The following is a 72,089-nucleotide window of genomic DNA, read 5'->3' as shown; positions in this document are numbered from 1 at the left end:
AAGAAAAAAATCCTCCTTTATTTGTCTTGGTGCCTATGTTCATAAAGACTGCTAATTATTTTAGACAAAATCCTTGACATTTTTCTATATTATACAGCTCTTAACATGATAACCTCACAAAATGAAGCAAAAAATCTACACAATATTTAGGAATAACCAATCTGAAGAAAATTTTACAAACTTAAACTTGTACCAGTTTAAGTACAAGTTTACCAGAGTACACTCTGAGAAAAATAGATAGCTATTATTGTAAAAAGACTCAAACACTTGAGAGCATTACAAAAATTCTGAAAATTATTTAAGTTCAGGAGCTAGACATGTCTAAGAGTAGAGTAAGAAGACCAAGGTATGATATTATGATTTTTAATAAATGAGTCTGGAGGGCACTGAAGTAGGTACAAAATTCACATGATTTCCTATTCATAGGAGGACTGAGTCTATAGTGAGTGTTAGTTATTGTGGTCAAAATGCTTGTCATTTTCCATGTTATATAGATTTTAATGTATTATTAGTCCAGAAAAGCTTCCAAGCAATAGAAATCAATGAAACTTCTTAGCAGTACAGCTTATCAAGTTCTACATGGTGAGGGGAAAAACAACAAAAAACAACCCTTGATTCCTGTTAGCTGGTGCCAATCAGTGCAACAAGGGGAGGGAAAGAAAAGAACCAGATCACCCAATCTTCAAAAACAGTATGCCAAATAATTTGGTTGGTTGGTTGTTGGTTGATTGGGGTTTTTTGAGAAAACACTCTTCCTCTGTATATAATGCATCCACCAGTGCCCTCATTATGTTTTACAAGAACACAATGTGCTGAGATATATATCCCTGGTACTTAAATAACATTGATTACCATAGCATTTTTCACTGAATATTTGTGCCAAAGGTTGATTTGCACTAAATACATTTTACTGAATTGCAATAATTTGTTAATTTCAAAATCCAAATCTTAGCTCCAGGATGGATTCCATCTATCTTTGAATCCAAATAAAAGTTAACCATTGCCATTTAACTTTGGAAATGAAGGAAGCTGCAAATATATGAAGTGCCTTAAAGCAAAACTCTAATGAAACAAACAACTAGGGTTCTAAAGAGTTGTTCATGTGAACCACCTGGAGTTGCATTAGATTTTAAGAACATGGCAAATCCTTTCTTTGCACAGAAACAGAGAAATTACCAGCAGAAAGGGTGGTAACTACAAAAATATTTGGTATGTGTTTTATTCATTTCTTTAAAATAGCCTCTTTCAAAGACACCAGAATCTTCAATGAAAGGATAAAAAGGTCCTACCTAACACTTCTTGAAAGAGTGAACCAAAAGTAGAATTGGGAAGAACACTGTGCAGCTCCAAGATGAAAGACACTTTCAAATCAATTATGGAAGAGTATACAAAAATTCCCTCTTTCTTTTTTTTTTTTTTTAATGAATAGGACTTTGTATGTTATATTAATAGTAATAGATTTACTGAATCAGGGGATGCTTCATGATTTTTGAGTTCTCCGATTATTGATATGGAAGTCATTAGGAGTTATTGCTGCTGTGATGGAAAAAAAAAGAGAAAAAATACCTTGGATAACTGAGCACAGTAAGGTCTAACATTTTTTTCCCCTGACAGAACTGAAATATAGCCTACACAGGTTTGTAAGGAGGCATGGTGTTGTGTCTCTCTCCAGGGAGACATTAAATTCTGTAAGTATATCTGAAAATAGAAGATTTCTTCAGGCTTTTGGATTCTCAGGAAATTAATTGGACAATTTCCAAATGTTTTTTCATGTATTTAAAACTAGTAGCAGTGGGCTGCTGTTTTGGCACACTGGCACAGCTCACGAGCATTGATTCAGGATCAGGTGACATTGTTGATTTAGCTCCTTTCAGAGAATCACCTGTTCTGTAAATGTTTTAATAAGGTACAAGAGATATTTACTGACAATTGCATTAACATGGCGTGTAAAAGCAGGGTTACAGTGACATAGCTGGGGCTTAATATCTTATTTTTAAACACTGTAAAGTGGAAACAGTAAATGTAGGATATTGTACATCAATCTTTGGAAAAAAATTTCCATCAGTGTAGCAGAGAGCGATTTTGATTCTTAACAGCTTATAGTACCAGTTGCAGCAATGGGAGTCATGATTTGCTAACTCTTCTTATAAAACTGGAAATTATTACCTTGAATATATTTTCTTTATAACAAAAAAGGGAATTGTTTATATTTCGATGTACAGATTTTTTCCAGAATAAAATACCTTGTGCAGAGCAACTGAGAGAAATTTTCTCATAAAATGAGATTCTTAGCATGCATATTTAACATTCTGCATTATATTAATCTGCTATCCATTTGAAGTATTTTCATTGCCTTTATTTAATATTTACATATAATAAATTTCCATATGTTTCTAACTTGACTTTTTCCTTGAAAAGTTTGTATTTTTACCCCTTGGCCTTTCTTTCCATCAAATTTTCTAAAAACTAAAGAAACTGTGAAATTAATCTTTTCATGCTCAAAAGATGATCCCCCATCCCTGGAAGCGTTCAAGGCCAGACTGGATCTAGTGGATCAGCCTGATCAAGTGAAAGACATTCCTGATGACGGCAGGAGTGTTAAGAGTAGGTGATCTTTAGAGATCCCTTCCAACCCAAGATGTTCTATGGGGCTGTGACAAGAGCTGTAATTTTTCCCCTAATGGGTGTAGTACATATCACATATATCTCACATATTGCAGCTCCAGACTGTTGAATACCAGCAATCTTGGCTTGTAGGTCAAGCTGGTTGCACTCTTCTGTTGCTCACACTGTGCAGATTCTCAGTTGTACGGCATGGTCTATTTCACAGCTGGTAGAAGTCAGCAGAATTGGTCCATGTTGGATCACAGACCGGTGATAAGGTCCCTTAATGTTCATCTGACACTGACACTGCCTCTCTGAATTTCAATAATCCTCTTTCCATTCTGTGTCTTAAAGAAGAGAGTAAAACAAAGTTGCAACAAGGAGCAGATGAGGGAATGGAATTTAACAGACAAGTATAATGTTGTTGCTTCATGGATAAAACTGAAATTGTGAAACACAGCCTGAACCACAGCTGCTTTATTAAGTCATTTCTGATTGCAACCACAGGAAGCCAAACAGCAAGCAATCACTCTGCCAGTCTTCAGTTTCAAATTTTCTTTATTACTGTACTTAGAAATTTACGTTAGCAGCCAAAATTTGCCAAAACCTCTGGAAACACTCCCATTCAAGCTGCTTCTATGGGAAAGAAATTTCAGGCTTCAGACTAACCATCAGGATTTGATTTTCTATTTGCATCATTTGTCATTTTGCCAGAAATATATATTAGAAAGGTATCCAAGGTAATACTTACTGAATGCTGTGTGTAGATTGAAAAGCAGGAAAACAGAGTTTATTTATTGCACCCTAGTTCTACACAATGCAAAGTCATATAAACCCTACTGCACATCTTGTGGTGGGCAGCCATCCAAAAAAGGTGGATGTCAACTAAAGTTGCTAAAGGGAGTTTTGGAAAACAGAAGTGCAGTGGCATGTCAGAATGTTCCTTGCTTAGGCTTTGCGCAAGGCTGATGATGTCTGTTTTTATGAGCCCAGGAATCTTGGTGCTTGCTTGCTCCTGGAAACAAATTATCTGGAAAGGAGCAGGCAGAATCAAGAGCAATTCCATCTACTACCACTATACCTTATTTTGGATAAGTCTGATGACCTCGGACTTAAGAAAAATATCAAAGTACTGCTCCACATTTTTAACTACTTGGGGCAAATCCTGAGCTCTGGTGCAATGTGCTTGCATGTGCAACTGCATCCTACAAGGTGAAGGAACATGTTTATTCAATCATTTTAGATCTCAGAAGAAGTTTTATAATAATGAGGTAAGAGAATAGTGTTGTTGGGTGATACTAACACTTTTTTTTAAATTTCTTTTTTACAATGCACTTGATTAGGTGACAGATTTATGTTGCCTTATTCTTTCTTTTAAGACCTCTAAACATCATAGGATGCTGCTGCTTTTCTTGCAAACTCTCATATTATGTATGAATTTCATTGTATAGACAACATGCAAAAAATAATTTGTTTATATATGACTAAAAGTTAACACACAAAATCACCTTAAATAATTATTCTTTTTCTTGTCTGTTTCTGAAGCACTTTTGTGCCAGAATAAAATCTTGCATACTGCATTATATTTGCATAAATAGGATTTTGGATTTCACAGAACATGGGTAAGGCTCCTAAATACCAGGAGAATATCTGAAATATCAGAACATTTGTCAGGTGGGCTTCTTTATAAATATTATCTATGTTTTGGTTCCTTTTTTTTGGCTTTGTTTTGCATGAACGTTCTCCACAGGTTTGAATTTTGGTGGTTTTTTTTTGTTTTGGTTGGTTAGTTTGGTTGTTTTCTTTATATATTTTTTTTTCTTTTTAATTAAATCTGGGTTTCTCTTATGATCTTGATCGAAGGTCTTCACTAACCTATAAAAATTGCTAAGATTTGCAATAAAAGAGCAAGACTTAGTAACTCTGGAGGTCATCTAGTACAACTTTCTATTTGAAAGGGGACTGTTGCAAATAACAGGCCAGGTCAGCAATGACTGTGTGCAGCAGAGCATTGGAAATTTCCAAGAACAGAAGTCTCTTGACCTCCCTAGGCAACAAGTTCCAATGCTGTGTTATGCTGGCAATTGCACTACACTATTAATAACTTCTTTTCCAGCCTAAAATATCAAAGACATAATTTATGGTAACTTTGTTTTGTTATGTTTTTTGGTGCTACTATGAAGAGTGTAGTTCTGTTGCCTTTGTAGCCGTCCTTCAAATGGCCATAGACATTTACTAGATTTCCCCTCACTCTTCTCTTTTCTGTATTGAGCAACTGTTCCCTCATCCTCCCTTCTCAGCACGTGTGCTCTGGGTCCCTGCTTATAACAGAAGCCCTGTGCTGAACTTCTCTAGTTTCTCTATACTCTTCTTGAAATGGATGGAAGGCAAAACTCTGTGCCATACTCTGGGTGTAACTTCACCAATGCCAGATAGAGAATGACAGCAGCTTTCCTTGATCTTTTAGCCATATTCATCTCAACACAGACCAATGCACTGTTTGCCTTCCATGCAATGACACTGCATTGTTTCATCAAGGGTTCACTATAATCTTTAAGCTCTGGGGTGGGTTGATCCTGCCTGGATGCCAGGTACCCAACAAAGCCACTCTATCACTCCCCTCCACAACTGGACAGGGGACAGAAAATATAGCAAAGGGTTTGTGAGTTAAAGATTGGAAGAGATCACTCACCAAATACTCTCATGGGATAAACAGAGTGAACTTGGCGATATTAATTGAATTTATTACCAGCAAAATCAGAGCAGAATAATGAGAAGTAAACTAAATCTTAAAAGCATGTTACCCCCATGTGAAAGGCTGGAGGAGATTGCTGGCTCAAAACCTTTCAGGTGCTTGTGTGGGGAAAGGGGCAACTCAAGTCTTGCCCTGTTGAGATGATGCATGGCTCCATACATCCCTAGACACCTTGTATCTCAGCCCTGCAGTGCCCGCCAATCACGGGCGCACCAGACGAAATCCTCCACACCCCAACCCTGGACCCCTTAACCCAACTCCTGAGTGGCCAAATGACTGGAAGTCCCACCTGGGGAAAGGACCCAGGAAAGCCAAATGGTACTTAAGCCAAAGCATGAGGTGGGCATGTCTTCACCCTACCTTCCCTTAGATTTTATATCTGTTGGAACAGCTCTGGTCCCTGCCAGGAGCCTCCTCCAGCAAAGGCTTCCGATGGGACCACAGCCTCCTTTCAGTCATCCACTCACCGTGACATGGATCTCCTCAGTAGGATGCAGGTGGATCTCTGCACTCCTATTGACTTCCATGGCCTGAAGGGCTGCAGCTGCTTCACCATCATCTCCACCATGGGCTGCAGGGAAGTCTCAGCTATGGTGCCTGAAGCACCTCCTCTCCCTCTTCCTTCACTGACCTTGGTGTCTGCAGAGTTGTTCCTTTCGCATTCTCTGTCCACAATTACATCTGCACTTTAACTTTTTTTCCCTTCTCACATATGTTATCAAAGAGGTGTTACTACCATTCATTCCTGATTGGCTTGACCTTGGCCAGTGGTGCATCCATTCTAGGGCCAGTACCATTGGCTCTGCCAGACGTGGGAGAAGCTTCTGGCAGCTTCTCACAAAAATCCCCCCTACATCCCCCAGCTACCAAAATATGGTCATGCAAAACAGTAAAAGTTCTTCCCAGTACTGAGACTATTTGGTTGTTAGTTCCTAGTCTGTAAAAATGTACAGGAGTTTCCGTCATAGTTTCTGACTTTGAACCTTGTCTTAACACAAATCAGGAAGGTTTTGTTGACCACACCTCAAATTTTTTTTAATTCCCTCTGGGCTGAAATTCTGTGCCAACAATTCCCCTCAGTTTATAATCATCTACAAATTTGTGTGTGGGTACACTCTATGCCATTACCTAAGCGACTGATGAAGATGTTGAATACATATGGGGCAAAATATTGGCCTCTGGAACCCTCTGATTGCTGCAGGATGTCAGCCAAAATCAAGCCAATAATCACTACTATTCGTGCCTGGCAGAACAGCCAATTTTCAATTAATCTAGTAGTTCATTTTTCCAAAGCCAGGTTTGTGTTTTCTCAATTTTCAAATGGGAATGCTGTTAAAGCTTTATTAATAACAAGATAGAATATGTCCACCAATGTCTCCTCATCAACGTAATAATTTGTTTCATAGCAGAAAGCTTTTGTCTTTGTCAAGCTCTTTGTAAATCTGTGCCAGAAACAGTTATCCTTCATGTACTTGGAATAGAATCTAAATCTTTTGTGACCTTTTTAGAGGCTGACATGATGCCGATCAGTTCATTTCTTGGGCCCATATGGGCTACTTTGCCTTTTCTAAAGACAAAATTGTCATAACATTTGACTTCTTTTTCTAATTTTTACTAGTCAGACACTTCCCCATCATCACCATAGTTCTTTGCAGATGACAGACAGTTGAATTCAAAAATCACAATAGCCAGCTCTTTCAGCCCTCTTGTATGAAACCCATTTTGTTCCAGAGATTTGAGTGTATCCAGTGTGCCTGTGTCTGTTGTGTCCCTGCTGTTTATTGTCCCATGCCTTCCTATCTTTTCCCAGCTCACTCCTCTGTAAAAGTGGACTGCTAATAATCTCAGAATCTTGAATAGCTACTATTTCACTACTTCCTTCTGTGAACCTCTCATGGCTTTTGAGACTCTTGAATCAAAAAATGTCAGGTAAATGTCTCTAAAGAGAGTACTTAACTGGAACCAAATATATCAGATCTGCTACTACCTGCTACAGTCACATTTTCTGCTAGTCTCACTCAAAAAAGGAAACTGTAGATCTCCAATGTGGTATAGGCAAGGGGTGAAAGAACAGAAAGGTGCCAAAATCCATTTTCTTAGGATAACAGCTGTTTTTCATCCAAGGAATTTGTCAGGGATGCACAGGGGAATGGTGTATCTGAACATACGACAAAAGTCAGCAGCTGTCTTATTTTCAGAAAGTGTTTACATTTGGACTAATTTTGGTTTAAAATTAATGTATTTATTTCAAGCTTGGTATCAATGACTTTTAATGAGGGAAAAAACCAGAAAAGACCTTTAAAGGCTTGAATCTGTATTCTTGATTATAAAGACGTGGCTAATAAAGAAAAACAGGAAGGTTTTTTTTTCAAAGATGAAACTGTTGTCTTTAGTAAAAGTTCTAATAGGCATAACACACCAGGTAATAGCTGTAAGCATACAGTAAAAGAGTGTTCTGGTTCTCTAGTACAGATATGTACATTAACACATTCCACTTCTTGTCATACTTATAAGGGCCCTTAGAGCTGTTCATTTCAATTCAGAAAAAAACATTAGATACAGTTACCAAGAAATAAAATACTCATTACTAAATTCTTCTTATTGTTGTGTCAGATATCTTTCTATCTTTGGTAACTGAGTCTCACTGAGTCATATGGCAAAGAAGAAAATGATTTTAAAATGTGAATTCACAAAGTAGGACCTACTATGAGTGGAAATAGAAAACAGTGCAATAACAATGTGACAAATTAGAAATTATTTCAGTGGCTGTTCTCTGATCCTCATATTAAAATTTGTGGGGTTTACTAACAAATTGGATTACTTACTACCCATATCTCCTCCCTCTCCTTCCTACTCAATCCATGTACAGGAAACAGAATTTAATTTAATGATGTTGTTAAGAGATGAAAATCGTTTATAAATTAAACTCTGTGGTAATTTGGCTTCAGCCTAGAGAGCATGCATCAGAAAAGTATATTTGCTGGATTTTGTTTTCTGTGACTGATCATAAGTACTGAGCTATCATTTCAAACTCTGAAAATTGTCTAGAAATAAGTTGAAAAGCATCTTGGAAGTTATAAATAAATAAAGGCAGCTCAGTAGTTTGCAAAATCCCTATCTGCTCACTTCTGAAAGAACATAATTTTCTCCCACTTATTGGAAGTTGGTTATAAAAGGAATTTTTATTGTATTTATTATTTACTTGTAAATTTTGAACAAGATATTTAAAACACAGTAATTCAGTTTCAAATCACTGTTAACAAATGATTGTTAAGGTCCTAAAAGACACTGTATATTCAAACTGTTCAAGGTTTGTGAAGAAAAAATCACTAAATTTCGCCAAATTTCCACTGTCTGCAATAGGGCCATGGCTTTGCAATGCATAGTACATCATGCGCAATAATGTGAAATAGAGATAGTTGCACATTTTGCATTGTCATACCACTTTGTACTCTTGCTAAGGGGAGACCTTGCAGTAGTCATTGTAGCACTGAATCTTTTACAGAGTGAAGAAAATTGATGAGTGGTACCAGAAAACAGCATCAGAAAATTTTATAAACTGCTACAGGTTTACCTTTCCAGGTGACATAGGCCTTTCCAAAGGTAATATTGATGGGAAAAAATAGGTTTCTACAGGATTTTTTTCTGAGTACAGAGTTTAAGTGTAAAAATGCTGTGAAGTAATTGTGTGTGCGTGCCTGGCTGTAGTTGTGAAGGATGCAGACTCTTGTCTGGCTTTCTTAACTGCCTCTGTGTCAAGAGTTTGAGAGATTTGGGATTCTTACCATCCCATATATTATGTCATTTCACACAAATTATAATTTCTCTGGTGTGAGCTTTCAAGTGTGCAAACTTAAAATTCACTTTCTAGGAGTATCAGTGCAACTGTTCATCCAGCCCTAAAAATTATTCAACCCTCTTTATAATGATAGGCATTTGAAGTAGACATAAAATACTTCTTGCTTTTTTGGGAAACAAGTCTATTTCAGTTCAAGGATGAATGTTAATACAATAATTTCATTACTGTGCTTCCTAACTGAAATAGTAATTTGTTAGAGGATTAAAAAATATTTAGCATATGGCATGGAATATATCTGTATATATGGAAAGCCAGGAACTGAATCATAGGGTTGTGCAATGTAAACCTTGTGTGTTAGCAATGAAGTGAGATTAGTTTACATATAATGATTCAAGCTGAGGACATATCTATGTTATGTAACATTCATGTACATTGTAAGCAGTAGTTCAGAGGCATATTTGTCACATAGGTGGTTTGTTATTAGTCACCTAAGATGAGGTAGGCATGAAATCAGATTTGGCATAGTTCAAATCAGTGCTTTCAAAAGTGCTTTCAAAATGTCCCAGTCAGAGGTCCTTTCTGCATTAGAAAAGTTATGCACTTCAGACAGGAATAAAGGAATGCTGATGAAATGTTAAAAGCAAATATGACTTTTCGGTCTGTATAGATCAAGGAGAGTTTGTGTTGACACAAAACTTATAAGACCACGGCCATATTAGAACATGACAAAAATTTATGTAGTCCAGTTTTCAATGTTAGGAAAAAAATGATAGTGAATACAGTCAGTATAATCCTCTTGTGATACTTTCCCAAATAAACCCTTTCAGAAATCAGCAGTTAATCTGAAGTTTTAGTATTTTCTGAGCTAAAGACCATATCTTTCTGTTTAACTGTATTTGACAGAATTTTCTTCCATGAATATTCCTAATCCTTCCTAAATCTATGTTTTGGCACTTATAATATCCTACAAAAAAGAATTCCATGCTTTTATCATAGCTTGTACTTCCTTTTGTTTATTTTAAAACTGCTATTTAATAATGCTCAGATTAATTTATATTTATAGAAGATTATGATGACTATCAAGTCATCCAAACCAAATTACTTCCTAGTCAAGAACAATAAATAATGCCCTTGCATTAATTTTGTAGTAACAGATCTTGTACAGTAAGTGTCAATTTCTGACAAGATAAAATGATGCTCTTTGTTGCTGAAAATTGTTATTCGTATAGCTGCCATTTAAAAATGTTTCATTGAAACTGTTAGTGAAGTAAGGGCAGGAGAGCATCTGTTCTTTAAAATCTCAAAGCAGGCTAGAACATGTTAAATAAATGGGAATTAAATTTTGTAGTCAAGAAGATTTCCCAAGAAACAAATTCCAAGATTTCACTTCTGCTGGTCTTTCTTTTTATACATATTATCCCAAGTCTCTTGAAAGGAAAAGAAAAAAAAAAAACAAACCCAAACAATTCTTTGAGGTGGGTGCAAAAAATGTTCCTTTAGCACTGAAGGACCATTTGTCACTGTGTTGCAGGGAGGTCCTTCTTTCTTGCCCTTGTAAAAATTATACAGCTTAAGTTAATTACCAAAAATAATCTAAGCCAGGTTTCACAGTCAGAGAATGGGAAAGGTTGGAAGGGCCTCAGTGGGTCATGTGGTCCAACCTCCCTGCTCGAGCAGAGTCACGCTGTGCATCCAAATGCTTCTTGAACATCTCCAGTGAGGGAGGCTCCACAACATCTTTGGGCAGTCTGTTCCACTACTCGCTCACCCACACAGAAAAGTTCTTCCTCATTTCCAGGTGTAACTTCCTGTGCATCAGTTTCTGCCCATTGCCTCTTGTCCTACTGCTTAGAAACACCAAGAAAAGCCTGGGTCTATTCCTAGGACTGTCTGGGTCCAACGCTTTGTAGAAAAGGAGCATATCAAGAGAAGATAGTAATCAGCACTCAGCAGCTGGTGCTGATAAGATAGGACATGCAGGACACCCAGAGGTATGTGAAAGTGACCACATGGGACTAGCGGAGCTGGTCCCACAACAATAAAGGTGTATCAGGGAGTGTGGTTTCCAAGAGAACATGCACTGACACCCCTTCCCCACCTCCCACCCCAGGATGACCTGCCTTTGACCAAGACACAGCTCCTGAGGAAGGACAAGGGTGACAAGTACCAGGTTGCCAGAGGTGTCTGTAGTTTCTCCTGCCCCAGGGCTGACAGCTGTGGGTTGTACACACTAAGAGTCACAGGACTGTCAAGCAAAAGAGCTGTGGGAGAAATTGAGTACATGGTGTAGCATCAGGGAGGAGAAGGACATAGAAAGGATCTTGCTGGCGCAAAAAAAAAAATCCCGGATCCATATTACATAGAAAGACAGATGGCTTGAGGTTATATTTAAATGACAAGATATAGATTCACTGGATGATGGAGGCCTTAAATGGAGACTCAGAAGAGAAGAGTACACAAAGTACATGGAAAAGTGAAAGAATGTTATGGAACATAGGAGGCTCGCAGGGACAGCATGACATGGAAGACTTTCACACTTCCCCAAACAAAGCTGTGGATCTTTGTGATTGTCCTAAGCACCTGTTCATGAATATGTACATCTCTGAAAACAAAGAAGTAAAATTGGAAGTTCTTGTGCACTCAGCAATATATAATCTTACTGAGATCACAGAGACATAGAAGTGCATTGGTAGATATTCCCTACAGAGGACCTGAACAAGAGGAAACAGATGAAGATTTCTTTAGAGATCATAGAGGAGGAAGCCTCATGGTTAAAGGCTGTGGTACTCATGGGAAATTTTATCTTGGTATCTGCTTGACATGCAGGGCACAAGCAAGGACACAAGAGTTTGGCAAGCTGCTTAGGGTACGTGCTCTGCAGGAAGGACCTGCTGTTTATAAACCAGGAAAAGTAGTCAGGGTTTTGGAGACTAATGGAAGCCTCCATTGTGTTTATGACGTTAAAGTTTAAGATCCTGAGAGAGAGGGGTAAGGGCTGGACAGAGTCCTAGGCCACCTGCCCTAGCTGACCATGCTTCAGCAGAAGAGATTGGACTTGACAATGAAAAGACATCACAGCAAACCTCAAATAGTCTGTGATTCTATGAAAGTGAATAGCAACCCTTGTCTTCAGGAGAGCTGACCTATGCTTTTTCATGGAAATACTTGGAGACTCTCCTAGGAGATAGCTCTGAAGAACAAAAGGGCCCAGCAGGGTTGGATAATCCTCAAGAATCATCTCTTCAGGGCACAAGAATTCTCCATCCTTTTGTACAGGAAGGCAAACAAGTGTGGTAGGAAAGCAACATGGATGAAGAGAGAATTCTGAACTGAAGCAATATAAACCCATTTTTGAATACACAATTAGTGAGACAGCTACAGGACAATAGGACCCTAATGGGACAATACAGCAAGGCAAGACTTCTGAAGAGGCTGTCTTATGTTACTGGATGTGTTCTTCATTGGAAAATAAATGATGCTATTTAATGTCTTTCACTAACAGGTAGAACGACTAGATGAAAAGTACCTTGAGTAAGTTTATGGATGACACCAAATGGGGAGCAATACTTGATGGGCTGGAGGGAAAAGTGACCATCCAAAGCGATTTCAATGTGCTGGGGAAAATGAACTAACAGAGACCTCATGAAATGTCACAATTATTGGAGTGGAACAAACCCTTGTAAGAGAAAGGGCCTAACCAGCTTGCAAGGAGCTTTGAGGGAAAGGCTTTGGAAGTCCTGGTGGCCACGAGTCGATCCTGAGTCAGCAGTGCACCCTCGCGGCTGTGAGGGGTAACTGCTCACTGAGCAGCTTCAGTGAAACACAGACAGGAAGGTGAGAGATTATTCCCAGAGGAATTATCCCCATCTATTTGGCATGTGAAACCAGGTTTTGAGTGCTGCATTGAAATTGAGGCTTCCTAGTAAAAGAAAGGCATTCAAAAACTGGAGAGCTACTGGTGGAGCTACAAAGAGGGCTGGAGAATGGAATCATAGAATATTTTAGGTTGGAGAAGACCTTTAAGATCATCAAGTTTAATCATTAACCCAGGACTAAATCCACCACTAAACCATGTCCTTCAGTGCTACATCTACACTTCTGTTAAATACCTCCAGGGATGACAACCTAACTTCCTCCCTTGACAGCCTATCCAGTGCCTGACAATGCTTCTGAGAAGAGTTTGAGAAAAAAGGTGAATTTTAATTTTTCTTTTCAGTCTGAGGAGGTAGGGTTTGTGCAGTCTTGCTGCTACATTCAACTACCTAGTAGACTGTTATAAAGAAGATGAAGACGTGTTCCTCTCAGATGTACACAGAGAAAATACAAGATTGGGCAAGATCCAGAGCAATCTGATCAAATATTAAACTTAGTCCTGATTTCAGCAGGGCCTTGGATCAGATGGGCTCCAGGGATACCTTCTAATCTAATTTATTCCGTGATTTTAAATGATAGAAAACAATATCTATTGAATAGACCTTAAGTTAAAATGATTCCTGTTACAGCAATACAGGCAGAAAAGTTAACATTTAAGAACACAAAGAATGTTAGCAATTTTTTTTTCTTTATTCGTGTTTTTGCTTCTAGACTTTTCCAGCTGTGATTTTATGTGCTTATCTAGAGGTTTCAGTTCTCTTAAACCGTACTATGCATAAAATTCTGAGAGTTAAATTTTTCTTTCATAAAGGAAGTTGTGTTCCTTGGAGGGTCAGTTCTACTGAATATCTCTAAACTCACATAAAATACATTTCTGCAAGATGGAGCTTTTTAAAGCTTTAGATCTATATGCATTGTCTAGCTGAACTTGGCACCACTTACACCTCACAAAACCTTAACATTGTTATTTCATTTTTTCCTATGCAGTATGTGTGAATGTGTTCTATTTCTTGGTAAAATTCTTTTTCCATTCTGCTCTGTGGGACATGACTGTGGAACAAATATTAGTTTAAATCTACAATGTAAAGGAGAAAACGATAAAAACAGAGCAGCAATAAGCTATAATAATCACTGTAATGTGTTTTATGTTTTCAAATTGCTTCTGGTTTATCAGCCAGTGAAGTTATGGATAGAATAATATCTGCTGTTTTCAGTGTTGTACTCTATCTGCAGGTACTGCTCAGATGAAGAATGTACACTGAAGAACAGACAGTTAATAGAATGAAAAGCTGAGCATAAAAGTATCTCAGAATAGCTCTTGCCATTTAACCAAATAACTATTAACAATTAATCAATATTCAGAATATTAGTTAAAATCAAGGCTAACCTGGACTCTTTCTTTTTTCTAGTGAACATTATAAGTGCACTAGCAGTATAGAACTAAGACCATGCATTAAAAACTCTCTATGATAGCATGTATAATTATGCCAAAGAAGACTTCAATTCAACTTAGACATGTAATCGCCTAAACCCTACTTTTGTGCTATCTGAACCTGAGAAAGACAGTTATGGCAAGAGAAAAATTTTCATGTCTTTCAGGTTGTGCAACTATCTCTGAGTCTTGCTTCAAAGCACAGCCCTAGAATTTCCAGGTAGTGACTATTTTGCATATTTGTAAGGAAAGGAAAGACATTTGTTTGCTTCTTTCACATTTATTTCTCTTTTGATTTACTTTCTGTTTCTGCCCTTTATGTTCACTTCCCTACCTGCTTTTTTCCTTGTATCATATTATCAAGCTCAAGTTTGGTTTGTTTTTGTTTTTAAGAGGAACACATGCAATAAAACATGCTTTAATTCCTTTAATTGTTATTGGACTGAGAGCAAGGGAGGAGAAGGGGAAGTGGTTGACGTGTTAACATTCATCTAGTATCCAGGTCATTACTACTAAATGAGTTTTAAAAACCCAAGGCCTTAAGCACTTTCAAATTAAAATGGATAAAATAGCATAGTAATATATACCACTGTCACGTAACAAAAAAAAATTAATTTTAAATGGTTTCTATGTTGTCATCACAGAAATGGAACCAGGATTTTAGTCTGTGCTTTTGCAAGACTAATATATGCAAATGTTATTATATTTGGATCCTGCAAAAAGGTAATAGCTATGATTGTACAGCATAAATTTCTCCTTCGTTCAGACACCACTGTAAGAAGATTCATTTCACATGACACAGTGACCATATTCTAAAATTGAAACAGCATCACTGAACAGTGAAAATTTGGTACTTAGTAGATGGGAACAAAATACTAATCAGGGATTCTGCCAGATGTATCTGTGGCCACTTCGCTGTGCATGTTCAGAAAAGAAATCTTCTCAAAATTTAGGAATTTATTGATCCAGAAAATTTTATTTCAGGGCTTTTGCCATGGCTGTTTTAATAATTGGAATTAACTCCATGTCAATGTTTTCACAGCCTGGATGTGATTTAATTTGCATTATACTAAACTTTATAGATTGCATTGACCAAATATGTATTTTGCATCCATACCTCCAGAATTAGTGAAAGTGCAGCCCTTAGATTCATTCTTCTTGCCATAGCTTTCCATAAAAACTAAAACTAAGATGGGAAAATATGCTAGGAGTAAAAAAAATGAAGTGAGAGAGATGTGATAAAGTACAAAACAGTGAAGGAGAGGAAAGGTTTCAGGGGGTGGGGGAAAGCAGCATTCAGCTAAAAAGAAAAGGGATATAATTTATAATATATAATTAACCTCTGGAATTCCTTCCTTTGGGAGGAATGGCACAGCCTATTAGAGAGGTCGATACTATAGCTGACTTTAAATGAATCAGACATTTACGTGAGCCATGGGACCATCCACAGAATTAACCATAGGCTATTTCTTCTTTTTATTATTATTCTGACAAAGGCAGAGTTTCAGTGATTCTGAGCATAAGCAGTCATCCAAGAGTGACAGTTAAAAAATGTGTTCCTTCTGAGGAAAGGTTATTCTTTTTCTTCAATTTTTCTTAGACTTTCCCTTAAAGCATGCGGTAGTAGCCACTTGCAGAGACAGGATATTGGAATTTGCAGACTCGCTGAATGTCTCAGTTTTGATAGTTTTTCTTGTTATATGACATATTTTCCATACATACCCGAGACACCTCAGTGACTGCATTTGTAAAAACAGTGTGCATATCTAATAGCTAAAAAGAACTCTGCAGAGCTAATAGTTCACATACCAACACTCTGGGGATGTGCTTTGCTGTGAGTAGATCCTTTAGGTGAAAAGTCACATTGTGCAGGGTGAAAAGGGTCAGCTGGGTCTGGAAGTAGCTGTGTGAATTACTTCATGAATAGTCTCCTGGCATGAGAAAACGAAAGACTCCAGCAGCTCCCTGCAACAGACAGGAAACCAATTTGAGTAAAAGCTGCAAGTGGAAGTGAACTCTGACAGGTGCACATTTTGCTGCAGACTGCCTTCTCTAGCTGTTTATATACAACAGAGTAGCAACAGGAAAAGGAAAGGAAAGGACAGAAAAGACAAGATGTGTAGCATGCAGGTTTTAAGTGATGCCATTGAAATTTTTTTAATTATCAGCCTGGAGGTGAGTGAAGAGAGATGGAAGTGGAATAAGACTTTGAAGTCGGAAAAGTATGCCAGAACTTCATTGTTAGGTCACATCACATTTAGCAAACATTAAAATGATTCAGCCAGCTCCTGATCCATGCTCCTTAGTGGCCAGAGGTGTCCTTAGAGTACTTGCTGCAGTGTGTAGTGCCTCTCCACCCCACTGAACCACTGCAAGCAAAAGGGAAAGTAAAAAGACTGTGGTATGGAGTGGTAAAGAGGTGCTGGTGTCAATGTGTCAGGGTACAAGCTCAAACAAGATTCCAGACTGCGCTCCACAGCTTCCGCCCACTGTTTGACATTAGGAGATGGTCGTCTTCCTTGTGCCCGGTCCTACCTCTGCTTGCTCCAACACTCCATTCACTGAGGATGAGCACACCTAAGATATGCATACCTGCATAATCAGGTATACTGGGTGACAATTTTTAAACTGAAGGTACTGTGCTATAGAGTCAATGATGAACCTTAGCTCAGCTGGCACTTAAACAGTGTAATAACTTGGGTTTTATTTCAGCAAATGAGTAATTTACTGACCACTTGCTCTGCCTTGGCAAATTACTCTTGACTGAGCTTTCAAATAGAAATATAATAAAATTTCTCCTACCTACACCACGTGGTTTTGTCTGAATAAGCCATTTGACTTCTGTTACTATCAATGGAAGGAAAGTTACTATTAGAGTGATATCAAGTTCAGTTAAATACATAAATCTAAACCAATTTAGATTGGGTTTAGATGTCGGGTGATTCACAATGCAGAAAAGCTTATTTTTTCTCCATTGACTATAAAAGTGTTCTAGATAGCTAACTCAGAGTCCCCTTAAGGTACTGGAAGGTTGCAATTAGGTTTCCCCAAAGCCCTCACTTCTCCAGAACAGGAGAAATGTAACAAATTGCATTGGAAAAATTAGAAGGATAATGTTTTTTCCTGGCAGAGAATGTAGTCTACAAGATGCTAGACTGATTAGAGTCCAAGTATATATTTCCTTTTGAGAACAGGCCTTTGTTTATGTAGTGGACCTAGTTATTGCCACTAGTATCCTACTGATGAGTGGTCCAGTGAGAAAACTCCTCTTTCCATTTACATGTGAGAAGGTATTTTTCTGAAAGATTTTGTCATAAGAACTGCTATATTTTCTCTTGCTGATCTATTTCAGAAAATTTCTTTACAAATCCTATGATAAAGTCTTGGTTTTGTCATCAATAAAAGAGGGATATCAATACTTCCTTTCTTAAAACACTGAGTTATTTTCCTGTATTCAAATACTACATTATAGCATAATGTGGGGATAATAAACTTTGGGTTTAAAAGATTCATCAATATAATATATCCATCTAATTCATACTGGTGCTCCTCAAGATGAAATACTCTGTAGATGGAAAACAATCAGAGAACATCAAATCATTGCTTCTAGCTCTTGATTACATGCCTACTATAAGGGTTTTAACACAGCTAATTGCTAATTACGAACAGGAAAAATCTCTAAGAGACCTCAAAGGTCTCAAAGCTTGAAATAATGTACCAATCAGTGCTAGTTCTCTAAAAAAAGTATTCATGAAAGAGGTTCTTTACCTTAAATTAGCGGATATGAAAATGAATTCAACAATAAGAGTAAGAATAGCAACAATGAAATCAGAAAGCTCTTTGTTTTTGCAAATAATTTTGATCATTTCATCAAATAATTTTGGTATTGTCATCTTTTGTTAGTCTCTGAATAGCCTCATGACAACAGTCATGAGCTGTGATTGCAGTCACTTTGGAAGAATATGGGGGACTGACCCCACCACCAGTTCATTGGGAAATTACTAACTTGGACTGCCTTTCCTACTGTCTCCTTGATGGATACCGACACATTGTTTTCTAGTCCACTGCTGAATAGAATGAGCCAGTCTCACTTAGAAAGTCCTTCTTCATCACAATTCTTAGAAGAAATGTGATAAAACCTCATAAACCTTCCAAAGAACTCATAAAATACAGCCTGATTTTTGTTGATAATCCTGTGACTGCTACAAGCTAACCTGTTTCAGATGTGAGGAAGTAAGACTAAATCAAACAATCGTTTTAGGGATTAAATCCCATCTCTCCAACCACATGTTGCTAAGGATGTTACCCACTCCACTAGTGGATGCTCCTCTCATTTGAGCCCTGCTAAATGAAGTTCTTAATTTCCATATTGCAGTGATCTCAGTTTCATCTTGAACAACTGAAATGTGTTCAGACTGGGGCTAGATAATTTCCCATACTAGCAAAAAAGCCAAGGAGCAAACTTCCCCATGAGATAAAATTCCTTATTTTGTAGCAAGGGAAGTCTTCAGGAATGTAAGAATAATTATGTACTGGAGATGATGAAGTTTCCAGCACTGAAAGTATTTAAAGCAGGTTATAAAACTATCTGACAGCCAGATATATCCCAACTATGACAACATAGTTGAAATCAATTTTACCTTTGGAGAGATTTGAAAAATTCACAGCCTTTTCCAACAATGCTTTCTATCATTCTGTGATTGAGGAGTGGCCAGACTTTGATATTTAAGAAGGTTTCAGTCTAAAATATCTTAAACCACAGGATCCCAATATCTTACATTTTAAGATAATGTATACACTAATATTATTTTATATAATTTTTTTTATGTACAAAGAAAATCATCTCCAAAAAATGACTGAAATTAAACTTTTTATTTTCTAACCACTGAAGAGATAGGATGAGTATTAACAGTGAGATTTGCAAGCAATGCTTCTTGGATTTATGTGATTTTGAAAGAATGCATTAATGTTCATGGGCACTGTCTGATTTAAAACTCATGCAGACATCATGTAACTTCTATGACATAATGGGACATATGACTGTAATAACAGCTGTGCGACATTAATCTGTCCATTATGCAGTTGCCACATCAGCCTTTCCACAGACAAAAGCTTCCACAGTGGTATTTGACTGTGGTGCTAATAGGAACGCCTCCAGTATTGTCATTGTTCTGCATTCTCGCAGATTTGATATAATACTAATAATCTCATTTATAAAGCTCTTTTCTTCCTTTGGCCTTTTCAAAACACTAAGACAAGACAAGCATGATAAAAAATAACTAAATCAAAATTTTCTAAATTTGGGAGAAAGGAGAAATCTGTGTACATATGAAGTAAACAGGATGATAAGATAACCCAGAAAATAATGGGAAGGAGAAGAGAGAGATGAAAGATCATGTAAACTAAAACAGGAACAGGATAAATTAGTCTTTGTCCTAAGATGGCAGAGTCACAGAGCACATCTTGCACTTCTACAATGTTATTTGTAATTTTGACTTTGTTGTTCAGTTATTTTTATTTATAATGAAATTTTATCTTTCCGTATTGCAATTCTTGTATGAGGAAGGGTTAAAACATATAGTCAATGAATCAATGTTCTCATTATTTTTATGTATGTTGAGATATGATGAGAAGACCTATTCTCTAATTTCTTCTGCAGTTTGGAAAATTGTAATAAAAGGGAGTTTATATCTCTTCACATGTAAGTGGCTTCCCAAGAGATAGAGCTGACTGTAATTGCATGTTATGTGCATGTATTAGACATTGTAGACCAAGATAATTATCCCGTACTGTTAGTGATGATTGCCTTCATTTCTGTCATCCATTTGAAGAACTTTTAACAGTGTCAGTGGCAACACTAGCAGGTAAATGGTTTCCCAAAGTTTTCATCTTTGAAATTTTGATTGTCAGAAAAAAAAAAAGCCCAAGAAACAGCTTTCTTCCACTAAAAAGTAATGGAAAACAAAACAATGACGGAGTGGCTTCTTTTTCTGGTGTATGTTTTTGATAGTTAGCATTGCTATTATTGCAATACCATCTAGGTATATTCAGTGAATATTCAAGACCCAGTTCTTCAAGATTCTCAAGTCTTTGCTCTAGAGACCTTACTATCTACATGCTTGTATTTTCCTCCAGTATCCTGTGGCTATACTCTATCATACTGCTATAAAACTGAGCTATCGGGGTTTAGCTGATGCCTGAAAATTTGTATTTAAAATTACATTGTTGTCATATCATTATAACTTACTGTGTAGAAAGGTTACAAATAAGGTGAAGGGCATGGTGGGGCACAGAAGGAGTACAGTTAGGGAGGAGTTTTCCTGATTTGCCAGAGATCACTTATGTTTTATTTGGTCTGAAAGGGAAGTATATGTTGGGTGAAGCAAGGCTGGCTGCAGTAAGACTGGTGTCCTCACAGGTCCCTCTGACATCAGGTAGTAAATCAAACTAATGCAAGACTATGACATGAAGATTGTGGATTCAATAGGGATTTCTTGCTTCTGGCAGAGGGTCACTTTTTGTCTATCTGCTGCCTATCTACTCCTCCATCACTTTACTAAAGTTGCCATCACTTCTGCTTTCATCGTTTCCCAGTAATTAAGGAGTCAGCTTTGAAACAGTCTTGAGCCTCTCCTGTGCCAAAAATTGTGTCTTAAAAGTTGCTGGTTAGTTGTGTGTATTCCTATCTCTCATATTACATATATATATGTATATATATAACAAAAGTCTGATAATGTTTAGTAAGTTCATGATGTTTAGTCATTTCATAAAGTCACCACAGCAGAAATTAAGAGCGAGCAAGCTTTGGCTGGGATAGAGTTAATTTTCTTCCTAGTAGCTGGTATAGTGCTCTGTTTTGGATTTAATATGGGAATAATGTTGATGCCACACTGATCATAGAATTGTTTAGGTTGGAAAAGACCTTTAAGATTATCGAGTCCAAGCATTGTTTCATGTTTGAGGTGCTGCTCAGTAGTGCTTACCCTTTTCAATTTCTATGCTCTGTCACTGAGGAGGTGCACAAGAAGCTGGGAGGGAGCGTGGCCAGGACAGATGACCCAAACTAGCCAAAGGGATATTCCAAACCATAGAACTTAATGTTCAGTGTAGAAATGGGAGAGCCGATCCCTGCTCAGGAATGGGCTGGGTCAGCAGGGCTGAGCAGTTGTATTGTGCCTCACTATAACTGTCCCACTTTCTGTTATCTCCCTTTGCATTAATATTATTATTACTATTACTATTACTATTTTCTTCTTTCAGTTCATGGGTTTTACCTTTTTCAGATTGTTCTCCGCATCCCACCAGGGGCAGGGAGGACTGAGTGATCTGTATGATCTCAGAAAGCAAAGTGTTAGTAAAAAGAAACACAGACTATTTTTTTTTAATGTTTCTATTTTTAAGCTGATCCTATGATTATCTGAGGTTTGACTCATAATTTTAAATGGTTGAAATTGGCAGTGATGTCAACATATAAATCTTTCCAATTTCAAAAGTAATATTCTGGTTTCCAAAATGTTTTTCCAGACAGCCTGTTTTGATCTTTAGTCAAAATGTTTGTTTGCTCATCTACTTCACTGTAGTGTATAAACTGTAGTGAAATATGCCACAAATGTTTTCTTATTCTTTTATTTTTGTGTATGATCAGATTATTAAATTTTTTTACAGAGAGTAATATTACCTGTGTTCATTTTCTTAATAGAGTATCGTTATTGCTGTGTACAAATGGGAGAATTTAAAGAGATTTAGATGTTCTGTTGATGTGAACTCATTATAAATCTGCACTTTTGGTTGTTTAAAAGATGTTGATGCTTTTCATATGAACCCTTGGCCAGCTGAACTTTTTCTCTGAAAAAAATTTATCCATCCAATAAACCTTGCCTTGTTCTTGATGCTCTCTAATTTCCTCACTCTGGTGAAAACATGTCCTAGTTTAATGAAAACCATCACATCACAGTGGGGCACTTACACATGCATGGCATCTAAATGTATGAAAGTGATGGGAGACAAGACACATCTTTCTTTTCTTTCCCCACCTGTATCCAAGATGCCAAAAGAATCAAGTGAGAGGTAGGCACACCATGTGAGGTGTGGCCTTTTTGTGTTCAAATGATAGTTATCATGGTGAAGATACTATAACAGTCTCAAAAAACTCGACATTTTACAGCAAAATAAAGCAGAGAAATTTAAAACACTTTCAGGAGTGGTCTAGACATCAGGATATTCAGAGCATGTAGGGAATTAGTTGCTTAGACAGAGCTTGATCATAGCTGTATGCAAAAGGTCATATTTTAAAGCAGTGCGAGACACTGAATAGCTGACAAAAGCACAGGATTTCTGCCTTACTTTGACTTGTAATACCTCCTTTTCTTTCAGCTCATCCTATTCCTTAACTACAGCAACAGACTCTCGACTGACCTGCACATCTGAGAGGATCACTTCCCCTCAGTACTGACAGGCTGAAATTCTCAGAACCCGGGGTTCCAACACCATAGTTGTACCATATTATGAATGGGAACAAAATATCATTTCTAAATACCTATGAAGTGTCTAAAGTGTTAATTAGAGTCAACTGACAGTAATGTAATCTTTTTATGAAATCAGGCATGACTGTTCTGTGCAGGAATCTTCAGGAAAATACATCAATCCATAAAGATTTGCAATACTTCATAGGATTTAATTAATACAAATCTTATTTTGTTCAACAAAAATAGTGAAAAATACTTTAAAATCCCCAACTGTGAAAGGATGTATTCTTGAGGAAATAACAAATGGTTCAGCTCATTAACTGACTTCTCATGAATTTTCCATAGTAAATCATTGTAAGCAAATTCTTTTCCTTTTGCCAACAAATAGATTAAAGTTAGAAAGGACAGTTTACATTTAAACAGAACACGATTAACAACTACATTTAGCTTGTTACAAAAAATGGAAATGGGAAGGTAGAAACAGAAGACAGGAAAGCACTGAACCATTTAATCTTAGTTTTCTTCAGCAAGGGTTTACATCAATTGAAAAGAACATCTCTGTTTATATTAATTTCATTGAACTGTATGTGACATTAAGTGGGTAGCACTATTTGAAACCTTGTGTTCAATGGTGTCATTTTCAAAAAAGGACCTTTAGTTTCTTAAAAAAAATAACTACGGAATCTTTACTGTAAAGTGGGGTTATAAAGTCAGAGGATCTTAGTTTGGGAATCTGTAATTATCAGTAGAATTTAGTATTAAAAATGGGATTTGATACACTATGAAGTCAGCAATGTAATGTCAAGTCGTTCTAATGGACACTTTTAGTTTAAAGTGATAATATATTAATAGAGCATGTTGTATCTTCAGTGTCATTTATAATTTAACAATCGAGAGACAGACGTAGATGTAGTCATAAATGGCAAACTATTTTCTTGTCTAGATTTTTCTTCTCGTTTTCCTCATAAAACAAAACTGCTTTAAAAAAAATACAATAAAAGTACCTTTTGCTGGTGCTAGGGTAAGAGGCTAAGACATAAAAGAGTAATATGCATAGTATAAATTTAAAAAATTTTCCAAGATTTGGAATTTTTACATTGCATTATGCAGTAAGGGAAAGCTACTGAGCAGAATAATTTGCTAGAACAAGCCAGAAAGTTGACAAAAGCTGTCCTTGTTGCTATCGGGGTGTGGAGTTTTTTACTCTTTGTATATATATGTGTCTGTGAGAAATATTTTTTCTTCTGAGACCCGATCTCAGGGGAACAACATGTTGCAGCATGAGAATAGTCTTTCTCTTAAACTAACACATTGGTTGTCATCTTTGCACTGGGTTTTCCTGTTGTAAATACACTGAATTAGATCCTTATGTTCGGTGGGAATACAGTTTCTCCAGCAGTTTCAGGAATCAAAAGCTGTGGACCAAGGCATGGAGTATATATATACATGTATGAGTGTTTATACACACACACACACGCACATAGATATGTATGTATGTATGTAGGCACCTTTTAGCTGGGGGGCTGAAGGGCACTGTGAGGAGAAACTGGGGCTGCTCTGGCTCCGTCACAGCCAGTTCCAGGTCCAATACACCCACCATGGCTCAGCCCACAGCTGAAGTGGGTGCACCTCTAGAAAAACCTCTTGGAAATAAGCTGGTAAACACTGTGAAAAATGAACAGCAAGGCAGGAAGTGAAGGAGGTACTCCATGGCAGGACAGTGCATACCTTGAAGGAATTGCTGACCATAGAGAACACTGATGTGAGCAGATGTAAGAGTGGCCTGAGAAGAAGGAGATAAAAGAAGAAAATGTCTCCTGAAAGTACTGACAGAGACACTGGGAACTGGGAACCTGAGAACCAGGCCTTGGAGCCAGAAGCACCCTTGAAAATTTCAGCTGCCCTCTTCAAAGTGCACCCAGGGTATGTAGAAACCTGTGTTATCCTGAGATACCACTGAGAAGGGCAAATACAACTGTAATGGCAACTTATTGTTTGAGAAGATGGGAAACAGCCTAGGAAAACAAAATGGGTTTTAAAGTACAGGAAATAGCATTGCCTATTAACTGTTGTGGGTGAAAAATAGGAATTAACAACATCCATGTAGGCTGCTCAAAGTAGGATGATTCTATAATAAGAGGGACTTATTTTTTTTTCCAAAATGGAGCCTCTCTCTCTCTCATACTTCTCTTTTCCTATGCACGCTGAGTCCTGCAAAAGCATTGTATGAGGCCTTGGGCTCCCATCTGGGTCACCTGGCTAACTTGACTGTTGCAGGTATCACATCTGAGGTGAGAGTCTGCCTGTTATCTTACTGACCCTTTTTTGGGCCCTCTGTTGGGTCACTTAGTCCTTCCACTTCTGGGATGGGTGGATTGCCATTTGGTATCAGTTTATCCTTCCCTCTGGTATGGTTTGGCCCCTTCTGAAATCTGTCTAAACAAACCCCAAAACCAGAACTGAAAATTAAAACTATGCTGTCCAAGTTTGATCACTCAGGAATAGCTTGACATTTAAAAGTTTTAAGCAAGTAAGGTAGCTTCTGTAAAAATGATTTAATAACTGTTATCTTAAACTACAATATTGCCTAGATTGTTAAATGTATGCCAGAGAAAGGAAATGAAGGCAAAACATAGGCTGGGGTTTTTATATATATTTTTTGGTCAAGGAAACTTACTTTCCATTCAGTTGAATGAAGTAAAAACGGAAAAGAAAAAGGCATCACAGTACTTTGCTCCCTAGCATTCAATACTCTATGTGAAAAAGTATGAGCATATTTAGAGACAGATGTAAGGAACAGCAAAAACATTTGCTTTCCTCTGCATATCAGTATTTAAGTAACAGTTTAGAAGTTACAATGTCCTGTATTCAATCAAACTCCCTTGACCTAGTATGAAAGGTATCAAAGCACAATTGAGACCCTCTGTTGAAGTAAAAGAAATGTTAAAACCAAGTACTGCAGTTAAAAGGCTGTAATAGGCTCCCAAGCATATCTGAGAAACTTCAGACTTCCAATTATGTGTTTGAGACGAGAATCTGAGACACTTAACTGATTGCAGGAGCAAATTTTAAAAGTATTAGGTCAAAAGTTAAATGTCTTGAATGTTAAATTTTTTCTTAGATCTTTGGTAATGTTACAAAATATTAGGATTCTTTGTAGAATAGTGAAACTTATCCTAGGTGTTAGGTTTTGCTTGAACCTAATTTAAATTCCTCTACATCTGAGCACAAACTGGGAAACCAATCTAATAGAAAAAATATGTTGGTGGTTTTTTTTCCTTTCTTGCCTTTTTCTTTTTTTTTTTTTTTTTTTTGGTAAGAATATCACTGGTTTTTGTATTGTCCAGATCCAAAAATAAAAAAAAGGCAGTTCACAAGCTGGTTAGACCACAACAGTGCAATATCTTTTTAAATTAAGAAAATAAATGTGCAGATGTGAACACCAGAAAAAAAGGTATGAAAGGGGTAAAAGTTGTACAACAGTAATTACTGAGCTATCCTTACTCAAAAATGAAAAGATTAATGCCATGAAGGATGATATCCTTACTCAAAAATGAAAATATTTATGCAATGAGGGAGGCTTGCTTTGTGTGCAACTAGTTTTAAATATATATCCCATGTGCTGTCTTCAAAAATGCCTGGGAAAATGGTGATTTAGTTGGAGGAAAGACTAGATAGAGATGAGCATCTAAATGAACTAACTTCAAACTCAGTTTAGGAGGAACTTAATGCTTTCACTACAAATATTGTTCTGTGCAGAATTTTTTCTTTTAAAAACTGTAAAACACATCCATATCATTACTTTATTTTGCCTACTATCTTTTTGCCAGCTCTCAATACACAGATTTCCCTAGATTTTTATCTATCATTCCTCCTTTAATCTCATCCTTTCCCTAGAAAAGTACAAGCCCAATCACTCAAGCCTGAGCTGACATTTCAAGCCCAGAATTTTCAAGTGAGTTAAAAATTTAAAATTCCCCATCTTTGTCTGCCAGAAGTGTTTTTCAGTATTCCATTAGTTATTTCCATTCACTCCCAAATTTATTCTATTTTCAATACTGTAGTAATTCCTAACAGCAATTTGAATCATACTAATACTGACTGGGTGTTTGAGTGAATCAATAACAAGCCTTGTCTCTACTCTAAAAACCTTTAAAAACAAATCAGCACAATTTCTATTTGGATGAAAAGATTTAATATGATAATAAGAGACTACAGTGTCGGCTGAAATAAATCTTGTCCTATCCAAAATTTTTGCTTTGTCATGTAACCTTTGATTTTAGGAACCTTTCAGTCTCTGATTTAAATAAGACAATGAATTATGTTGAATGAACCAAATACTTCAGTATTTTAGGTCTTCATTGCATCATAAGACACGAATTGGTCAATGTTTTTCTTCCTGAAGCTGAAATGTTATGTAACTGAGCTTGTAGAAGCACCTAAGGGTAATGACTCAGCCACAAAAATGGAAGGTAGTAATAGACTTCATTTATGTCAATTTATGTCCAAAATGTATCTAATACATACAGCAGAGAACACAAGATTTTGCATCAAAGAGTATATTCGTGTTTCTAAACTCAAAGATTAATTTCTTTCTCTCCACATTTCTGATTATAAACATAGAGACATTTTTTATATACACAAATGTATAAAAGCCACAAAATTATTTAATCCATTATAAACTGGAGATATAGGAGTGTTTTGAGATACATCTGTTAAGTAGAGGTAGTTTATCTGAGCTGCCAACTATCAAATTTCTGGTAAAGAGAGTAACAGACCTATGAAGATGTGGCTCTAAACGAGAGCCCAAACCACTGCTATTTTGATGCTAATTGTTAAGTGAACTTTCCAAGTATTGTTACCAGACTATTTTACCTGTTTTTCTATGGCAACAATGCTTATGCAGTCATGTTATTCTTAAAGTGTGCATTCAGTAAAGTGGGAACCTTTTTTCCAGTTTCAGTTCCCGTGTGGGAGAGAGGCGGGAAATTCAAACATAAAGAAAATCTTGCAAGATTTGGGCAACTAGATAATTAAATAAAGGAAAGAAACATTATTAAGGCTTCCACAGCAGGGAAAAACTGTAGCATGAGCTGACACTGGGGAGTTCGGATACATTGCAGCTAGAGACCTATGTGGGAAAATTTAAACTGAAATTCATACTGTATTAAAATCTCGCCAAATAAATTCATCCTAAGATAATTTATTTATTCAAGGAAATAATTCTTAATTTGTTGACAGAATGATACTTAGGGCAAGGCTTGGACTCAGACAGTATTACTTTGATTTGTACTTATTCCTTGCATCTGGTTATTATGTAAAAATATTTCATTTTCAGCATTTGATTTTTTTTCCTTTCATTTTTCTTCATTTCTATCCTGTATATTTACTTCTTTCCTCTGAATATGCCTGAGACAGCTTTATCTGCTCTAGGTGGGAAAATGCCCTCCCACCTCTAGGCTAGAAGTCACTGTTTTTAGGTTCAATGGCTATATAACTGTGTTGGAACTGCCATGACCTATTCAGTGACTGTCTGAAGAATCAAATGACTAGAGAGACAAATGGAGTAAGCTTATCAAGTTTTTGTTAGTGGGGACTGGGCAGAGTCAGAAAATCTTTTCAGAAATGCTTAGCTTCCCTTTCTGCCTAGTATAGTACCCCACAAATTACCCCTTCTCCAACCTTGAGAAAATAACACCATTGAGGTACTTTTCTCAAGGGTTCAAAGCCATGGGACCTACTTCTTATTTCAGTGCATTGTAATGAAAACTGCTAGGTCCCAGAAGGCACCAAAAGGCTGGATGTGTGCTGAACCTCGCTTGGGACCTGCCTATGGATTTGTGGGCTGCATTTAAGCTGAAGTCTTAACATCCTCACCTTCTCAAGTAATGTTGTAAGTACACATTTTCTACTACCTACAGTTCTGCCCTCCTGACTGGATTGTAGGATGGGGCTTGAACTCAGTTTACATGTAGCCTTATCTCTATTCCTGCCTCCAGCTTTGCCTCCTGCCATTTTTGTCTTGCCTTCCTGGATAGGCTGACTTGTTGCCTTGTCTTATCTGGATTTGTCACTTGGATCTGTTGATACCTCCACCCCTGATCAGAACCATGGGACTGCAGCCTGTGGGAGCATCACTGCCCAGCCTGGAGTGTTGAGGAAATCACAGCTCCTGGCACATCTGCATCTGAGAGCAGCCCCACTCCTACTGCTCCCTGATAGCTGGAATAATTTTTCTGAAACAATTATTTTCAAATTAAACATATATAAATTAAATATCCAAGCATACTTTTTTTTTGTTAATCTATTAATGCTAGTAGCAGCTTCAGTGAAATATTTGGTATAAGAGCTTAGGTATTAAAAGAAATAATTAGTGGGTATGTATTCTGGGATTTTAGTTTTTTATGTTATTGAAATACTCTAATTGATGGCAATGGAGCAACAAGCAGTTGTTCTCACTATGAACTTTTGCTATATCTGTAATGAAGTTTTGAAACAGCCAGCCAGATTGCTTGTGTGTTTTGAATAAAATCATCAGTATCTGCTAGGATAAGCCTCTCCTAACATCTGTCCAAGAAACAGTACAATATAATTTAGAAATAAAGTGCTAATCTAGTGCAGTATTTATTTTCACATGGCATCTGATGCATAGTTCTGTCATGAAGAAAAATGGGTATTAAAAGATCAGAATTCAGATATTACTCAGTTCAGCTTATTTAAACTTCAGGTTGATTAATATGTGAATGTGAAAATGAGATATTCAAAGTGATTGATACAGTGGGTTCCATGAAAAATTCAACAAAGTTTCCTCCAGAAGCCAAATTATTTTGCAGTATCTAGAAGAATATAATCCTTAATAAGGAAGGTGAATAAAATTTCAACTTTCTTCTGTTTTACTTTCAGGGGAACTAAGCTGAAATTGAGACTGGGTCTTATTTCTGTCGTGATTACAGCATCATTAGGAGTCTGTCTGTTAGTTACAAGTTCATTGACTCAGACATCCTGCTGTCTGTATCAGACCAAATTTTTTGGGATCTAAATCTACAATCTAGGTCAGAAATTAGTATTTTACAGGTTATGTAAGTGAGCAAACATAGTGTCACATGATCTGGGGCCAGAATCTCTGGGATACCCACATTAAGAGCAGGCAAATATTTGAAAATCTCCTTTCTATTTACTTCTTGCCATGGTCTTGTTCTCAAGTCTCCCCCTTTCCCACCTCCTTCTTTTCAAATTTAAACTGTTTTCACTTGGCTAGGACGGGAAGCAGAAGTGCTGAAATATCTAATATGGTAAATCTTCCAGCCCAGCTGTGGAGAATCAAGTGGCTTTAGACAGTTGGAATACAGTTCAAAAGAGCACCCACAGTTTTTGGTGTTTTTCCAAGTGTTGAGAAACTTTCTGGTTTACCCATCACTCTTTGTAATGTATTAGAAAGTAAACACACTCTGTCAATGCATAAAAATTTTATGAAAGTAAATGTGCTTCTGACCTGCTGCCCACTTGTAGGCATGAGACTGGCTGGCCTCAATGGGAGTTTCACGTAGGGAATACCTTCGTGATCAGATATGTGACTGCAAACGAGATAATGTGTATTAATGTGTGTGTTTTCTCTCTGGAATCAATTACAAGTGAGAAAAGAAAACTGTGAATATAATAACTTTCCCATGGGCTGAAACTGTACAAGTACTTCATCCATCTATGCAATGCAATTCTAGAAGTAAGCATAGTAGAAGACATCCAAAATTAAAAGCTTTGGTCAAATGAAGCATGCCCTTTGTCATATAATATTGAAACTAGAGGAAGAGGAAAAAGGTACAAAAGGTGCTACATCCTTCACCACAGAACCTGGTAGAGGATCTGAGAACAGCACTCTTCCACTGTCCTAGAAACAAGGTGTAAGAATGACTACTGAGTTTGCGAAAAACAGTTAGACAGACTTTCCTGTCTGGTGCTGTGGGAGAACAATTACTTCTTTCATCCTGATGTTATGCATATATTGAAAACTTAACACCAAGTAAGGTGATTGTTATGGGAGCTATGGCTCTATGATGCTGTGCAGAAGTGAGCCATTCTCTTGCATGTGTTTTCTCCAATTTCATATATGATGTCTCATTTGAATCATATCATCTTGCCTCAGGCTTTTATTCTGAAAGCAAACTTCAGCCTGTTGGTGTTCCATGATTTGCCTGCACATGGAAATTGAAGATGGAATTAAAAGTAGATTGTAGTGATTCAGAGATTCTGTTCTGAAGTATTTCTGTTCAAAGCCAATTCTAAGTTTCTTCACCAAATCTTACTAAATACAAAAGTTTGACAAATCATACTGATGTTTTAAACAACATAATAGGTTTTAATATCAAATGTAATTAAAAAGAACAGTTTGAAAAATAGCGTAATCTGCTCAATACGGTACAGAATGATTCACATATGGAAACACTCTTTTTTCCCTTAAGCATAAAGTAGAATTCTAGAAATAGTATTTTCTTGCTATTAAATTTACTTTTTCTTCTTTTCAAAATATGTTCCTATTTGATAAATTTCTTATCTATGAGGTGATTGAAAGAAAATTTTTCTTTGCTAGACCTGAAGTGTGGTTGAAGTCTGAATTTAAATTTAGATAACTCTTTGCAGTAGTTTATATTGAAACTAAACTCCAGTACACTAACAAAGAGCACTTCTCCTTTAAACTGAAATCATATTTGCACACTAGATGGCTAATACTTGGATCAAAGGGTGCAAAAATGTTTAGTCCTGTTCACAAAGTTACAAAGTACAAAGTTAGATGTTATTTCAATTTTTTTTCCTCAGATACTTACATTACAGCTTACTGCTAAAGACATGTCAGTAAGTAAAAAGTAATAAAAAATATGTTTTACAAAGATGCTTGGATTGCCAGGCTTTCATAGCTTTCATTACTAAGTAATTGAAACAAGTCATTAAATGGATCAGGAGCTAAGCCTGTGGGAAGGGAGAGATGTTGGCACAGACTGTTATTTTAATTTAATTCAATTCTGTTAAAGTATTTTATAGAACCTGCAAGTGACATTTATAATCAGTGACAAACTTACTAAGAGTCTTATTTTTGAGTGTATTGATTAACTTTCACTAGAGTATATATGATGTACTTACAGTTTGAACATGATCTGTTAACCTGGAATATTGGTTAAAATGATGAGACAATTCAAACAGACATTTCCATAGTTGATAGACTTAAAGAATATCATGACATAAAGATGACTTGATTGGTCTGTGGCTAATGGTCTGATGTAGTTAACCAGCTGTAGAGGACAATATTGTTCAGTGATGACACTTAGGATGACACCTCTTTTTGGCTATTAAGAGTCAATTTTATTGTTGTGGTTGCACTGTTCATCCAGATCAGCTTGACACTTCTGTCTTGCATAACCCAAAACTTGTTTAAATCTGAAAGTGTACTTTGTTTTCATGTTGCACTCTTATTTTTAAATCCTCCTATATATTCCCAGAAAAATAAGACTGTAAACACTGAGATTTTTCCCTGCTCTGCTCCCTGTGTGTTTGCCTGCCCATGTGATTACTTACCTTAGATTCACTGAAGAAGAAGTGAATCTAACTTCATCTCTTAACTTCATCTATGGTTTTGTAATCCTTAATCAGACATACTACAGTGATTTTTTTAAAAGAAAAACAGAGAACCTAGTGTAATTGAGTTGCATACTGTTCATTTTTTATTTTCTTGTGTATAATTTAATATTTGACATTAATTCCATGTTTAATCATATATATGAATACATAAGACAGGATGGATATTTTCAAACTAATTTAAAAAGGGGTTTAGAATACAAAGGCATATCTTGAAATTCCATTATGCTATTTTAAAGATGTTTTTAGGTTTGAATTGAGCTTTTAGACCTGAATGTATTTATAAAAAAAAAAAATTACATAGATTAATGCTCATTGCAGAAGCAGAGTTAATATTCTAATAAAAAATGAAAACATGCTTATTTTTAAAATAACCAGTTTTGAAATGTGTTTTGTTGATTTTGGTGAACAAAACTGGGTGTTGCTTGCAATGAACAGGAACAAATAGCTAGGAAATGCAGTCTAGGAACTTCTCATAACTATAGTGTCTAATGACCCCAGTTTTTATTTCATAATAGTCTATGGAATAGGCCAATATTCTTTTTTTCACAGGTCAAGATTAAGGTACATTGATTATGATCTGGCACAATAATCTAAATGAAGGAAAACTGAATCTTCCTTCATTTAGAATGAAAACAAAACCAAATGCCTTTCCATTTGGGTAGGATATAGAACTGTTTGAACAGTTCTTCAGAGCATTCCTTGTGGATTTGAAAGCAAATGAATCAAGGCACAGAAATATTACTAGTCATATATTTTTCAAGAACCAATTGAAACTACAGAATAATACAAATTACAGGTCACTTCCCAGAAGAAATAAATACAGATAGTTGTTACTCTTCAATGAAAATGATCAGTCTGTTATTATTGAACAATGACCTGGAAACACGACTGTCATGTTTATACTTTCACTTAAAAGAGCTAAGTTCTTGTGTGGGGAAGACCATAGAACAGTCAGCTCAGGATACCATCTGGAGACATGCAGAGAAATAGCTTCAGCCTGCATCTCTGGCCCTCTGTATGTCCCTGTAGCTCCTACATTTCCCGCTGGCTGTTGGGCTTCTAGGATGCACTTCTATGAATGCCTCCTGTTGAAGCACTTTTGCAGACATTAATAATTAAATGTTGAGTAGACCTCAGTGATTTTGGTTGACTTTGGGTTGGGGTACAGAGTATTCTGTTGTATTCATTCTAAACAGTATGCAAAAAAAAATATTATAAGGCTCAGGAATATTGTGCCTGATAAGGAGATGATTTCCCATACCAATTCAGAATCAGAGAAATTTAAAATTATAAATAATGTATTAAAGTTCCTGTGTATACCTACTTATGTACTTACTTAAGAACAGATAAGATAGAGTATTTCTCAATAAAGAGAAATACTGCTGTGTATAACCTGCCTTATCATAACAAAATGCCTCTTTTTTTTTACCTCCTGACCTTTCCCTCACCTCTGGATTTCTCCGCACTGTATTCTCTTTTCCACCCAAAAACCTTTAGCCTTTTCTGCCTTTAAAGCATTCTTCTCAAACTTGCAAAACAGGAGGTTAATCTCAGGGTGAGATGTGTTTTCAGCTTCTTTACACAAAGTAAGATTCAGTTCTTTTTAGCAGTCTTACAGGATTAAAAGCTCACAGCTTTGGAAACTGCTCCAAAAGTGAGCTAAATGAGAAAACAGCACAAGGTAACTCACTGGATTTATCTAAACAGCTTTCCTCCTTTGAAAGGATTTAATTTTACTTCAAGCATAAGTGAGAAGTGTTTGAAACATCCAAGGTCCCAGGGGAGTAGAAAAACTAAAGATTAAAACTAATATATCTTTTGATACTGTTGGCAGTGTCTGCAAGAACAATGCCAGGAATGATTGTGTTTGGAGACTAAATCAACCTTTCATCACGAGAAAGTCTTGCAGTTTATTGGTTTTATGCTTCTAGGGAGTCACAGCTAAAAATTATAACATCATGTTGTAATTAGCCAAGGAATAAGAAAAACGACTATCGGTCTATTTTGTTTCGCATGTTTACATCTAAAACAAATATCATTCATTAAATTTAAATTAATAAATTAAGTAATGGGCTGCTACAAGACTTAATTGCTTTCATTTCAAAGCAGGACAGCTATATCCTACCTTACTCTTAAAAGTAGGAACCATGTTGTATTAGAAACTAGTTTTGATGTATTTTTTAAGTAGGTTGTCAGGCTGCTGCTGCATTCATTTCCCACCAGACAAGACTTTTTTGCTTTTGGAATCTAATTTTCTTACAATTACAAATTAATTTAAGAAAGGTCTCTAACAGAGGAAGCATCTGAAAGCATTCATTTATCTTGCTCTGAATTCTATCACAGAGATTGAATATGTCTTACGAAGGCCAGACTCAACAAGATGATAGTGTGTTTCTATAGCTCAAGCTTTTGACATAATGTTGACAGTATGCAGAGTAAGCAGTCCCCAGGAGTCCCCTTTTTAAATAGAAATTGCAGAGAACTCTAATGTGGAGATAAGACACAGAAGTGTTCATGCTTTCTAATTTGAAATTATTTTTCTTTGGAAGCCGGTGAAATGAGAGCCATGGTTTTATCTTTTGTTACAGTCAGAATCTTCCAAATATCAGTTTGAACTTTTTAGTGGTGTCTTTCATTCTCTCTATATGCAGTAGAATGAGCATCTCACAGAGTTCTCCTTTCATCCCCACAAACAAAATGTTATTCATAATTCGTTTCAGAAGCTCTACTTCTTTTTTTTTTTTTCCTGGAAAATTATCATTGTAGAAAAGTTAGAAATAAAAAAGAGAAGAAAAATGGGAAATGTTACAGATTCTGACAGGGAAATTTGATTATTTATGACAAATGTCTATGGCCACAGAATAATACATGACTGTTCAGAAATATTTTGTCCAAGTTCAAATGCAGACGAATATCCAAATAATTTGGAAAGGTCATTACTATATTATTTTGCTAGCAGTAGCATCAATGAAATCAAGACTAAGAGCAGTGACACAAGAGTGTAATTTCATTTTTGTGAAATGAACAGGAGATATATACGTTAATTTGACAAAACAGTTTAAAATTATTAAGCTGAATAACCAAAGAATCAGTCTAATCTAAGACTTACCAATTCAAGCAGGTAGGACTTTGAGTTTTTTGCCTTCAAAAGGCCAGCCTTCTAGAAAATAAGTTTTTTGCTAACTCAACCAAATCAATTGGTTTGAGAAGATTAGAGAATTAAACTGACATAAGAATTTATTAAAAATATTAATGATAACAGAATAATTAAAATTGGTATCTCAGACAAAGGGGATATCCTGTAGAATGGGACTTCAGAAAGGATATTAAAAACCAGCAAAGAAGAGTCTATCTTAGAGGTCAAGAAGTTTAGAGGTGTCAGACCCTGCAGAAAAAATTAAAAGCAAAACCCCCTTAACTATAGAAATTGATTAAAAAACAAGGAAAACCAAAGTGAAACAGCGGCACATTGCAGGAAAAGGTGGATAGAAATGATAATCTGTCAGTGCTCCTAGAAACAGACAAATGCTTTGCAAAAAATTTTTACAGAAATGTCCATCATTACTGTGGACAAAAGTGAAGAATTGAAAGCCACATGTAACAGTAAAAACTCAAAGAAAATAATGTGCTCCTTTTATTAAAGTCAAGTAATCTCCATCATAGAATTTTCACAAACTGTGAGAGAAAGTTGCAAATATGGAATATCTGGAAAATTGGTTTAATTTATATCTCAACATAACAGTCTTGCTCTCTGACTATAAAAGAGAAACAAGGGGGAAAGCGGGTTGAAAGGAACAATTTGCCTCATCTCAATATGATATAATATTCCTTAATAATGAAAAAAAAACCTAAGTAAATTGAGATAAAAATGCAAGTTTAATTTACAAAGGAAATTGAGTAACAGGAAACATTATTCATTGAAGAAAAGGAACACACTAGAAGAACTGATGACAAAACACTTTTCTGAATCAGGTTCCTATTGTACAACTAGGTCCTTTTAGCAAAGTACCAAGAATGAGTGGGCAATTTACATCAGCAAAAGCTTATCAGCAGCTTTTACAAAACGAGTGGCAGTGAAAGATTAAATAAAGGTGGGAAACATCCAATACTTTGAAAATAATCCATATTTTTTGCTACCTGAGAATGTCTATATTAGTACTCTAAATCAAAAAGAAAAAAAAGTGGTGTGCATATTCAGACTGGGCATAAAAGTGTGACCTACACTATATGAGTGATAATTCAGCTTTGATAAACGTAATAATGGATTTAGAATTTATTATTTTCCTTATGTTATAGATAGAATTCAGCTATCTAAATAACTTTTATCTTAGGAAAGCACAGCTAAATTTTCTTATGTATCTAACACAAAGAAAACTTACTTGTGACTTGGGCTCTGTACAGTACAAACAATAAATCATACTATATGAAGTCCTAGTAGATTGGATGATCCATCCTCATGCCTATACTTCAATTTTAGTCAGAAAATATTAGATTCAAGACAGAAAATCTTCTTATGGGAACATTCTGAGGTCAGCTTGTTTGTTTCGATTTTGGTTTTGTTTTTCTTTTTGTTTTTGTTTTTCCTGGAAGTGTCTTAAAGTTATGATGAATTTATTTTACTTTATTGTATTTCTTAAGTAAGTAAGACATCAACAGGTAAGGTTTTTGGTCACTTACAGAGAAAGCCAGTATTTTAAGTTTCACTTTCTCCTGATTTGAACTACTTTCACTTGCCATCCTAAGTGGAAACCATCAGACTGTTGGTTGTTGAAGCTCATGGTACAGCTCACTCTATGTACAGATATTGGAATTTTACAGAAAAAGCAGGCAAAAAAAATATAGAAAGTTTTAATATTGCCACTAGACAGAACAGAAAAAAGTTGTTTAGGCTGGATTATTGGTCAGATCTTACTACAATCTTTTCTCTCTGTAATTTGCTCTTGTTAAAGACTATAGTATGGCTCATTTTCTATATTCCTATTTTAGTAGAAGCCTACGTCCTTCCTGAAGGATAGAATATGATATTTAGTTTTTTTATTCACACAGCACATTTCAAGCAGTATGTCTGATAAAGACATATCCTCTCCCGGTCATCTGGTCTATTTAGATAGTGGTAGTTCATTAAATTGATGCTGGGAAAACCTGTGCCATTGGGACTCTTCTATTCCTGGGCAGGGATTTAGTGTCTGCTCACAATTTTTCTGTTAATTAAGATCCATATCTAAGCCCAAATGAATTGTTAATAGAGAACTGCTTACTCAGTATGAGAAGGGAAAAGAAAAAGAAAATAAAGAAAAAGAAACTTTGGTACTCTTGCACCAAAGCAAACTGTAAATATAAGAAAAGGATTTAAACAGTTTTGTCATTGAATGTCTTTACCTTGATTAGAACCACAGTTTTGGTTAAATAAGCAAAAAAAGAAAAAGCAAATAATCTTGTAGTAAGCATGCTGTGACAGAAATATTTGCCTTCTAGAACCCAGATAAGTAATTCTGAATGCTTAAGAGCTGATCTCTTTTCTTTTCTCACATCTAATAGAAACTTGGTACAATTGGATTAAAAAAACTCAAAAGACAACTATTTATTAAGATTTTAAGTAGGATGACATGAAACTAACCTATTGGGAACTTTTGTTTGTTTCAGTGTGAAAATTCTGTTAATATCTTCTTTTGGATATTTTTGTGATTAATTTATATGTGGAGAAGTTTGAAAAAATATAATTGGGCTTTTTGATAGGATTTCAGAAAGTACTGAGACTTTCAACTGCTATGGGAACTCTCCGATTTGAGGAAACAAATAGTTTCTGTCTAATGGTGTCTAGAGATAGGTGTAACTACCAGGGGAAGAATAATAAGACTCATTTGACAAAATTTTTTTGTTATATCTATACTATGGTTCAGCTGTCTTCAAGTCCCGGGATCGGGACTTGTCTGTTCTTGAGCATCTGTACTCCTCCTGTGCTCAAGGGCTCACCTTCAAGACTCAGCTGAGTCCTCTTGCAGATCAGAGGCAGAGCATGATGGAACATGGAAGGAGGGAGTTTATGTTCAAGTGCAGGCTTGAACCTCCCAATCCAGCAGTACAAACAGAGTTCTGCATTGCACCCAGGGACCAGACACACCGACATCAATGCTCCGTAGTGTTTTTGAAGAAGTAGTTCCAATCTGTCAGGTGTTCTCTCTTGCAAGAGGTCAGAAACAAAAATGAGTGAAAAAAAAAAAAGAGAGCAGCCTGTGCCACTGCACCAGTAACCATCTTGAAAAGATGAACAAATGTTTCAAAGGAGTGAATATTTTTTAATTAGCTCCTAAGAAAATTCAAGAAAACTTATTTTGCTTTTCTCACTCATTCTTCCACAGTGAGCATTTTCTCTTGCAGGAAAGCTCTACTGATATTATTTAGACAATTTTACTCTTTATATTTTCATCCTTTAATTGCCTGCCAGTATTCTTTTAGGATATATTTAGGAATATCACATTTGTTTCTCTAGTTCCTGTTCTGATTATTTGTCTGAATATCCCCCTGTGTATGAAATTCTCAGATTACCTCAATTCTATGCATTGCAATTTTTAAATTAGCTGATGGAAAGATTTCACTGACTGCACATGAACCGTTCAGTATTGGATAAAGTGATTTTTTTTTAGCACAGTCTCATGCAGGACGTTTAGCAAATACATTTTCTCATCTGGAATAAAGTTAATGTGATTACTAACATCTGTACTGGCTCAGGTGAGTGCCATAATTTATTTATTTAATTTTTTTATGAAGATGGATCTTTTTTCCAAATATCACATAACCCCAAGTCATGTCTTCGGGATCTTTTAAGCAGCTCTTAAGGTAATGAAAACCTGCCTTCTGTGCTGCCAGCTCTGCACAGATGCTGTGGACAACTACTTTGGGAGTAGAAAAAAAAGTCCTTCAAATTGCTGAAAAATCAAATCTATAGTGCAGTGAGGAGTTGAAACTTCACAGGATAACTGCTAAAATAGCATGTGTAAGAGGTTCAGGAAACACAGACAGGTAGACTATTACATTCTTCGCTTCTATCGACCTCTAAAATCTTTCTTCTGATCCCCTTTCTCTGAAGTATCCCACTGATTAACAAATGAATGAGGTATTTTTAGTAGGCCGCAGACTAAATTCCAAGTTGCAAACCCATGGAAACTCTATATGTGTTTGTTTAATTTTTTTTTCCTCTCAAGTGACCCCTTTTAGCAAAGAGCTGTGAATTTGTAGTCTTTGATATTTATAGCTGTCTTCTACAAAACTTCATTCCAGACAACTCATTGCTTCTTGAGCAAGGACATTCTACTTCAGCATCTGGAACAGACTGCATTCTCTGCAATCAGAGATAACTTACTACTGTACCACACTCAAGTGTTTCATATTTGACAAGAGCAAAGAAACATGAACCATAGATTTGGTGTATGTGATCAGTGTCCCACAAAATTGCTGACTGCAATACAAAATTATTTTTTTATAGAATCCCAAAGAGATGGTGCCGTGAAGTTTTGTGGGTTTTTATAGTCTTAATAGCAAACAAAAGAATCTTTGTAGGCATAAAAATTACTTACTCTGTGAAACTGATCAAAAATTCCGGAAAAATGATGAAACAGTGCAAAGGTCTAAGCAGGTCTGAAAGCTGTTTCACTAATTTTTTACAGAAATGGTTTTCTGAAAATGTACTTTGACTATAAATGTGTAACAATCACAAAAGCATTTTTCTGTACATCTCTGGTACTGATATATTGTGCCTTTCATAAATGAGAATGTTACACATACATACTGGTAGCAATGTGGCTAATAAGGTGCAAAGTAAAGAAGAATTTCTGTAGAAAACATGGGTATTTTGCATCAAAAGGAGTAACAAATGAGCAAAACAGCACAAAAAGAAAAAAAGAGGCCAGTTCAACTTTCTAAGAATACATATTGAATTTTATAAATATTTTAAAATTATTTTTAGGGAACAAAATGGATGAAAAGTCAGTCTACACAAAAAACAGTTCTTAGGAAAAGATGTCATCTTCCTTAAACTCTTTACAAAGGCCATATTGGCTTTACATATTAGCATCATTTTTCAAGAGAACTTGTAAGCTGCCAGATGACATGGATGTCGTTTGTGGCACAGGGTATACACAGAGGGAATTCCTAATGCCAACAGCCTTACGTCAACCCAGCTGGAGTTAAGTGTGGCAAAAATGGACTGTTCAGGGGCGGGATGAATCAATGAGCTGAGGAAAGGGGCACTTCAGCAGATAAAGATCCAGCACTCAGAGTAACTGAACATGTCTCTGCTTTGGCTGTTATGGTTCGGACAGGGAGCTGGTATCACAGATGTGTCTTCAGGATCAGGAGTGACCATGTCACACGGAGACCACTGGTAGTCTGCAAGGCTCCCTCTTAGGCAGCTACGTATCAGAAACATGAATGAACTGCAGGGTTCACAGGGAATGTGGTTCATTTCTTTGTCAGGCTGAATATAAAGAACAATATGCCTTTCATTTGTCCACTAAAAACACAGAAGGTCCTTTAAAAATTAAATCTGCTAGGAATCTGTTTTGCCATGTACTTGTAATAGAGATGATTGTCTAAAAATATAGAGATTATTTTACTCGGAAATTCAAAAAAAGTCCAAGGTTTTTCATCAGGTCAGAATTATGGCATTCTTATACAAATAATTCAATTTTATACATTATCCTCCCTGCTGCTCAGTGACAAAAATCATGTTCTGAAGCAGTTAGAAATTGTTAACACTGCAAACTTTTGACCTTAATTCGCAAGCAAGCCACTGAGCCACAGCCTAATCAGTTGCAAGTTTCACGGCACTTATGTCTCATATTAAATGCAATTTGCCATGAGGGAGAGGCAGGAAAAGGGAGGTCAGAACTGATAGTTTGGGTGGGGGTTTTTTTAAATATCTGTGGTGGCTGTGATAACACAAAGTATTGTTTCAGGTAACTGTTCAAAGAGATTAAGCTCAGGTGGATGGAACATCCTTAGCCCACTGCAGAGTACTTCAGTATATTTCTGTCAGAACATACTGATGGATAGGCTCATTGCTGAACACAGTCAGCAAAGTAAAATGGTTTTACTTTGAAAACAGGTTCAAAATTTTCAGCTGCGGGCCTAATTTCCTGTGAGGAGAAAATGTTAACACTTTCTGTCACCTCCTGTGTAACTCTAAGCACAGGGACTTGGTATAAGCATTTCCATGACTGACAGCTTCTTTTGGATTCAAGGCTCTGCATCTAAATCCAGATGGGGTATAGCCTCTATGGTGATATCCAATTAGTGGTTGCAGTTCTTCCATGTGTTGAATCTGATGCAGGCTTGTTTGCACTGTCCTGGAATGGTGTGTATTCCAAGTATGTACTGTGCTGGAACAATTTTCTGCTTTTGGCTGTGGAGATTCTGCACTTGTTAGAACAGGAGATACACTGTAATTAGGGGTCCTCCCATTTACTGAGTAGAAAAAAATGTATGCATTAACATTCTAACCAAGAGACATTCTGGCTTTTACTCCAAATCTAGAGCAGATGCATGTGAAGCATGACATTCCCTGCTCAGAATAATTCTCTTGAAACCTCATCAGCAATAATGTACGGTACTTGAATATATTATACTTGGAGCTCCATCATCCTAAGATTATAGTAAAGAGCATGTAATTCACATCTAGATAGCCACTGGAGATAATCTATTCCACATTCGAGAATTTTGTTATGTTTATAAAGGCAAAGATTTCAGGTCAAGACTGAGAAAAAAATTCCTAGGAATTTTTGTCCAGCTTGAAACAATTTAATGGCCCTGATTTTTAAAAGATGCCAACTTGAAAGGCCTCTCAGTATATATCCCATAAAAATGAGCACCTAAAGCCATTTGAAAAAAACTTGACATTTGTCCCTAACGTGTAAAATTTTGTTTAACTCAGATGACGGACTGAAAAAAATATAAACACTCAGGCTGTAATGACTGTCCTAAGAAATATTAACTTGTTCAGATATTTCACAACCAGGTCTGGGTATTGATGTTTCTGTTTTATAAAATACCTTGGATGGTGGTGTAAATATACAACGTTATAATCAACTTTGATATGTGTAAATGATATTCTAATATTGTTATTTTAATTTAGCTCCTTATTTTCTCATAAAATGTGCTTTAATGCAGATTCTTTTCCTCAATTCCGTGGGCTTTTCTTCATTTTCAAAAGGTAAAGAGTTGGAAAAGAGAAAAATTCTGAGAGAAAAAAAAAGCAAATATGCAAACCCATTCCTAAAATATTAAGAACTATTAAAGACTTTCTGAAGGGACTTGGAAGAAAAGCCTTTAGTTCCACCTAAATAATTATGTAATTGAAACAATATTGCAGAAACTGGTTTAAATCTCTTTATAGCTCCTTCCCATTTTGAATAAAATAATATTTAATGTAATTTAATTTCTTGCACTCAAGTCTGTCCTGCTAATTGTGAAGGTCTCAGCCACAAGTAGAAGCCCCTCTATGGGTCCTATTGCAAACAAAAATTTATCAAAGTAAATTCTAATATATACTTGTAGATCCTTATTAGAAGTGAATTAAGTTAAATTCTTTTTAAGTAACTTTAAAACTGAATAAGAATACGTTGTAGATAGTTAATTGACTTAACTTAGCCACTCTGAAATTCATTAATTTTTGTGACTAATTCTGTTTAAACAATCATAATGGAAAGTGTCAGGATGCAACTAACACTGCTATTGGCTTTGAATGTCAGTGATTTCAGTTATTACATGGAGAAAAACACAAATTCTTCTCAGGACAAAGCTTTGCAGTGGATAGCTCTGCAGTCACAAAGCATATGGTACATACTGAAAAGTGGATAAAGTGTGTTTTCACTTTGAAGAATGTCATATATTCCTGATAATGTAGTAATTTTATATATAGATATATAATTTTTTAATTTGAAGAGCATTAAATATTGCTGTATCCAGCTAATGGAATACAAGCAAATGGTCACAGTTATTTTTTTAAGAGAACTGAGCCTGACATCAGTGGTGACAACATGGTGATTCCCTAGGAATGTGATTTATGAGCCTGTGGTACATGAATTCTAAGGGCAGTTGATTCAGCTGTTGTCTGAAAAGATTTACTCCCACCGAAGGACAGGTGGCCTTTGAACTCCCATCCTTTAACAGCTTGTGCTTGAAAAGGATATTTCTCAAGTGCACCTGCACATAAGCCCTAATTCAAAAGGCATGCTGAGCTGCTGCATTACTTGATAGATGTTGTTCATGCTTCCTCCTTTGTTCCTTTTGACTTAACAAGAGTTTGGAGCTGCAGGTATTTGCAGATACATTTTGCTGATTACTTTCTTCCTTCAAGAGCAAGTGTTTCTGCAATGACCAGACATAGAGCATATAATCTTCTCAGCAGCTCAACCTATACTAAAACAGGTAATACACTCAGGGGAAACCACAGATGGGATTGCATATTTTACTAAAGCTGTAAGAAAAGGAGATTTCCAACCTCAAAACCAAATAAAGCCAAACACCATTTCTCCAACCAATTCCAAAACCAGGGGAGAGCAGTGGAGGAGGGGGAAGCACTTCTTCCAACCTCGGAGCTGACTGACCCTGGAGAATACTCTAACGCATGTGGTGTTGGGCTGCAGGTGATATCCCTGGGTTATGCTCCTCTCTGACCAGTTCAGTTCAGAGCTATATGTAGAATTCGTCTGTATCTGTGAGAGAGAGATATGTTAAAATGACAGCTGAAAATGATGCAAGCTCTTTTTCTAGTTGGAAAGCATACTGAGCATAACAACTATATTGCTAAGGAAGAAAACAAGGGAAAAGCAGAACAGGGGAGACAAAATATGTAAAGGAAGAACTCCTACTTTATGCTCCCTTTAAAGAATTCTTTCATTTACAGAACATCTGAGAATTCTGTTTGATAAACTAAATATGAAATATCTAATGTTATATATGCAGATTTTCTATCTGATTTCTTGCCTATCAAGCACATAAAATCACAACAAACTCATATCTTTTAAAAACATTATAGATTAATTCAAATGGTATTTTAGGGGATGGAGCAGAAAAGGTGAATTAATGTCATTATTTTCTTTTTCAAAACCAACACAAAAAATCTAAAAAAGTCTTAACAGCTTTTAAGCAGAGTGGACCTTCTTTGTTGACTTCTAAAGTCTGTAAAGAGAAAAAAATAGGCAGCTAGCTTGATAGATCTTTTTGGATCATTTTCAGAAAAAACCATAATTTCATAATAAGATCATGTATTGAGTCCTGTAAACCTGTGACAGACAGTATAGAGAGCAGAACCAAGCTCCTGTCTCGATTTCCCCAAATATAGATAATTTCTGGGATTTTTCCTCAATGACTTTACAGTTTTAACAATGTTTCAATTTGCTTTTTAAGTGGATGCTGTGTACAGAGGTGAAAAAAACAATGACTCCAAACAGAGAGAAGGCTTTACCAGAATTAATATATTTGACAAGATGAGAGTCTGTGAAAACAACTCAGAGTGCAGCGGTCAAAACCAAAATCCTTCTATTTGCCCTACTGTATTGCACATAGTAAACCAATGGTGGTTATTTAACTGATAAAGACACATTTTGTGCACTACTGAGTACTGGCAAAAGGATCAGAAAGGATTTCACCTCGGACAATGAGTCCGTGCCTACAATAGCAGGCATCAGGTGTGCCCAGGAATGCTCGCTGGTTCTCAGGCCACTTGGCCAGGAGTAGCCCATTGTGGTGCTAATAAACAACCCAGGCCCTTAAACAATGTGAGTGCACTCACGCTGCCTGCTGGGAGTGACCTTTGCAATGTAGCTGTGTTTGGCAGCTGCTGGGAGAATGACGGCTGACACGGGCCAGAAGTCTGCTAAGGACCATGCTATTCATTTAAAACTACAGATGGTCATATTCCAGTGCTAGATGACATTTCTAGTCGCTATTTAACTTATTAGTACAAATGCAGCCTCTAGGTCTCTACCCATAATCAACTTCTTAATATCAGAACCTTCCATGAGACCAGCTATGAAGAAGAGAGGCTGGGTTCCTAAAGCTACTTCAATAAAACAATATATTTGTCTTGGAAAAGCAAAAGAACATGCAGATGTCAATCACTCAGAATCTAATTCTCAGTAAAGAATATATGTGGATATTCCACTGTATCTGAAAAGATTCTTGTATTTTTGTTTCCCCAGTTAATGTTTCTTTTCTAAAAATTCAAAATACTTTTTTTACCCAAATATCCTTTCTACCCTAAAAAGTATCATCTCTGTAAAACATATATATGTGAAATATTGAATGCAGACACACACATACACCCCAGCCCATACACACATCTACATGTATACTTATTCTCTAAGTGAAAAGTATCTTTTACTACTGACAATAATGGTGAGGAGTTTTGCAGTTCTGTGTTGGGTTATTTTTTTTGTTTGTTTGGCTGTTTTTTTAAATGGGAACTGCACCAAAACATTACTCCTCCAGTTCCTTTCTTCACCATACACCCATGATACCTCTGTTTCTGGAGTTTACTGCATATTTTGTGGAGTTTTTTTCTACAATCTTTAATTTTATCATGCAGAGTAATCACTTGAAATATACTGCACTTTAAAAAATTTATTTTTTCATTAGTGGCAAATTTCAAAAGGGTAAAAAACCCCACTTCTGTTTTAGATCCAATAAACTTAATAATGAACATAAGAAATAAAATTCTAAAACATTTTTAAAGAATTCTATAAAATTATATCAGAAAAATAAGGAGAAATTTATTTATAAGTATTATTTTAAAGAAATTATTTTACTTTAAAATTACTGAAAGGTTTTCTTTTCTTCATTCTTAAAAGTGGTTAGATTCTTAAATTCTATCACAAGTACTGTTAACATCTTCAGACCTTGAAGTTTTATGATGTTATTCTAGTTCATATGAATAATGCTTGTGTTTCTGTTTGTGTCCTAGATTTAAGGACAACAAAGCTAATCAAGTTCCAACTACTTAAAATTACAACAATGCTGTAGATCTTACGTGTGAATTTCAGTAAGCAAGAACAGGATAACTTGGATAATTAACACAACTTTCTGGTTTTTTACCTACTCAATGTAAACAAGTGATTGATGTACAGTAGTATTTGGAATGCTTTCTAAGATATAAAATCTATCAGATAATTCTGATTCTGTGATGCATATTGCATTGACTACTCAATTCCCAATTCAATAAACACTGTACAGTTTTCAACAGTTTTAAGTTCTCTTGTGTGAGAAAAGTAATTATTTTTTCAAATTTTAACATATGTTGTTTTTCAAAATGTCTAAGCATGCAAGATGAAATGTGAATGTATCATCCATTTAAATTATGTAGTGTGGTGTATTAATACTAAGGAATGAATGGTATGTTATTCTGGGTATATCAAAAATAACACTTTGTGGTTCCGGTATTGACCTACATGAAGGCAGTAGATAATTGTCAGTGTGGTATTTCCAAATATTTTTGTGTGGTTTTTAACCTAAATTTAATTAAATGCAAGAAGTAATTTACTTCTTATTCTTCAAACAGTTAAAATACCTTAAAACACTTTAAAACCCAGTATAACTGTTTTAGTCATTATTTACTGTTTTACTCTGGTTGTCATTATAGTTCAAGTGTTAGAATTTTACACAATGGAAATATGTCCTAATAAAACAACAGAGGGTCAGAGAACTAAAGCACTATGTAAAATAAGCAAGCTCCAAGTTAAACATCTCTTGATAGTTAGCATAGAAGTTCTTAACCTTTGGAGTCCAAAATTATGACAGTTAACATTTTGGGGGGACTTCTTAATATATGTTTCACAACAGAATGGCCTATTTTCATAGCATCCCTAGTGCAAAATATATGCCTGTGGTGTTTTTGGTCTGAATCCAGACTTCAGATTTCACGATTCAACTTTCAACACCTCTCAATGTAATAAATCATAACAGGCAGTGAGGAATTTACTTATAATGCACAAAACCAAAACCCTAACCCATGGAGACACCACAGAAATCTGAAGTTTCCACATCTGAGGAGCAAAACAAATATTTTTTAGATTGCAAATGCTTGTTAGCAAATGGTGTGTTAGTAACACTAAAACAAAAAAGCCCTGTTGTACAATGAAGTCCATTGAGCTCTTTTCACCATAGCTAAATTTGACAGGTTAATATAAAGCAGTGAAGATTCAATGTGAAAAAGTCTAAGATTGCTCAAAATTTCAAAATTACTACAAACATGCACCACAGAACTGTTTTGGGAAATTAAAAACAGCTTTTAAAGATTAGACTTTCTGTAGACATAATGTGGAAAAATATTAAAATGAAATACCTTTTGTCATCAAAAGTAAAGTGATTTTTTTTTCTCTCAAAAATATTGGTTCGAAGAGGGAAAATCAAGACAAGATTTTTTTTGCAGAAGATGGGAATCCAAACAAAGGATGCAATGTGTAGTGTCTTCTTGTCCTAGTTCAGTGTGTGAAGCGCAGGAAGCCAGAGAAGGGTGAAGTTACTGTTACAAAAGTAACTTTTACTATTTTGACTGCATAAATCATTTGGGAGACTGACAGGGACAAGTTGCATGGAAAAATATTTGGGTTTTTTTTGACCTTAAAGACTTAGTTGTCAGAGGACATTTTCAATAGCAGTAAAGGAAGGAAAATGGTATGTACAGGGTCTCAGGAGAAGAGATGCTAGGTGGGGGTTTATGATCCAGATGCAAACTATTAAGTATTTTAGTTAGAAGGTCTTTTTGGAGTGATGTCTGAAAGATACAGAGCAACCAGGAAGCTGTAACTTAGCATTATGTATTTAGAGATAAACTTCTTTTAGGCCATAATGAGGTAGTTTACTGGTACTAATGTGAATCTAAACACCTAGAGAATAAATTATAAATAATTGTAATTTTATGGCTTTTTGACTAAGTGATACTTAGTTGTAGCAAACACAAAAACATGAAAGCAATTATTAAATGGAGCCTGAATTACATAAATAAGCAACACTGTACATTATATAGTTTAGAAAGTAGAAAAGGAGAAATTTTCACTCACAATAAAAGGCAAACCAAACAGTAATTACACATTATTCATCAGACAAACCTCTCTATTTAAATCTTGCTTCAAAAAGACGTTTGAAAAACATTTTGACAGTACCATATTGTTTATTCTTACTAATAATTTTATTTCTCATTTATGTAAGACAGCAGGCATCAGAAATATGCCTGTGTTGGGATGATACCCACAAGAGGAAAGAAAGACATTCACAATTGAAAGCTGTCCCCCAGGGATGGGTATTTTCATAAAGAAATTTGAAAAACAAAGTAAGGTGGCACATCTTCTGTACCTTACCTTCCATGTAGCTGCAAGTTGGAAAATGACAAAGCTGTCAGGTGAAAGTACCACACAGTTGCACTTCCTCTTCCAATAAAATTATTTCCCAAATAACCCCCTCACCCTAAATAAAACCTTTTTAAATGGGATCAAAATAAATCTCTGAAAGGACCCAACTGGGAACTTGAGATAAGAAAAAGATGGTGCTATTATCCAAGTGTTATCTCAGACCTAGAGGGAGGTTAACAAGCTGGGGGAGAAGAATCTATCACTGATAATGGACACAAAGAATGCAGAATTTATGGGTCACAAGGAAAGCCAGCTCAGCAGCTGTGCTGACGAACAGCCTGGACTGGGTAAAAGGTAATTTCAGCAAGGGGAGAGAGATAGAGACCAACTCACAGCCCACTGATCCAAGAAACCCACTGACTCAAGAGAAAAACTGGGCAGGGGACTAATTAGCATTAGAAGCAGTGGAATCATTTAACCAACAGAATAAGAGAATATTGTAGCCAATGACCATTAATTCCTTTTTTTGCTAAAATGCATAAAGAGTGAAAATTTTGAACAACCTTGGGACCCCCACCACTGAGAAGCCCAAGGTGAAGAAGAACCAAAAGAATTCCGCTGGATCTATGGGTGGTGACTATCTTCTGCTTGATATCTCAGTCTCTCTCTCTCTGCCTCCTTCCCTTCCACCCCTTTTCTATTTCTTTCTCTCTACCTCACATTTATTGTTAAGTAAAATACATGTAATTTACTTCAGCATATGGTCTTGTTTGCACCTTAATTTGGGCAGAGGCATCTCTCACTAATCAAGGGCCAGGTGACCCTGAAGCATCCTTGATTCTACCTACATGGCTGGAAAAAAACCCCACAAACAGAGAGATTTTGTATTTATAAGAAGGGCGCTATTCATAGAACTTCGTTCTTGCTCTTGTAGTTTGCAAATAGCTAAGACCACCCTTTATTTTACATATTTTCTGGTTTTATGTTTGTCATGAAACTATCAGTTTAATAAACAATGTGGAGTGCTGCTCGAAATTGGATATCTCGGCAGCTTTTGATGTGGATATCGGAAGTTACAGTGTGTTATTTATACAGTTCCATAGAAAACAGCTATTTTTCTTCTACAAACAAATTACTGATGCCTTAGTAAAAGCAGGCAAGATTTTATTATAAATTTCATACAAATTAGGCAGAAAATTTATGAGAGGGGTGAAACCCTGAGAGAGAGAGCACACATGCCTCTTATACATCCTTTGTTATCCTGATAATCTTTGACATATTTTTTTCTTTTTTTCTTATTATATTTCTGGATTTCTGCATGGTGTATTTTTATCCTTCTAGAAAGTATTGCATTCGATGGTTGATGTTTAGAGAGAACAATACCTAGATCTTTAAATGTATAAACAGATATATAGATCACATATTGAAAGAATATTGCTTCATAACTCAGATATTTGAAGACAAAGTCAGGAAAGAAAATAATAATCCTCTGGTACCTGTCAAAATTAATTAAAATCCCAAAATCTTACATTCATTTGAGACTTTCACTATCTGTCTTTGATTATTTAGTAATTTGTCCATAACGTAATATAACTATAAATGGAACAAGAATGTCAAGGGATTTTGAAAACTATCTTTGCGACATAGAAGGAAGAGGATTTCTCCATAACAAAGACTGAAGACAAGGCTGAGAATAAAAAGGAAACTGACATTTGAGGATTCATGATTAACCATACTAAATTCGGTTAGAACCTAATTTTACTTTTTAGTTCACAAAGTAGTGTTGAAAATTATTAATGTCCACAGCCAACATCATAAAAGTAAATTTATCAAGGATATTATCATTACCACTTATATGACTCCAGCAAATAAATGTGTTGTAGGAAAAAAAATTGAGATATTGTCAAACCCCTGCTATGTAACCTGAAATCTGACAGATAACTAAACACTGACTGCAGTGACAGAACCATGTTCAGCAATGAGAGATAAAAAGCTAAGACCAAGTCTACCAGTATAACCATATTTTATGTGGTTTGGGTAATTCATGAGCATTAGTAAGCCAGTCCTACTCCAGCATCAATATCTTTCAATCCAAATCTAATTACTTGAGACAAATTTTGAGAAAAGTGAACACAGGTCTTTGCTGGGAGCTCCTGTTGAGGACTTTGCACTCCTCTCTGGGAGGAATGTGACGTAGAAGCTTTCTTCCCCAAGACTGTTGGGTTCTGCCTGGGTTTCCCTCTACACATTTCCTTCCACAGGCTGCTTCCTACACCTCTGTGACCCTCAAAGCCTGGAATATCTTCCCCCAGTCTCAGAGGAAGCAAAATGATGTTGTTTGCTTTGCAGTCATCTTGTCTGAGTTTGTCACACCTTTGCCACAAGGTATTCACAGGTTTTTAGCTAAAATAGGCTGGGTGATAGGCTCTTGGTGGAAGGACAGCAGTTAACGTAAGGCAAAAGCAGGTCAAGCCCAGTCAAATCCAGAGCCTCTGCACTCAGGAGCCCAAACGACCACAGAAAGCCTGTGACTATTGCCAGTAATGACAAAGTGACATTCACTGGGGCTACAGTCAAAATAATTATCACACTTTAAAATTACTTTATTCGAACTTTGGTTGATTTACTTTGAATGAAGACATAGAAGTTAATATTAGTGCTTTGATACTGTTTAAATTACAATTTGAGTCATATGGGAACTTCATAATTAGCAGTAGACTTGAAACACAAGAAATAAAATTAAAGTAAGCATGTTTTCATTCTAAATGTGAAGGAACCATGAAGAGATTTAAAACCATTTCCATAACAACTTTTCATTAAAATAATTGTTTAATGGGATTAAAAGTCTTCTTTTCCTGTCCCTCCAGATTTGGTCTAATAGTTACTATTCTCAACTGTGTAAATGATATTTAGAGGGAAGAACACCTAAGTCTTCAAATTGCTTTTCTGGGAGAGAAGTTTTACCAAATTTACTATTCCACTGAGGCCTAGTGGAAGCTTACCATAACTGACTGTGATTTTGCCAAGCGGATACTAGCTCCCCAGAAGGCAATAGATTCAGAAAGTTGGAAAAGAACAGCTACTTTTCAGTGGTGTGGAAGCCAGGCTGGTTAAGGATAAAAAAACTACAAGAGAATCAGAATGTGAGATTGATTGCTGCCACTGATGCAAAACATCTAATATATAAGGCCAAAAAAATTACTTCTTGAAAGAACTAAAATGCATTAATTCTAGAAAGTAATTAACTTGAAATGGCAGAATTAACAACTCATTTGTATCCTCCTTTAAGAAAATTAATTACATAATGGATGGTGGATTTCATCACGGCCAACATAAATTTACACTTTTCAAAGCAAAAATATGTTGGATTTTAGTGTGTTACACTTTAAATGCCAAGATGCCTATTTCTTCCTCTTTGTTGGATTCATCTGACTATTGAAAATGAAGCTACTACTTATTTAAATATAAATCAGTGGAAAAGATGGGAAGAGAAATCTCTTTTTGAGGTCCCATGCTTGGAATCTAGGAAGAAAATATCAGGTACCTAAGCAAATTTTTCTATAGACACAATATGGCACCCAATTTGATCTTCAGCTGTTGCTGCAAAAAGACATGTCTTTATGTAACACACCCTGTGCAGAAAACTCAGAGACACTTCAGGTGCCTAAATTGGCTCTAGAGAACTACTTTTAAGCAGATGAACTGTCATCTATGTGTTCAGGCCAGACACATAGAATAAGTCAAATATAGTTGTGTCTGAAAATATCAATTTAATTTCATGTGTTTTAAAAGGTCCCTGGGCTACTACCCTTAATGCAGGTGTGTACACTGAATCCTTGTATTGATGCTCTTTAGCAGATTGAGATCTTATGTCCTACAGATCATTCTGAAGAGATGCAGTTTTAATGACCATTCAAGAACTCCTGCCGGGTATTGCAGTGTCTATCTAATGGGGATATGGTCCTATGAAAGATACATTGTGGGTCCTATGAAAAATTAATTGCATTTTATGTATTTGTAAAAATGGGGCACAATAAAACCCCAACCCAACCAAACACAAGGAAAACCAACCAAGCAAGAAAAAACGAAAACAAAATTCCAAGCCTCCCCAAACCTATTACCATATGATTATCGGAACCCACGTTATAATTGAAATATATTGGTTCAAGATGAGAGAAATTCACAGTTTTTGGGAAATCTCTTTGGCTAGCAGAGCCTTTTTAGCAAGGAATGTGAAAAGTTATTCCCTCTTTTTTGAAGTAAAAGTGCTTCCATTGTTAATGTGTCTGAATCAAGGGTAGCTTACATATATAATTTGCTGTAACTTAATTAGTTAAGGATTTGAAGTATTCAAAGCAAATTTAGAATACTACTATAACTTAATAACAGATACACTTCTTGACATTTAATATGATTATTAAATTGTTCTTATTTTAACAACAAAGGAGCATGTGCAAATGAGTTTTCCATTAAAAAATGAGGTCTTCAGGTCTCACTGGTGAGAATAAATTGATAAACTATAGTCTACTTGACGCTTAAGGGGTTTTATACTTTTTTTCTTTATGTAAAACACTACTTTTTTCATCTTAGACTGAGTCAAAGTAAACAGGACACAGGAAGTTTTATCAGCATGTTGAACAGCTATTGCTGAAACAGCACATACAGAGGAGAAAGAGAGCCTTTCAGCAACCTACCAAGATAATTAAGAAAGAAGCTTGCCCAAACAATTACCTGGGGACCCTGTAGTAATGCTTACAGCTATAGCCTGGGTGTAAAACCTTTTCCTGTGTGTTTAAATGTAAGCTCTAAGAAAGCCAAGAATAGTCTTCTGTACTTTCTGCTTAAGTAAATAGAAAAGAATACAGATTTGCAGAATATAAAACCTTTCTAGACACAAGAAACAGGGGCAGATATTTGTCAGGGCCTTGAGTGAAGAGAGAGGCTCTAATTTCTCTGAGCACTCTCAACCCTGCTCAGGGTCCCAGAAGCCCCATTTCAGCCCCTCTCTGGGCAGAGGCATTGCTGCCTCCAGCCTGGAGGTTTATCTGTGTTGCATCAGCCACAATCCTCTCTCCAGCTCCTGCTCATTGGGCTCCCAGTTCGGACCCTGAAGGAAAAATGGACTTGATTTACCCCTTCACCCTTCCTGGGGCTGTCATTAAACACTATTGCCAGCCCCCAGCTCTGCTGGCAGTGCTCAGGCCCTGTGGGGCCACATTCTGATAGCGGAGGCACAGCCTGTGCACCCGTGTTTTCTGCCTCATTTCCCTCTTGAAGCAGACCTGCACACAATGGACTAGGAGAACACTGTATAAATAGTCTGATCATCCTAAACTGTTCTTGTTTATTGCCGACGCTTTGTTCTCACGTTTGGCTGATGCAACATTTTGCCAATAATTATACATATGCAATAGAATCAAGGGTGTCACAAGATCTTTGAAAAACTCCCACACATTTTTGTCCTTGTCTGCTGTGATTCCCAAGAATATCATTGTGACCAGTGTAACAGGCAGAGGGATGACTGTACACAGTAGCAGAACCAGAACTTATCACACCAGCTGAAGCACGATGTGCAGACATCAGCCATTCCAGTTTATGCACAGCATCATGTCCCTAAGTTTCAAAGAAAAGCAATGCTGTTGTGTCAGTCAAAAGTAGAAATACACAATTAACTCAATAGATTCAATCAAATCAGAAAACTGGGACAATTACTGCACTTGAGTGAGCCAATGTAACTCGAGATTGTCTTAGGCCTGATGAAAACCTGCCTGCATGAGGTCTTTCAGTGAGATTTTAATTAACAGCAGGTTGTGGTTAGATTTAAAGACATTGAATTAATGGAAAGTAAAATTGTTAAAATATCAAAAGTTAGTGATGAAGACACAATTTCTACAGATAAAAATATACATGAACAATTTAAAATTGGTTGTTGGAAACCTATTATCTTTTATCTTGATCATTAGACCTGCTTCACATATTTCAGTCATATCCAGATTTTTGTACTGTAATAAAGTATAATGGGCTCTTTCAAAATGTGGATGATTTGCTCACATCTTTTTGATGGGAATAAAGTTCAAATGTATAATAGTGTGACCAGAGGGAGGTATTTAGAAATTCATAAACACTTACAACTAACTGAAGACCATTTTTTTAAAGTCATTTTTTTTTAAATATTTTTTTTATTATAGATTTTAAGAAATCTTACAAGCCATAGCTACAGCTGGAGGGCCTCTCCATTTGATCTTGACATAACAGGAAAGGTGCTGTTGTACATATCTTTATTTTATATGTATCTCTACTTTGTGACTCACTTCTATTGCACAAAATTATTAGGGTTAGAAACAGCACTTAGAAACATCCACTGGTAAATCCTATACATTTCAATATTAAATTACTGAACACTTGAGATTAAAGGTGGCCTCTAAAGGTCATCTGGTCTGAACATCTACTCTCCACCATCAATGTCTTGGTTTTTATCCTATTTCCAAATTTTAATTTAAATAAAACTATCAAGTAGTGTAGTAGATTCCACAGGATTTGCATCCAAACAGCCCTTTATGTATACAAGATCAGGACTCCTCTACCCTAGTACGTTCAGCCTAATGTGAGACTCCTAGTCCTAGTTGCATTTGGAGAGACGCTTCATTCTGAGGACCCAATTATAGCTGTTATCTTAAGACATTTCAACCCTAAAACTCAGGGAAAAAGAAAAATGTTTGATGGTGCTTTGGGTCTATCTTTGGTTTTTGATGATTTATACATTACTCCTATTTTGGGAAGTGTTCTGAGCAGTAATGGAAAGATTGGGAATAACATGTAAATTTCAAATACCAAGGGACAGGCCTGGAATAGATGCTTTACTTATGGTGCCTGAGCAATTGCCAAAGATAATAAGTTATGGGTTTCTCAAGCCAAAAAAAGAAAGAGGACAGTGGGAAGTGACATGTACAGAGTAAATTAGTGTGAGAGAGGGTTTCTGCTTGAGTGCTAGTTTCAGGGATACCTTGAGTCCCTGAACTCTGGTCACAGCATGAATACATACAGAAGTGAAATTGTCGAAAACCACTTAAGACAGAATTGTTGATTTCATGAAAAGCAACCCACATGGTTATAAAGAAAACAAGCTAAGAATTTAACTTTTGGGTATTTTGCTTCACTGTACTTGCAATGTACTAAGCCAGATAGCATTTTAAGAAAGAATCAGATGTTATTTTTTCCTTAATTTTTTTTAGAAAAAAGGAGGCAGAAAGATTTCTACTGTCATGTATATCTAAAGGGCTGTTTTCTTTAGCCATCTGCTGTATGTAAAATGATATTTTGCACTTCCTCTGTATGTGAGATATTGTGGCAAATTTTCCTTACCACCTTCCTCTATGGAGGAATTGAAAGCACTTTTAGAGTAGGCTGATGATCCACGAACCTCCAGAGTGGTATCAGCCATAGTATCTACATCAATTCCCATCATTGGGGTGCTTACCTGTATCCAAGACCAAAGAAGTTCAGACTGAAAAAGAATAAATGTATATATAGTCCTTACAGTAGGAAACTAGAGCACATGAGGAAAAAATCCTACTTTTTGCATCTAATTCTACTGCACGTATCTATCAAGGATCCTACTTTTTTTCCAGTACTGAAACCATGTACTGAACCAATGACAAGTTATTTTTTTGTTGAAAACTGAGTAGCTTTTCTTATGGACATACAGATAGTCCTATTTCAAGGGAATATTTCCACATTGCAGTTTGGGAGACTACTACAAAATTTGGAGCAGCTTGGGAAACTACTACAAAATGTAATGATGTCAGTTAAAGTCCCACCATTGCTGATGATCACAGACTTTGGAACAGGTTCCATGGTCTTAATCCATAAAATGCAAAAAAAATTGGAAAAAAAAAAATATTGCTTTTTGAAGAATTTGGACCAAATGAAAGTTTGTTTGAAAGTTTTATATTTCCATGTTTTCAGATTTGGCTTCCCCTCCCCCTCCCCCCGCCCCCTCCTGAAGTTAGGCTGGACCAAAATTTGGAGCCTCTGGCAATCTTGAAGCATAAGTTCTTCATTGAAATACATCCTCCTGGCTGCTTTAGTGGCAATGAAACTGCAAGAATATCTTTTTCAGTGAAGAGATTTTTTTTTTCAGTGGAGAGAGAGGCAGATACACAGTTGGTTTGGTCTTTGAGTAAACCTGCTGAAAACCCAAGTGCTTGTGCTTCTTCAAATGCCATGAAAGCTTCTTCCCCGTGTTGGGGTCCCTCCCCCGCCGTGTAGCCCTGGGAGAGGGGCCCTGAGGGCACAGACACGGGGTTTCCCTGTCCCTGCTCAGCCTCGTTCCCATTGGTTGGTTTGTGTTCCCTGCGCGGGCAGAAGGACCCTTGGTCCCGTGACTGGAACAGTTCCTCGGCAGAGCTCCGGCCATGCGGCTGGAGAAATAAACATCTCTCTGAAACAGCTAGCAAGAATCTGTCTGTCCATATATATTTCCTTTCCACGGGACTCCTGGTTTGGTATATGCGTGTTGCAGGATCCCCACTGCAACATCCCCGTGCATGCTGTCAAACCAAATGACCCTCCAAACAAACCCAATCTACTACATGTTTTAAACAAAGGCCCCAAAAATAATGCATTTGCCTGAAAGTGTTTCACTAGGATATTTTCAAGCAACCCCTCTCAGAATCAATCAGAGTGTCATGTCAAGAATATTGTCAGAAAATGAGAAGTGTATCTATGTGTAAACACAGCTATTATTTCTCAAAATACATCCATAATACGTAAGATTTTATATGCCTTTTTGTCTCTACTGATTTTAACAGTGTTTGGAGTCTATTTTTCAAAATGTAACTGTAATTGCACTTGTAAAGATCACAAAAGCAGAGCAAACATTTGTTCTTAGATAGTACTTGACCTTTTTGGCCAAAATAATTATATTGTCAACATTAAAAACATCTTGACAAAAGTCTAGGATCACATATAAATACTAGATATTGCTTACAGTTCAAGATCCTTTACTAACTAAGAGAAATGACATTATGCTTCCTGAAACGCTATTAAAGTAAAATACTCAGTTGCCTTTTCTGAATAAAATTTTCCACATCAGAATTCTAATATTGAAATTTCCCCAGTCAGGCTCTAGGGTGATTGATAAGTGGAATGCCTATCTGTCCTAAGGGGCTTTTTTCTCACAAATTGCCTCTCTCAAAAATATCAGTATAAAAGATGCTCTCTAATTGAAGGAATTGCACAACTAGTTTAATTTAAACTTTAAGTAAATGTGTCCTTTTTATTAATTATTTTCAATACAACTTTCATGAACTAATTATTGAAGTAATTTTTTGAAAATAATTTTTAAAAAATGTAACATGCTGAAAGCATTTTAACAAAACTCTCTCGTAGTACAGACAATATATGAAGCCTGCAAGTTTCATTTAATTCTATTTTATCCACTTATCTTTTATACTATCTCTAAAAGATATTTCATTAAAAGTTATAGTGACATTATTCTGTTAAAATTGTAAACCTATTAAAATACACTATTTTTTTTCTGTCCTTTCTGACATAACATGATTTTCTGAGCTTCCAGTTTTGACTGGGGTATTTTTTGTAAACCGAACATTAAATTTTACTTTAAAAAGTTTAATTTTTTTTTGCAAAGAAAATAACCTCCTCTGGGAGAAGCAGTAGTGCAATGCACTGAAGACCTAGATTTTCATTCCAATAATTTAATTGCAACTACAGATTCAGCCAAAAGTGAACACTCAGTGGAATTAATGAATCTGTTTTTATATTAGACCTACTTATATTAGATCTACTTACTTGGTGTTCAGGGCTGGACATATTTTCATTGGACTTTTGATCTGGATTTAGAAAGTATTGAAAACATTTGTAATGCCAGATAACAGGCTCAATCTATCAGCTTATTAATACAATATGGGAAGCATTTCAGAAAATTATCATATCTCCATTTTTGGAGTGCAGTGACATTACTTATGTCAAATTGCATATTGCTTGTATAAAAGGTGATTTAAAATATCTATATTAATATTAATCTGGTTGAAGTACACAGACTAGGGGAACCCTCCCAGGCTTAGTAAAATGGCTCTGATCTCAAATAAGTCTGTGTCACAGACTGTTTTTTGTAATCAGTTTTTTGGTTTTATTTTTAATTTTTGGGTAACAGACATTAGAGAGCAGCATGTCACAACATCAGGAGTAACTTACTGTAAATAAAACAAAGCTACAGCAAAATACTGCCCAAGAATACATGAACAGTTTGATGTCTATTTGATCACATAAAAAGCCATCAACATATCTGTTTTATATGACTAAGGAAAGCATAGAGATAAAATGGTTCCACTGGTGAAAATTACATTGTCCTTGATCATAAAGTGAAATATATATTTTATTTATTTTTACAAATCTAAGAGGATATTTTGAAAATTGGCAGTGCAGAGCAGCTGATGTTTAGGAAAGAAACTGCCTAATGGCAGTTTCTAAATCTATATTTATCTGATTATTAGCTATATGTTGAAATAGCTGGTTCCTTGGCAGTGGAAAAGGCTGGTTATGAAGAAGTTCTGGAGGTCGCTGCTCTGTACATTTTGCCTCAGGGTGTATGTACACTGCAGGACAAAGGCCTTGAGTTGGATCCAACTGAAGTTGCTCAGGAACTGGAGAAAGTGTAAGAGAGCAATATAGTTCAGCATATTGCTGGGGATCAGATAATTAGCGCTGCCTTCAGATGGAGTCAATTAGCCTGGCCACTACCTACCAGGCTAATCCAGTTTTATTGTGGCCCACAGTTGTACCCATGCCCTTGACTTCCTTAGGTAAATATGACAGATTTGCAGGTAATCTTTAACATAACATTGAATTTGTGCAGTACAGACATGGCCAAATGAGTGATTTTAACAAAAAAAAAATCTTATAAACTATGTTTTATAGCTAAAAGGGAATTAAAGAGCTAATTAAATGTCCTGGGATTAAGGAACACAAATATGTTCTTTCCAAGGAAAAATTACTAGTATAAAGCAGCTCATGCCACCAAAGTCTCAGCAGCGGGGCAGTTCAGGAGAGGGAACTTCTTTGAAAGATATAATGTACCAGTTATTATATCAAGCGCTTATTTTCACTAAAATGAAGTGAAAAAACTGAGATATTTGAGATAAAGAAACCCTAAAACACCTCCAATAATCATGTAAAGCAAGAGAACTACACCCGTGCATTAACATTACTCAAAAAGGAAGAGGGGATTAATGTCCACATGATGTTGTGAGATCACACCTGGAGTACTACATACAGTCCTGGTGCCCCTAACATCAGAAGGACATGGAACTGTTGGAACAAGTCCAGAGGAGGCCCACAAATTTGAAAAGAGGGCTGGAGGACCTTCTCTATAAAGACAGGCTGAGGAAGCTGGGGCTGTTCAGCCCTGACAGGAGAAGGTTGCATGGGTACCTTATAGCAACCTTCCAGTATATAAAGAGGGCCTACAGGGAGCCCAGAGAGGGATTCTTTGTCAGGAACTGTAGTGATAGCACAAGGAGTAATGGATACAAATAGAAAGAGGGGAAATTTGAGTTAGATATGAGGAATAAATTCTTTACTGTGAGTGTGGTGAGACACTGGAACGGGTTGCCCAGGAAGGCTGTGCATGCCCCAGCCCTGTCAGTATTCAAAGCCAGTTTGGATAAGGCCTGGTCTAGTGGAAGGTGTCACTGCCCATGGCAGCGGGCTGGAACTACATGATCATTAAGGTCCCTTCCAACCCTTAGCATTCTATGATTCTATGATCCCACAGATCGGTGCTCAATTTTGCACAAGAGAAACACTATTGATAATTGTTTTAAACAATAGTGCAAAATTACTCTCACTCATTGTAAAGCCTCTTGAAGTTTTTAATCTTTCCTGTTTTGTCTGGTATGGACACTCGTTTGTTTGTTTTAAGTTGAGATGTACTTCTTCCCTATTAGAGCACTTTCCTCGTATCTGTCTTTTTCTTGATGTTTTTATAATCCCCATAAACCAAAAAAAGTAAAACAATCGAAATCAAAACCCCTCCCAGACTCCATTTCTCCTCTGATCTCTAAGTAGGTAAGCAAGGACAATTTTTTTATCTCATTTGCATGACGTGTGCTATAAGTTTGCATCTTTACGTAGATCATAAAGCCCTTTTGGCATTTTTCTGCTAGTGACACTAATTAGGGTGAAATATCCAACTCTTTGAAATATCTCCCTAAGGATCCCAATCCATCTTGTATTAATAGGGTTTTAAACTTTATGGTTGATACTGTTAGATTTCCTGAGGAGCTTTCAGGTAAATCTTACTGGCAGTAGATTTTTGCATAAACTGTAGATAAGCACTTCACAGAGAATGTACTCATAAAGCATAGGTAATTGTTTAGATCTTATGTCAACATACACTATTTGACCAGTTACATTTTAAGCTGAAACCCTGTAAGTAAAGCCCATTTTCAAAAATATCCATTCCTGTCAGCTACTTTGTTAACAGAGGTGGACTAGGATAATTTGCACTTGTCCTACTAAACAAAAATATGGAAGATGTATGTTCTAACCCATTTAAAACTGCAGAAATGTGGTGAGGTCAACAAACTTGATTTTTGCCGCCATTATACCATGACAACAATGTCAATTTAAGAGACAACAGCCATTTTGCCATTGTTAAACACTAACTGTACTATTTTGATCCATGTGTAACTCTCAGTAACTAAATTCTTCCAGGCTCAAAAGAGAATCAAATATCTCCCAGATTCCTTTGCAATATCTCTACATTACATAGAAATACTGACTTGATCAGGACTTACAAGAAATGAAGAGAGGTAATTTTTAATTGCTAGATTTAATTCAATCATGTTTTCTGTGCCTTCTGTAATCAAAGAGTTACTTCCAGTTGCTGTGTAATACAGAACAAATGTCTTGTACAGTCATCTCAGCTTTGCTATCCCACTGATTTTTCTGTACTTCCATCTGCTGAAAGGTTGTAAATATTACAATCCTATATTAGCCCTAAAACCTATTAATATTCTCCCATAACTTACTGGAAGTTTAAAAACCCTGTCATTTTCTATTGGTTTAAAACCTCTATTTCCCCCAGTCCTCCATGTATTTAAGTGGAGGCAGATCTCTGGAGATATGAATCAAATTAAGAGTGGAACAATTTCTTTGCATACTGTACATTTTCAGTATTTAGGACATTGACTGCAATAACATGTTTATGATTGGTTGAATTTGTTTCTTGTTTAGTTACTGGCTGTTTAAATTTTGTAAATACAACCTATTGAATTTGGAAAACTGTGATGCAATTGGGTCAGATTTAAGAATGTTCTGATCTTTAAGTGGAGCTTGACTGAAACACTTTTCTTTATCTGGGCTTTTAAGACATTCATAAAAGAACTAGGGAAGAAAAAGAGGGTAGGAGAAGGCCTTGAAGACACAAGTCTGAAATGCAATAAAGATGTAAATAAGTGAATGAATAAAGTGTTCCTGAATTCTCCTGTCTGCCATAAATTGTCTCTTTCCCATTTGCTGATGTGCAATAGTTCACAAGCTTAAAAGTTCCCAATATTTGAAAAAAGTAAAGGTAACAGACCATTCATAATTCTTCAGAAGGACATAGTAAGAAAAACCCGTAAGTCCAAGTAGCACAATTAATGTTCAAATTTGATTGCCCGGCTTGCATTTTCTTTTATGATTTTCAACTGATTTACTTAATGGTCAGTATTAATTTAAAAGATACATTCTTTAAAGCATGGATTTGGTGATTTTGAAATTGTAGTCTGTAGGCTATTGAAGATAATTTTAAAATAAAGTCTTTTGTCTGTTATCTTGAATTTGCTTTAGATCATAAAACACTAGATAAATGTTTGGAGTTATTCCTCAAAAAAATTGTAAAATCCCCTCACAAAACAATAGCATTCTCATTATAACAAATTGATAACAGTGGTCAAGCATGTAATATGTAAACAATAGTGTCTACTCAGATGTTAATAGGGAATCTGTTAAGTAGTGTCTGTCTCAAGCTTTGCCTACACAAAATACCATTGTACACAGCTGTAAAGACAATGACAGCCTGTGTGAAAGATAATCTTCAAAAAAAAAGTAAACTATGTAATATATTTCAGAATTACGAAATCATATGCTCCACTTGAGCTGCACCGTAATAAAAGATCGCTTAAAAGGCTATTAGTATGATGCCTAGTTGTAGAGGGAGATTATTGATGGTGAAAAGGGTTTATCAGCATATCTGTAAATAAAATATGCGATCAGAGTTTAAAATAACAATTCAATTCTATTTCATTTAACAAATGAAAATTTTATTTCACCTTAATTCTAAAGTAATGCATATTTAAATAATAAAATGAAAACACAGTTTTAGAAATACAGACTATCATAAGGTAGAGTTCCTAAACATGATTGATACCATTGGCAATTAATAACTGTAAATCCAGTTCTCAATTTTCGTTCTATCTGCCCAAAAATGGACAAATACAGGCCTAATGGGAATGGACTAAATAGGTTCAGCATAGTATTTTAAATGAGATCATTAAACTAAAAATTCTGTGGGATGTCTTATTTACTTCTCTGTTTGGGAAGGATAGGGAAACTCTGTTGAAATGGTACTAATCAGGGTATAAGAAGGGCTTCTTAATGAAGTCTTTGACTTTACAAAATCTGCATGGAATCCCAGTGAGTCTTCTAAAGCAAGGCACACCCATGCAGAAAAAATCGAACCAGAGAGTTCTTGAAATAGGGAACAAATTAATGTTCCCAGTGACACATGTAGTTACCTTTTGACATGTAGAGGGTTTGTTTCTATCCCTACAGTTCTGTCATTCTTATAAGAACAAAATTTTGCCTCCATTCTTGGATTTCCAGCATTACAGTTTAAAACAGCTGTCACAATTACATTCTTTGTTTCACAGAGAATACCACAGAGGAATCATCTGGCAGTCAGTAGAATATTCTTGTCTTTGTGCTTGCCGAATTAAGAAAAAGCCCTATTGTGTACCTCAACCTCATCACCTTTTACTGATGTAACACTTCCTGTACTCAGATAAGAACACTTTTTCTGCACAGAAGAACAATTGACAAGCTCACCATTCTCATTTCTGTTCTGCTACTGACATACAGCAATCTGGGATAAATGAAAAAAATAAAAGGAACACCCAAGCAGATCTCAGCTCCTAAGGAGTTCTAAGGAGTTCATTCACTTTTAATAGCAGCTTTGTAGAGGTGAGCGATACACAGGGTACCTGTTGTGTTCATGTTGATATAATTATGAGAGTCTGACATTGATTCCCCACTGCATATAGAGCACTGTCACTGTGTTTTGTCTCCATTTCCTGTTGTGAAAATATATGTGTTTGAATGAGAGTCTTTTTTCCCACATCAAAAAGAGTTACAGAATGCTTCATGTGGTTTATTAATATAAGCCACAATCTATGATGCTTTATTGTACAAATTTACAGTAAAAAGACATTAATCAAGATGTAAATGCTGAAATGTGCATCTGCTGTTTAGCAAATATATTTATTTATACTCCCTCAATTAAGAACAAAACTCACAATTTGAGGATTTTTCCTTATTCTATCTGGGTAAAAATAACATAATTTTACAATATAATGAAAATCATGAACTTATTAAGAATAAACTCATTACTGTGAAGGTGCTGGTTGACCCCACAAGCCTTGATCCACTACTAAATATTCCTAAATACTCAGTTCACTATTGTCCTTCCAAAATAAGAAATCTTACTCTGATAATTAGTGTACTTTTTAAGTATAGTGACTTCTTTTACAAACAAGAAGCAAACAAAACACCCTACTAATAAAAGAAATAATAAAAATGGAGTGAGGGTTTTATTCTCTTGAGGGATGCAAACACACAGCTTTAAAGATGTATCCCTGGGTTCTGGATGCCTGCTGCTTAGAATCTCTGTTGAACATTGTATGATGTTGATAGGCCTCCAAAGGTGGTCTTTTATATTTTGACAAATTCTGTAGTGTGATTTCTTTCTCTTTTTTTATTTCCTTACTGAATACCCTTCCAGACATTTATTTATTTTACTTTATTTTCCCTCATGGGATAACTGTCATTTTTGGGGACAACGGGGCAGAGAATGTATGAACTTTATTTTTTTTTACAGAGTGGATCATGTTAATAAACCCTCTCCTCCCCTCCCCAAAAATACAGAACAAAACCCAAAACACAACCTCTTCTGAATTTTGGTCTCCAGCTATGTCCATAGTCACTAGCAGGACATGATTGTGTTATTCTTACAGAGGTTCCTTGCTTCTGTAATTCTAGATGTGTTATTGCTTTGCTTTTTCTATTGAAACATCTTTCCAAAAATTATACAGGGTTCATTCATTAGTCTTCAATCTCTCTTTGGGGAAATCTTCTGTTGGTGTTGTCTCTACATGAGCCTTTATAAAATTTTCCTCAAGTGTCATGGGTATCATCACTGCTCACAGCCCAGCTGACTGCCATTTCATTGCAGTGCCTTTTCCTACAGGCAAAAAGTTATTCAGTCTTTCAACATCTGACAAATGGCACAAACACCTAGGAGAGATGAAGTTTTAAACAGTGATGTGCTGTTAATTATTCTAAAAAATAGGCTTTCCAAATCATAGAGTCCTGTAAGACTTTTATATTTTTCAAGGAACAGTTCTTGTTCCTTCACTTTAGAAACTGGCTGGTGAGTTTGCCGTGCAATTGACCACAGAACTTCTTCTGGGACCATCTTGAGGACAGGTTGATGTGGGGCTGGTAACTCAACCTTATATCATCCTGAATGATTTTTCCTTCAGGTAATATTGCTATCTGAGGAATTTTTACATGGGCAATTAAAGCCCTATACAAATTCCACTGTTGAGAGAGCATCCAGTTTAAAGTGTCGATCTAACATGTTACATATAAAATATTCCTTGATCTTTGTTTTTTTTTTTCCACCCACTATGATACAAGTACTAAATCCATGTAGTCAGCAAATAACATACTTGATGGTTTCTTCCATAAGACTATAGCAGATAAAGTTCTCTTTCTTTGTAGTTTTAAATGGACTTGGAGAAGAGCCACAAAAACATATCTACAAACAAATATTGACCACATGGGTGCTTAAATTGTAGCTTGAGTGGAAAGCATGTTTATATTTCCTTTCTAGGTTTTGCTTTGACCACCTTTTACAACACAGCAAGATTAAGGAAATTGAATTGGCATCTGTTAGAGGGTTTACTCAGTCGTAAATAAAAAGCAGTAAGGTACTTGAATGTATACCAACAAAAAACCCCAACTTACCAAAAAACCAAAAACCCCTAAACCCTGTAAGTATTTCTTTATTTAGGACTGAAGAATTAAAAAATATTATTTCCAAGGGAAAAGGATATAGCTGAGCTCTGTGGATTTCATATGATTAATATTTCAGTACTTTCAACATTACTGATCATGACTGAAAGCGGAAAACAAACTATGGCAAAATTAACTGCAAGCTGCTTGAACCTAAAGAGGAGCAATGAGACAAAGACAAAATTTCTTTTCTTGCATACGGTAACTCACTCTAAAATCAAACTGATCTGAGAAAGAGTAAAGAGAAAGAATAATTTATATAAGAAACAGAGAAAGAAAAGGACAGTTCAGAGAACTGTACTTTGTGTGACTTGCTTCCAGGACATTTGGCATTATTTTTTGGTATTATTAACAAGCAGCAATGTAACTTGAAATGCGGTGAACAATGAGAGGTATGTGACCACAACAACAAAATATCTCCTTAAATATGTCTTATGGTGGAAATATTTATATTTATTACTGACATTATTGACAACATTTTCCATTGAAAATAGTAATTAAGTAGAATCAACAGTTATCAAAATGTTGTCCAGAAAGAGTGCTTTGGCAATGCATTAGAAGATGCTTTAAAAGACAAAATTTCTGTACTTATCACATTAATTACTTCCTATTTGGGCTGTCTGTCACGGAGTTATCTCCCAAATTATGTAGCAGTGAAAGATTACTGCGCTAGCAAGTAGTGCAGCAGCTTTTTCAATTTTTTTTTTCCTTCTTAAAACTATGTAGAATCATGGGTCAGGAAAAGTTTAAGGATTATGTGAAATGCTACTACAAATTGTTCTGACTTTCCAAAGCATGGCTGGCTGTAAGTCCTATGTGCATTCCACTCCCTGATGTAGATTTTCCCTTGTATGTATGCTTTCAAGTGGTAAATAAGCAATATATTAAACTATTATTTTAATGGAAGCTGTTATAGCTTTGGAACTTAAGGGACATTAAATGTATAATTTCACCTGTACAGATAATACTAACAAATCATCTGCTTCTATGAAAGAGCAGTTACAAATTATTACCAATTTAGGGCAGGTGAAGGAGTTACTTAATGTTGACTTCTGTTGTTTGTAAAAGCCAACAAAATATTTCAAGTTTATAGAGGGTTATTATGGATCATTGTTGGTAGTAAAAATTCCAGTCTTTAATTTTAAATTTCTGTCACAATTGTTTCCCAATCTGCAACTCAACTTTATTTACACTGGACCACTCCTAACAGCTGCTAGCACCATCCTAAGTATGATGTAAATTAAGCTAATCTCTCAAAGACATATTTCTGAAACTATTCTTAGAAGAAAAAAAATAAAAATCTTATTTCAGATATGCTCTAAATTCCAGAATTTGCTGATAATTTATCCATGGTATATATATTTGCATATATATATTTGCATGTGTATACTGCCAGATTCCTCACTGAATCGCATTAAACTTGTCCAGATTAAAAAAATAAAAATAAAAATAAAAATAACTAAGAAGAAACCCAAACAAGACCAGTTCAACATAGAAAGATCAGCCTAAGATATCTAGGAAAAAGTAGCTTATAAGAGGGCCAGCCTGAATCCAGATCACAAGGGTAGTGTCCTCTCTGTTTCATTCAAAACCTGCATTAACTGTATGTGTACTTATTTGACATTCTAGTAACTTGTAACTGAGGAAAAGCGTTCTCAAAACTGGTTAGTAGGTACTAGCTAAGTGCACCAGACTTACCACACAGACACTCCAGGAGATCGGTAAAAAAAATCCAAACCCAAGCATTCCACTTTAATGGAATTCTTTGCATAAAGGTGAAGCTTCTGCACAGACTGAATCTTTGAACAGGGTGGTGTGTCACTGTCCATGTGTTGAAGGGCACTCACAAAGTTTTCTCAGGCTGGGTAGCATGAAACTCCCTGAAAACCTGTTCTGCTAAACTCATACAGGCAGCTGACCGATTAGAATCACAGAATCACAGAATCAACTAGGTTGGAAAAGAACTTTGAGATCATTGAGTCCCACATATGACTTCACACCATCTTATCAACTAGACCATAGTACTGAGTGCCACATCCAGTCTTTTCCTAAACGCCTCCAGAGACGGTGACTTTACCACCTCCCTGGGCAGCTCATTCCGATGTCTAATGACCCCTTCCCTGAAGAAATTCCTCCTAATGTCCAACTTGATCATTCCCCGGCACAGTTTAAGATTATGTTCTCTCATACTGTCACTTGTTACCAGGGAGAAGAGCCCAACCCCCACCTGGCTACAGCCTCCTTTCAGGTGGCTGTAGAGAGCGATAGGGTCTCCCCTGAGCCTTCTTTTCTCCAGGCTAAACATCCCCAGGTCTCTCAGCTGCTTCTCATAAGGCTTGTGCTCCAGACCCTTTCCCAGCTCCATTGCCCTTCTCTGGACTCACTCCAATACCTGAAAGTCCTTCTTGAAGTGAGTAGCCCAGAGCTGGACACAGTGCTTGAGGTGCAGCCTCACCAGTGCCAAGTACAGGGGCACAATCACTTCCCTGGTCCTGCTGGCCACACTAGTGCTGATACAAGCCAGGATGCCATTGGCCTTCTTGGCCACCTGGGCACACTCTGGCTCATGTTCAGTCAGCTGTTGACCAGCACCCTTACACGCATGCACAGTCCCTGCTGCTACGGTCCTGCGTGCAAACTGCATGCAAAGCGCCTGAGTGATCATTCCAGAGCATACAGGAACTGTTCCTACTGACTATTTACAAGTACCTCATCTGTGCTTCAGACTACAGAAACAGAGTTATATCACTTGAATGAAAAATAATTTATCGTTCAACAATTAGTCAGGCATACAAATAATGTAAACATAAACACAAATCTCTTTCTGTGTTTTGTGTTTCCCTCTAAATGCCCTATTACTGTCATTCATTAAATTACAATAACTGAAAATTAATTTCGTATCAGCATGCATTTGAATGCAAAAATCTTTATTGTCTGGTCCCAAATTAGGTTATTAAGGCATCAAATGAAACTGGGTCTCTTCCTGCTCTTTGGTGAACAGATGCACAGAACAAGGGAAATAAAGTACATTAATTAACACATCAGACGTGAATACTTTTTTTTGTAGCCTAAAACTCCACAGATAAGTGTTTTATGAAAGTACTGGGCTTTTGAGGGGAGGGGGAGAGGATAGATTTTTTTTTTTGAGTCTAGATAATTAAACTAATCCAAAAAGTTATAATTCCTCTCTGACCCTTGCAACATTTGCATAGAGGAAATTATGCATAGAGGAAATTAACAAATATGATATCAAATCAATTCTGATATGTAAAGGAAAGCAAATTTCTTAAGTATTTCCTTGTGTTTGATAAAGTTAATTACACAAAAGGAAACCCAGTCTCCACAGGGAAATATTTTTGGCACATTCCTATTGATATGAATGAGGCTAGAAAAAGTAGAACTAGAATATAATTCAATAGCACAAGGGCCAGGGTCATACACTTGGGGACTAAGAACAGTTTCTACTAGAAACTGAGATCCTACAATTTGGAAAGGATGGAAGACAAAAATCTCAGATTATTAGTTGACCATTTGCTACCAGTACACTGCGTCTGGAAAAAATGCAAATTAGATATCTTAAAGTGCATCAAGCATGAGTTTTTTGAGCAGTGATAAGATGGCAACGTTAAGAGACATTGATGAAACATTTACAGGACTGATCAGAGGGATAAAGATGAGGTAATAGAGAATGATTTTGTATAAGGTTGCTTAAATTTTTGCTCTCCTTTGGGAGACACAAAAGCGTGACAAGGCAGAATCTGAAAGTTTTTTGTGAGAGCTTACCTCCACACATCTAAATGAATCACGCAATTGTGATCTTGGATGGAATGAGACTGCAAGGACACTGACTGCCTTCTACTGTGGTTGTCTTTGTTTCTACGCAAAACTAAGCGCAGAAACAGACTGAGATGAATAGTATTCCTGCATAACTTAGATATCATATAGATTTCTTTATTCATGGCAGAATTTTATGTGGGAGTAATGACAGAAACGGATGTTCTGAAGATTAGCAAGGGCCACTGGAAACAATCATTTCATAGTATTTCCTATGACAGAACATGTACACAGACTTATCTCTAAAGAACCCAGCATACTGACTCCAAAACTGAGACACTATTTTCCAGTTCATATATTAGTAGCGGTACTAATTGTCCTGTGGAAAAAAAAATCTGGAAGGTAGAAAAAGAGGCACAGAATACAAACAGTCAGAAAGAGTAGTACAGAAGAGAAGGAATAGAAAAAAAATGTTTTTCTTCAATGTAGGTAAAATTTTTTGGGGTAGCATAATGTATAGGGAACTTATCTGAAATAAAGGAATCAGTTCATTTTCTTCCAGTAAAAAAAATTCTAAGTCAAAATTTCCCTGTTTCCAGAGGTCTCAAAAATCTTTTAAAAAACTATTGTGTATCCATGCAATATTCATGTAGCAAACTCGGGATACATGTGGTTAAGATGCTCTGGGATGTGCTCAAATGCAGAAGGAATTCCTTTTCCACTTCTCTTAAATACAAAACTTATGTGAAAACAGTAGAACATCTTTTTCTTCTTATATGAGGGGAAAAAATTATAGCTGACCAGTTCTGCCCAGAGTTGTGGGTGTCCCATCCCTGGAAGTGTTCAAAGCCAGGTTGGGTGGAGCTCTGAGCAATGTGATCCAGTTGAAGGTGTCTCTGCCCACAGCAGGGGAGTTGATCTTTAACGTCCCTGCCAACCCAAGACACTCTGTGATTCTATGATTCCTTTGATTTTATTGCAAATTCTCTAAAAGTAGAAATTAATGTCAAAAAGTGGTTCGTCGTTGGGTTTTTTTAATCCCATCTTGAAAACATTTCTTCCTTCCATTGGAAAAAACCCCCCATAACAATGGAAATGTTTCTAGCTGTGTATATTCTACACTGAAATGTATTTTTGACATCTTGGTTTTGTAACTAATATATAAACTTCAAAACTAAAAATGTCAGAAGCTGAGGAGAAGACAGAGCAAATAAAAACAAACTGAGGAATCTATTGTCCCTGACTGAATGTGCAATAGGAAGCATATTCTGGAAAGAACTATAAAGAGAATATTTAGCTGTTTAGCTGTGGAAAAATGTTGGTTGTTTATGGAATATAAATACTGTGCTGAAAAAGTATGATCTTGTTCACATCTATTACCAGAAACTATACAGACACAGTAGCTGACTGTATGAATTCAAGGAATTGGGGCTACTGAGAGGCCTGTGGTGTGTTCACCCCAGCTGGGATCCAAATGCCCACCAAAGCCACTCTGTCCCTCCCTTCCCTCAGCTGGACAGAGGACAGAAAATGCAAGAAAAGGCTCCTTGGATAAGAACAGGGAGAGATCACTCACCGTCACAGTCAACACAGGTACAGTGAGGGGAAATTAATTGAATTTATTAACTACCAAATCACAGCAGGATAATGAAAAGTAAAACCAAATCTTGAAAGTAGCTTCACTGGTCCAGCATGGGTCCCCCACAGGGATTACAGGTCCTGCCCAGCAAACCTGCAGGCTTCTCAAGGTGTCACAGCCTCCTTTGGGCCTCCACCTGCCCTGGCATGGAGTCCTTCATGGGCTGCAGGTGGATATCTTCTTCCCCATGGACCTCCATGGGCTACAGTGGGACAATTGCCTCACGATAGCCTGCATCATGGAATGCAGGGGAATCTCTGTCCTGGTGCCTGGAGCACCTCATCCTTCTCCTTCTTCACTGACCTTGCTGTCCGATGGGCTGTTGCTCTCACATATTCTCCCTCCCTTCTTCTCTGGCTGCAATTGTTTCAATAGTATCTTTCCTCTTCTTAAACACCTTGTCCCAGAGGTGTTACCAGT

The sequence above is a fragment of the Corvus brachyrhynchos genome, unplaced genomic scaffold (genome assembly GCF_000691975.1).
Source record: "Corvus brachyrhynchos isolate BGI_N302 unplaced genomic scaffold, ASM69197v1 scaffold9, whole genome shotgun sequence".
Taxonomy (NCBI): Eukaryota; Metazoa; Chordata; class Aves; order Passeriformes; family Corvidae; genus Corvus; species Corvus brachyrhynchos.
The sequence above is the reverse complement of the archived record's forward strand: the minus strand, read 5'-3'. Positions refer to the sequence as shown.